The following is a 72089-nucleotide window of genomic DNA, read 5'->3' on the forward strand; positions in this document are numbered from 1 at the left end:
ACTCACTCACACAGAAATAAACTCTAATAAGGTAATAGGCATGAAGTATGCTTTATTTCTTTGTTCATTGTGTGTACATCTGGAACACAATATCTGTTTTTAACCATATCTGTATTCATCTTCAGAATTTTATGTGAACTAGAGAATGAGTTGAGAATTCCTGAAATAAGTAAGTCTAAGCATCAATTATATACAAGAACAACTACAACTATATATTTCCAATGCTGTGCTTTGTCACTCTGTCGTGTCCGACTCTTTGTGACCCCATAGACCATAGCCCACTAGGCTCCTCTGTCCATGGGATTCTATAGGCAAGAACACTGGAGTGGGTTGCCATGCCTTCCTTCAGGGAATCTTCCCAATTCAGGAATCGAACCCAGGTCTCCGGCATTGCAGGTGGATTCTTTACCATCTGAGCCAAGAATATGGGAGTGGGTAGCCTATCCTTTCTCCAGGGGGTCATCCCAACCCAGACATCGAAATGTGGTCTCCTGCATTGCAGGCAGATTCTTTACCAGCTGAGCTACCAGGGAATCCCATGTAGTTTCAATATCCATCTACAATTCTTGCTGAAGAGCAGGTTAATGACAGGAAGTAGGCATAGTCAGAAATGATCCCTTCTGTTTGCTATGTTCTGAATTGCTCTTATTTTAATCTTATTGATCCTTCTCTGGTCCTTCATATCCTTTCTTGTTTCACGTGGTTCTGTGCAGGGATAATTGCTTCCTTATGTCAAGCTCTTTATTACAGAAAATCCTTGTTCTCTTTGCAATTGCCCGAAGTTAAGATTTTTTTATTGCATGTTTTTCATTAATTGTATTTTAAAGAGTATGTCTACAACACTGGCTAAGTACCTGCCATCATGTACTTTTAGCTCAGTGACAAAGTCTTTTTCCATTTGCTTTGCCCTGGAACTCAACTTCTCATCTATGTGTTTCTTGTCATAAACTTTTTCATTCTTATGCAATAGAGACAAGAAATCACTTTCTTTTTGTCAGAAAAATTAAATTCCAGGTTTATCAGAAACATGGACACTACAATGGTTCTTGTAAAAAGTCAAGTAAATGAGAATATCATGCCCATTAGATATGCCAACTACATCAGACCAAGCAGGTCTACTAATTTTGATGTTTGCCTTTTGAGATTAACTGGTTGACTTCATTGGTCTGACACCATAATTTGAAAGTTTTAACCAATAAAAAAGAATGTGTACATAATTCACTATAAAACCGGGCACCAGCAACAGAATTTGGGGGGCATGGCAGGACAAGAGCTACCCGTCTTAGAAGTCCCATCTGGCAGGGATGTACAGACAAGTGCAACGCTGAGAGCACTCTGAAGGTTAGAAGACCAGTTTTTACAGATCTGTAGCCAGAAAGGATGGTCACACCATGTTATCTGTGTTGCTGGAATTTGCCTGGCTTCTGAACCTCTGTCTTTTAACACTCCTTGGAGAGCACAATCTACAGCGGCATGTTGAGTTCCCACACTAGTCACACTGGTGATGACTTGCAGGGCTCAAAAGGCCTCACCAAGCACAGCCTTCTCTGTTTCTCCTGCCAGGCTTCCTGATCGCATTTTAGGCTTTTCTTTAGAAGACCGCACTCACAATAATTCCAAATCAGCAGGTAACCCACATGTAAAATAAAACTTCTAAATCTGAGATCTGAGATGATTTCTTTTTTAAAAGGCAAAATGGAAAACTCCACAGTCCTGTCACTCCTCTATTAATGAGCACTGGATTCACAGCTCCAGGTTCTGTAAACCTCATTTAGATGTGTCAGCGAGAGCCAGCGCCGTATTAAAGGTCTGAACAGGAACAATAATTAAGAAGGCTCAATGCCAATTCCTTTTCATCTTTAACTGCTGCTACGGTTCATACACAACAAATACTAAAAGGTCATCAGAACTCATTTTATAATGACTGCATATTTATATTTCTATTTTTTTCCTTTATAACAAAGGTAGTGACAATAGGCTGAAAAAAATTGGATTTGGCCATGGGGAATACAGAACTTGGAGAAGGAAATGGCAACCCACTTTAGGATTCTTGCCTGGAAAAGTCCCATGGACAGAGGAGCTGAGCGGGTTACAGTCCTTGAGGTTGCAAGAGTCAGACACAGCTTGCCAAGTAAACCACCACTACAAGTACAGAACTAGCCCAGGATAGAAAGAAAGTGAAAGCTCCAGTGCAGGCCATTCAGGGCCGCCTACTCTTTGAAAATCCCTTCAGAGCTCTACAAGAGGCAATTTATACGTCATTTAGAGGAAACGCTCTTAATATCAGGAAATAACATTTATATCTCACTTGATGTGTTTCTAGCTTGGAAACTTGACAGAGAACTTATTGTCCTGGTGGCTCACTGGTAAAGAATCCATCTGCCTATGACAGAAATGCAGGAGACATGGTTCAATCCCTGGGTCGGGAAGATCCCCTGGAGAAGGAAATGGCAGCCCACTCCAGTATTCTTGCCTGGGAAATCCCAAGGATGGAGGAACCTGGTGGGCCATGGTCCATGGCGATCCCAGTACAGTCTGCCGTGATTGAGCATGCACACACTTGCATGATCTCAGAGTACTGGTCTTCTCCTCTATAAAATGGGAAAACAATATCCAGTAATCTTTGCCATAGGATTTATCTCCTAGGATTCCTATGATGATCATATGAATTAACTCATGTTGAAGTGTTTTAAAGAGTTAGGCACACAGTAGAGGATAACATGTGTTATTGTTTAACCCTCACCATTAGTAGTACTTCTACTCCTATAAGTATTTGCTGTTGTGGTTGAAGCCATTCATTACAAGTTTTACAGAAAAATCCTAGGAAAATGGTGTTTGATGAAAAGAATACCACTGACTTTCTTTGGTCAGTAAGTGACAGCGTCTAGACTCATGCCTGGTTGATATTAAAGACAGCCCTCTTAACCAAGCTGAGAAATCCCCTGAGTGTAAAAAAGCGCCAGTGCTATGTCGTGGAGCTGTCCTTGACCCTCTCACAGTGTGAAATGGAGACCTGGTTTAACTCTCTGCACATGTATACAGTGTAGTGAATTATACATGTAAGTTCTCTCAGTATCCGTGAACAATGATGTCTGGAAAGTGGTCCCTTTAGGTAAAGAAATGGATAGGCCACAAACAAAGTCATGTCCCTTGCCTCCCAAGGACAATTTCAGTTCCCCAAATATAATGCTTCTAGGTTAAAAATAAGTTTCCATTTCATTTTGACAACAAAAACAGTATTGAATGAAAAAAATGCCTCCTAATAATGCTATTCCTATAATTATTTTATTTTAGGATGGAATTGTATGTTCCCCTGATACAGATGGGTATTTACTTACTTTGTAGTGAAAATCTTAACAAAACATAAAATTCTGTCTTCAAAGAAAGGTGGTAAGATTTCCCAAATGGTCCCTAAACTTGCCTTGTGGCTGTTTTATTTGGTACTGGATACTTTCACATTTTCTACTTTTTCTTTATTAACATGTACATTGGCTCCCTCCTAGTAAGAAGACTTCAAGCCTTTGAAAGGCAAGCATCTTTGGCATAAAGAGGTCTTGCAGTGAATTTTTAGTTAGAACCACATCACCGCTGAGATATTCTCACAGTCACTGGATTCACCATTGAAGTAGATCTTGATGGAGTTATTCAGTGATTTACAGAACCTAGATTTTTCAAAACTGTTTCATTGAGGTATAACAAACACATGGAAGAGGCATGCATCATAAATGTACTGCTTGATGGGTATTTCATGAGGTGAACACACCTAAGTAAAATTAGCATTCAGATCAAGATGCAGAACTTTATCTGTACCCCCAGATGCCACTATTTTGTACCTTCCAGGGATTCCCTCATGGCTCAGCTGGTAAAGATCCACCTGCAATGCGGGAGACCTGGGTCTGATCCCTGGGTTGGGAAGACCCCCTGGAGAAGGGGAAGGCTACCCACTCCAGTGTTCTGGCCTGGAGGATCCCATGGACTGGAAGAATCCACTGGGGTCGCCAAGGGTCAGACACGACAGTGCCATGCTTTCACCTGCACTTTCAGTCTTCTCTGACTTTTAAGAGCAGCCACTTTCTCTAACTTCTAACATCTTGGATTACTTTTCCCCTGCTTTTGAACTTCACGTGTAATACATATTCTTTTGTGTTGAGCCCTCAGAACTGTGTCTGGGTGTGACATCCACACATTGTTGCATAGAGTTGCCATTCAAAATTAGAGATTTATAAATGCTTTATATCAGACAATGAAAAATGAGGATTCTACAGATGACTCATTTCACTGTCATAAACTCAGCCGATTATCTTTCAGTTCAGTTCAGTTGCTCAGTTGTGTCCGACTCTTTGCGACCCCATGAATTGCAGCACGCCAGGCCTTCCAGTCCATCACAAACTCCCGGAGTTTACTCAAACTCATGCCCATTGAGTCGGTGATGCCATCAAGCCATCTCATCCTCTGTCGTCCCCTTCTCCTCCTGCCCCCAATCCCTCCCAGCATCAAGGTCTTTCCCAATGAGTCAACACAATTATCTTTAGTCAAGAAAAATCTATGCCACCTTGCCCATCCATTACAGATTAATGACTTCTCCTGCCCTTGTTAACCTAAACGTGTATTTTTTCAGTGTATGCTCACATTTTTGACATTGTGTCCCTTCAAATTCATGTTTTGAAATCCTAACCCCCAATGTGTTGGAATTAGGAGGTGACCTTTGGGAGTGATTAGATCATCAGAGTGGAGCCCTTGTGAATGAGATTAGTGATCTCATAAAAAAACAAAACAAAACAAAACCTCTCAGCTTCCCAGGTGGCTCAGCGGTAAAGAATCCACCTGCCAATGCAGGAGGAGACATGGATTCTTTTATCCCTGGACTGGGAAGATACCCTGGAAAAGGAAATGGTAACCCATTCCAGTATTCTTGCCTGGGAAATCCCACAGACAGAAGAGCCTGGCGGACTACAGTTCATGGGGTTGCAAAAAATCAGACACGACTGGGTGACTAAACTACAACAACAACAAAAGAAACTCTAGGTCCCCTTGCCCCTTCTACCATGCTGAGATGCATCACGAAGGTGGCCCTCTGCAACCAGAGAGCCTGCTCCCATCAGAAGCTGACCATGCTGGCACCCTGATCCCAAATTTCCAGCCTCCAAAACAGTGAGAAGTAAATTTCTGGTGTTTATAAGCCAGTCAGTCTCTAGTATTCTGTTTGAGCAGCCCAAACTGACTAACACAATGGTAAAAGTTGTACTGAGATCTATATTCTTATCTTTTGCTCTCCTAGCAGACAAGTGAAAAGAAAAAACATTGACCAGGGAATCCCTTGGCCTCCAGTGGCTAAGACTCCACACTTCCAATGCAGAGGACAAGAGTCTGATCCCTCATCAGGAAACTAAGCACCCACATGCCGCATGGCATGGCCAAAAGAGAAAAGAATAACAATAATCATTAACAGTTAAAAGTTAAAAAAAAAATAGACCAAATGTTGGCATTTACTAGAGATGTCACTTATGCTTCTCTATTCTCAAAGACTGCTAAAAATAAACATGTGTGCAATTTTCCCTCAAATGTCAATAATCTTAATGTTATTGAAATATCGTGTTTTTCTGCCTAAGTCATTTGCTAATGCATAAATCTAGAGTCCTTTGAGGAAATCAGAAGTGCACACTCTGCCCCTCAGTGACCCGTTTCTATATATGGATCTCTGAACTGAAATGGACCAGGGATCAGGGCAAGAGAGAGACCCTCAACTGGAGCACGCTGCGGTGATTTCACAGCTGCAGATGCTCAAGAGCACAGATTATTCCAGCTAAGGCTGGCGTTAATCCAGTCTCAGAATCCTTGCTTTGGTTCCGCCTGTTTACAAGAGCACCACAATTCCAAGATTTGCTTTTAGCCAATTTGCCCCACTTAGTGAAAAACCATGTCCCCTTTTGGGGGATCTGTTCCACCTGAAATTCAGAAGTCATGCTCATCTAAGGACCCTCATTTTGGAACATACTAAGCTTATCTGCAGCTTTGCAAATATATGCAGAGGATTTGGGCAGCTCTTTCAACTAGGTATAAGCTGTGTTTTGGAAATAAATCAGCCTTCACAAATGTTCACCGTCCCTTGAGACAAACAAGTGAAAAAACGATTATTCTTTGAAGTCAAGTGATATTTTGATGTAGATTTTCACTCTGATTTGTGAGAAACAGACAGACCTTGGCAATACAAAAGAGTTTGCATTTACATACTGCTTCCAGCAAATTCTTGAGAATGAAAAATCACCACAAGAATATAAAACATGCAGGCCATAGACATCATAAGCACTGCAATCAAGTTGACTGCTCAGCAATCCATATGGAAGTAAAGCATGCACAATGCATTTCAGAGAAAGACCTTTGGTCATGCTTCCAAACAGCCAGACATTTTCCATACAAATTCCACTTTGACATCTTTTCCAAGTTTGTTTCTCTAGGTAGATTTCCCTTCCATAGGAGTCTATATCCTACCATAATCTAAGAATGAACTCATATTTCACACACTGTCTCTGAGTCTTACTAAATGATCACATTATTTAATAATCTTTTCAACAATTATAACAATAACTGCTATAGTCTGAAATGTTTTTGATGTTTTATGATACCATAAAACTGACAGAGTCCCTTGGACTGCAAGGAGATCAAACCAGTCCATCCTAAAGGAAATCAACCCTGAATACTCATTGGAAGGACTGACGCTATAGCTAGAGCTCTGAACTTTGGTGACCTGATGTGATGAGCCTACTCACTGGAAAAGACTGACCTGGGAAAGGTTAAAGGTCAAAGGACAAGTGGGCGGGAGAGGATGAGATGGTTAGATAGCATCACCGACTCAATGGACATGAATTTGAGCAAACTCTAGGAGATAGTGAGGGATAGGGGAGTCTGATGTGCTATAGTCCACGGGGTTGCAAAGAGATGGACACGACTCAGCGACTGAATGACAACAAAATTAATAGGTTGAAATCCTAATGCCCAGTGTGATGGTATTAGGAGGTGAGGGCCTTTGGGAACAGCTTAGGTCATGAGAGTAGAATCCTCATGAGTGGAATTGGGGCTCTTACAGAAAAAGACCTCACAGAGTACCCTAGTGAGCCTCCTTCTCCTTACTAGTAACCCCCTAGAGTCCTCCTCACCCTACTGCCAGGTGAGGAGACACGTAGTCTGAAACTCAGAGGCGAGTCCTGCCTTGACCATGCTGGCATCCTGATCTCAGACCCGCAGACCGTAGAACTGGAAATAGATTTCTGTTGCTTATAAGCCACCACGTCTGCAGAACTTTGTTATAGCAACCCCAGAGTAAGACAATAACTAAAAGAACAGCACTCACAATAGATGCCTCCATTTTTTTGAGCTTCTCGTATGTCTCAGAATTTTACACGTTGTATAGAGCAGTACTCATATCCCCTGGGCTCCTGGGGGCTCAAACAGGAAAGAATCTGCCTGCAATGTGGGAGTCCTGGGTTCGATCCCTGCTTCAGGAAGATGCCCTATAGAAGGGAATGGCTACCTGTTCCAGTATTCTTACCTGGAGAAGCCCATGGTCTCAGTTCTTCTGTATCTGTGGTCTCCTTCGGTTTCCCTCCTGCCCCTTTGTGTCACACGCTTATGTGTGGATGTCCGTGTGTGATTCTTTTCTTCAGTGGCCTAACAGCCAATAATTTTAATTTTTATCTGAGCTTTGATTCACACTGTGACATTTCTTACAGCGTTCTGTTATTCCTGCTATCAACCTCTCGTTATTGTGTTTTTATTTTTTTCTCCTACGTATTTTCCTCTATTCTCATGTACAGTTTCCTATTTTTTTTCTTTTTTTCTTTCTCTAGGAGGAAGAAAGAGGCGCTTCTGCTCTTGAGGCCCCCAGCGCGGCTTCACGTCCTCCTCCGCATCGTAAACTCTTCGAGCTCGGCACCGGTTCAGCAGCTGTCACCGCCAGGCTTCCTCCGGTGCCTCCTCTCCCAGCCCTTTCTCAATCCATCAGTTGACTTGAAGGAGCCACACTAAAAGCACTCCCTTGGAGTATGCAGTGGTTCTGGGTTCACCTTTTAACCAACTCTCAAAGCAATACAATTTTTCTATTCATTTTCTGACCAGAAATCAAGTTATTTTAGAGAGAAACAGCTGGTTTTCTGGCAGAGGACGCCTTTGACTATTCTTTCCAAAAATTAAACAAACCCAGATTCCAATTTGTGTCCTAATCTCCTTACCCTCAGGATTATCAGACCACCAGTGGTCCCCACACTGTCCTTGAAATGTGTCGGGGAGTCATTTCTGAGGAGGTAGCAGCCGGTTTTTAACTCTTTGCTATAGAATCATGTATTACGGAACATCATAAAAAAGACTGAATTGGTCATGTTAGCCAAACTTTAGGTCAGACAAAGGTTTTTTTTTTTTTTTTCCTGAATTGTTAGAACATTACAAAGATGCTGATCTAAATAACAATGGACTGAATATGCCCATTTTAAATGCATGAACCATTACCCATCAAGAAGCATAACCTAACTCAGTATGATATAAATAGTATTCTGAATGAAAAATTGCCTTATATCTTTAGGAACTTGAAAAATAAAATTGTGATATGGTAATAAACAGAATTAAAGAGCAAACTCAGTGAAAGCAAGAACAAGTTTGACTCCTAATTCAGGAGGTAGATTGCTCAAGTAGGTGCTGTTAGAATAAACCACACACAACAAGGTTAAAGGAGATAAGAGTAGATCTTATCATTTGGAACTTAGTTAAGTGCAGAGATTCAATTATTACAGACAGACCTTCCACGTTTCAGATGATGAGAAACAATTTTGAGGCTCAATGAACAATGTGAATAACTTTACAAAAGAGAATATCATTTTGAATATAATAAAGGATTCAATGAATTCAGTGATTTTGGACAAAACATCATTTTTGATGATTAGTGGAGCATGAGCTATGCATGAAAGAAAAAAGTTTACCAAATTCATCCAAAATATCATGTTTCTTAGACATTTATTGCTTTCTGTCACTTTAAAGCAAAGAAAGTATTATTTGGAAAATCCTTGTGGTTAAAATGGCCATTCAGCTTGTTAGAATGACCATTGTTATTATTGAGAAAACAACTTTCCTGAAAATAGATTCACACTGAGAACAGAATGATGCACACTTTTGAAATGGGTGGCTTCCACTCCGGATATGTTAGCTGAGCAACTGTCTACAGTAATAGGATTTTTTTCCCCATTTTAAAACTTAATTTTCTTGACAATTCTGTAATGATCAACACTTTATTCTGCACATAGCAACTTTATAACATAGGGCTTTGTATGGCTTGACTTTCTCAACTGCATTGCATTACACCTGAATCAACTGAATTGTGGCTGGGACAAAAGAAGTCAGTTGGTTTCCTCAATTAATTTTGCATGTGCATGGCTCCCTAAGGAAAACTAATGGTCTTCCAGCTTATCTAAATAAAGGCCAGTCAACACTGTACATTGTGCTCAACACCGCATGCTGAGAAAAATAGAATTTGTGAGTCTTAACACATAAGAAAACCCTATCAAGCAGATGTCTGATAGTTTCAAAGGAGTGTTTTTAAGATATTCACAAGCTTCATGATATATTCTAAGAAATTTGATGGACCTATTCATTGTGTCAACAGAACTGTGGATCCCACCTCTGCTGCTGGAATTACATGATCTACAAAGTTTTCATTTAAAACGATGGTTTTATACTTTATCAGTGAAACCCCAAAGGTGTAAGATAAATTTAAAATGAAAAAAAAAAAAACAACTATATATTCACAAACTGAGAGCATCTCCATTTTTTAAACAAACCTCAGCAGGATTTGCCAGAATAAGGCAACATTTTAAATACCTGAGAGGATGTAATTAATAACTTTAAATGTGATTGACGAAAATCTCTTGCATTTATAAACCTCAGATGCCACTATGATAATTAACTACTCTCTAAAAGGAAAATTATTGTTATATGCATATCAAGGAGAAAACTTTAAATAAATTTTCTCAGTGAAACTACTTGAATTTCAACCTCATTGTCATTGTACATTAAAAAAACAAAACTAGCATGTTATCAATGCTTAGATTCTCTTTACCAAAAGGTATTTTGCAATAAAAGAAAAATATTTTACAGTACTATAATTTACTGAAATAAATTATTCTCCTCCTTTAAAAAAAGCAATTCTATGCCATCTACATATCTCATTAATTTTACAAAATAAACAAGTAACCCTAGAAATTGTTGGGGAAAAAAAGAGAAGGTTAAAGCTTATCAAAAATATCTTTTTTCCAAGAACAGATAACCATTAAGTTGACATATTCTCTGTAATATATTATGTATGTAACACCCTGTTCAGCTGGTTTTTATTTCAGTGCCCTTATCTTTATAATTACATAGTATCACTGAATTATTCTAGTGGTCTTTTCTAATATTCTCTTATCTTTGTAAAACTCTGAAAGATTTTCAAATACAGCAACTATATCTTATTGAAACTATAACAGTAAAATGTAGTTTGGTATAAACTAATATAGATTTTATCACCTTCCCTCTTGAAATCACCAATGAGACATATAGAAAACAATTATTCTTTTTCAGTGTCAAAGTTCACAAAACTGTTGTCTGAATTAAATGAAATGTTTTCAAGCACTTAGTAAAGCCCTAGAAAATGAGTAAATAGTCCAGATACCATAGTTTCTCTCATTCTTCTCTTTATAGGCAGAAATCAAGTCCCTTTTTACGACCCTACACTCATACTTCACTCAGAGCATGCTTCATACAGAGCATAATGCACAAAATGTCCTGAACAAATATCTGTCATTACCAAACTTCAACCACTATCCAAAATTCTAGGGATGGAGACAGGAAACAAAAACCATGTCTGGTTTTAATAAGCCTTGCTTCTTGCCTTAATTTGGGTGTGGATACCATTCAATGATGCCACAAATCTAAGAGGCAATGTTCTATCGGATCACATCAGAGTTACAATGCAACCTCCATCAGGATTCAGGTGTTTGGTTTTTTTTTTTAATGAACTAGAATAATACATACATAAGTTAATTTCAATCTGATTAATCAATAAGACTGATTATGAGGAAACTGGGGAAAATATAGCAACCTAAGGAAATAGTACAACTGTAGGTGTCCTTGACAAAATGCTTGTAACCTGATTACAATTATTTAAAGTTATTGGTCAATATTGCATTGAAAATTATTGGTCAATGTTACATTGAAACATCTTTGAAGTGTTTCATACCACTCTCAAAAGACTTTATTCAAGTCAGAAATGCATCTTTAAGGTGTTCAATACTTGAATTAAAAATCTTGAAGTTTAAAAGGCAGTGTTTTAGGTTTCCATGGAGAAAAAGAATGTGAGTGTGTGTGTGCAGAAAGAGATAAAGAGAAAGAGAGAGAGATTTATTGTAAGGAATTGGCTCATATGATTATGGAAGTTAAGACAATACCTATAGTCAGCAAGTTGTATACCCAGTAGGGTTGAAGGTGTAGTTTCAGTACAAACACTGGCAAGATCAAGAATCAAGAAGAGCTGATATTTCAATTCCAAATTTGATGACAAGGAAAAAACACTGTCCCAGGTTGAAGGCAATGTGGCAGGAGATACTCATGGGAGGGTCAACTTTTTGTTCTATTTAGGCCTTCAGTTGAGTGGATGAGGCCACCCATGTTAAGGAGGATGATTTGCTTTACTCAGCTTATTAAACAGATTTGTCTCTTCCAAGAACACCCACCAGACACACTCAGAGTAATCTATAACCAAACGTCTGACGTTCCTTGGCTTAGTCAAGTTGGTACATAATATTAGTCATTGCAAGCAATCTCTTATTCTATTTCTCAAGTGCCATTCTTCAGCTTTTCCCTTACTCTCTCACTCCTAAGAAGAAATCAACCCTTTGAATTTTTGAGGACGGAGGCTCCATAATTTCTATTTGTCTCTATCTGGGGTCTGAGGCTGGCAAACATTTCAATGTGTCTAGTTGAATGCCTGGGGCATATTTGGGATGGGCTTTTAAATGTCATTTCTAGTCTCTGAAATAATTTCATATGAAATGTATTAAAATAATTGTCATTAAATATAAAATACTGAACTAAAATATGTTGATAACCTATTCATGAAGGCTTCCAAGTTTCAACACAAGAGTTTCATCAATGGGTGAGGAAAAGGTCAGACAAGTTCTCAAAGAAATTCTGGGAGTTGAACGTAATGGGGCCCACCCAGCTCTGATTCAGTTCTATAGGACCTGGCCTACACACACATCAATGTTGAAGAGGTAAACTTCATAGCTGCTTATATTTCACATGAATCCTTTGTACTTCTTCAATCACATCACACTGAATCAATGAAATTTAATCTATTGACTTGTCAGTAGCCAATCATATTCTTTCTTGAGAATTTTAACTAAGAGGGCTTCCCTGGTGGCTCAGTTGGTAAAGAATCCACCTGCAATGCAGGAGACCTGGGTTTGATCCCTGGGTTGGGAAGATCCACTGGAGAAGGGAAAGGCTACTCACTCCAGTATTGTGACCTGGAGAATTCCATGGACTGTATAGTCCATGGGGTTGCAAAGAGCTGGACACGACTGAGCCGCTTTCACTTTCACTTTTTCAAGAGTAGAAAGCTATGGGTCTTGAAAGAGCTTGAAGACTAGGAGCTAAGGGGTTTCTTCATAATCAATAGCAAAGAAATGGCCATTTTCTTTCAGGGCTCTCTAAGTTCTGGTCTCCTGGATTATTCCTGGTAATTCCAGACTAGTACTAGGGCCCTTGCTGTGTGCTTATGTAGCATATGTCCCCTATAAACATGTATAACTGCTTTAGTGAATTATTTAATATTCTTATTTTTTCTTGTTTATGACTTAATCTCCGTCTAGCCCTAAACTGAAAGCAATAGTAATGGCATACAAATATGTGATAAATGGATGAATGAGTGAATAAATAATAGGCTGATTTGCAGGCATGAAAAAAAAAATCAGAAACAAGATACAATGTGAACCCATAAGCATTGACCTTTAATTTATCACTGAGTTTACTGGTTTCCTGGGCACCAGTTTCTAAGAAGCTTGGTGCATTTCATCTGATTGACATGTTGTTCAATAGCCACACAGGGCTTCCCTGGTAGCTCAGATGGTAAAGAATCTACCTGCAATGCAGGAGACCCAGGTTTGATCCCTGAGTTGGGACAATCTCGTGGAGGAGGGGATGGCTACCCACTCCAGTATTCTTGCTGGGAAATCCCATGGACAGTGGAGCCAGGCAGCCTGAGTCAGAAACAATTGAGCAACGAACACTTTCATTTTCTATAGTCACTAAATTAAAAGTAAGATTTGTTCACAGTTTGGGTTTGTGTCTGTGCCTTAAACCAATATTCCATGGCCAAGATGGAAAGGTATCAGGAGGCAGAATGGCCAATTATTACAGAATCCTCTTTTTCCCTTACAAGAAAAAACAAGCAGTTGGAAAGGACCAAAATTCAGCCTTTCCTTTAGGAAAATCTGCCATGTGTTAAAGATAATTGATATTGTTTTCACTATCAAAGCAAAATATTATTTGGATAGTACATCTTATGCAAATAAACAAACAGAAATGAACCTCTGAACACTCCCTGTCTTCTAGTTACATGGCTGCAAGTCGGCCATGAGAGTCTTTCTCCGTGAGAAGTCACAAGGATCAAGACACACTGAGGAGTTCTTTTAGAAAAGTTTATGCTAGAAATATTCTTTCTAGATGTAGATTTGCCGAAAGTGTTCATGCAGGTCATACAGGTAAGCAGGGGCTTCCCTAATGGCTCAAGTTCAGGAAGATCCTTCGGAGAAGGGAATGGCTACTCACTCCAGTATTCCTGCCTGGAGAATTCCAAGGACAGAGGGGCCTGGAGGGCCACAGTCCATGGGGTCTCAAAGGGGACACGACTGAGCAGCTAACACCAACACACACAGGTAAACTTTCCTTCTTTCATTATGCAGTACATGCTTGTGGAGTCAGAGTTCACAAATACAAAAGAAGGCATGCTGGCATGGGATTGGGACAACTGCAGATCTTCACAAATGTAAGAAAATGGGGTCAACATCAGACCAATGGGAAGAAGCAGCAAGCAAAAGAAAAAACAACTCCGTACTCTGCTTCTACATATAGACCTCTAAAATGTGATGTAATAAAAGTGGAAATATCTGACAATATAGCTTCCTGGAGGTGAATTAAAAATTCCCCAACACTACTCAAGTTCAACAGACCCTAAGAAAAATCAGTATCCCATTAAGAAAATCAGCTTTACTTCAATTTTTCAAGTAATTTTAATTAGTAGGACTTTTTTTTTTTTACTTTCAAATAATGGCAAGTATACTTTCTGTTAACATATATATACCCTTTTTTAAGCAATAATTAATTTATTCTTAGAGATGTCTAGAGGAAATAAACTATAAAAAGCCTATTCAAAGAATATCTACTCTCACTTAAAGCAAGGATAACAATATTTTAAAAAATAAACTATCTTTTTCCAGAGAATGACAGTAAGTATGCTATACAAATGTATCAATTATGCATGTTTTTGTGCCCTATTAGCCTGTATTATGTTGTCTTAAATACCTAAGCATCTTAAAATCCCATTTTAGAAGTGTCTTAATGCAAAACTAAGTGCATGAAGCCATTATTAACTATTTTCAAACTTAATTTACAATAACAAGCATATATGCATTGTAGATTATTTAGTTCAGCACCTCACATAGTTCCATTAAAATTAGCTACCAATAAAACATAGCATATTGAGTTTCAAAAGCTATTAGGAAAGTATTTACAGACCCCAGAGGCATTCAGTTATTTCTTTTCTTTAGCATTATCCTGTGCACAATTAAGGTGAAGAGCTGTTAGAATTGTTACTCCACCACCACAGTATATTAGGTTTAAGTATTACAGGGAAAGATCTAAGGTCTAACATGTTCTGGGAAATTCATAAATCCTGCTCTAACAATGAGGTGTTACATGAGGGAACTATAAATGCATGATATGTGGAATATTCAAATGAGAAATATATCAAGCTTATCTAGGTCCATCCTTAAAAGAAGCTCAGCAGATATCAAAAGCATTTGGAGCCATATTTTCCCAGTATGCAAGATATTCACTAAAGATCATTAAGACTTTCACTGGGATGGCATTTAGTACACAACAGCCTTAATATTGCAAGGGGGTACTCTAATGTGGGCTTCTCAGGTAGCTCAGTGGGTAAAGAATCCACCTGCAATGTAGGAGACACAGGAGACCCGGGTTCTATCCCTGAGTCAGGAAGACCCCCTGGAGGAGGGCATGGCTACCCACTCCAGTATCCTTGCCTGGAGAATCACATGGACAGAGGAGCCTGGTGGGCTACAGTCTATGGGGTCACAAAGAGTCAGACACGACTGAGTGACTAACACTCTAATGTACTGAAATGGTTAATGTACCTTTCAAGTGTACATTTTGTTTTGTTTCAGTTTGTTTTTTTTTTAACAAAAAGATACTTTATAAACCAGGAGACTCTGATCAATATTTTTAAATAAATTTTATATTATCCAAAGCCTCTTCTAGAGTGGTAATAATAACTAAAATATTTATTTTCTTGTCTCATATTCTCCATGCAATTTAATTTAAATTCATTAATTTTTAAAAATTTTACTTTAATTTTATAATAATTTTCAGCCTATCATGGTGGATTTTCAGCTATTTAAATATGTAATCTCTATTTTTCTTTGTCTCTAAAGTTGATCCTAAGACTGACAACACATTTTTTTTTTTGACAACACATTTTTAAAGTTGTATCATTAAATGTTATGCTCCTAGTACATGAATGTATACATTTCTTATTGCAAAATCATACTTAACAGAGTCAGTTCTGTAGAATGAGCATTTTCTTTAACATACATGTAGTTAATTTGCCTACCATGATATGTGTGTGTGCTCAGTCACTTGAGTCGTGTCTGACTCTGTGTGACTCCATGGACTGCAGCCCGCCAGGCTCCTCTGTCTATGGGACTCTCCAGGCAAGGATACTGGAGTGGGTTGCCATTTCCTCCTTCAGGGGATCTTCCCAACCCAGGGACTGAACCCATGTCTTTTACATCTCCTGCATTGCCAGGTGGGTTCTTTACCTCTAGTACCACCCAATGATACCTGTTAAAGTAAAATAAAAAAGCTAGGCTTAATCCACAAAATGACTGTAGATGAACCAGTCAAACTTGATAAACTAATTCAACCAATGAAAATTATTAAATTACATAAAAGTTAATTCTTAGAAACATAAAATATCATATGGAAATTAAAAAAAAAGAACTACTATTCTGTTAAAATTGAAATTGATGATAGCTAATATTTCAGAGGTGCAGCCATTTCATGTGCAGGGTACTCATGTCTAGAACATTAGATTCTTATGTGATTTAAGTCATAATATAAATAAAATACATTTTATTCATTCTGAAAAAAAAAAGAAAGAAACATTATTCTTGATATTAATGTGGTATTTATTTTACCCCTAAGAATTTGACCAAGAATTGTTTTTTACTCAAATTCAACAATTTTTGAACATGGCTTTAGCCATATTTCAAAAGAGAACACAGTGCAAAATTATAGCCTTTCTACTATAATAATTTAATATGAATATGTAATCTCAATAGTCCTAAACTTATTAATTGCCAGATTGGATAACAAGTCAACTGAATTTTGCAATGACTCTCTGTTTACCATGTTCAAGCTTTTTCATCGAAACAACTGAAATAAAAAAAAGAAACTTTTTTGTAGAATTCATAACTAGATGAAAATTTCTAGAAAGAATGTAGAAACAGACATAGGCACCTCAAAGCTCATGAAAATATTTCTTCGCCCTTGGATATTTCAGAAAAATTCACCAGTATAAACCTAAAATTGATATTTGTAATAAATTTATCTCAGTTAATTATTGTTTCAATAGAAGATAGTGGCAAATTTGCTCTATAATACCTAAAAATGTATATTAAATTATTTCAAAATTGCATTTTATGAAGTATGCTTTTTTCTGCAAAGTAGCCCAAAACCTTTATTCAAAGCTTATTTTTCAGAGGTTAAAGAAGCAGATTTCATTTCTCCATTATACACCAAAAATAATATAGTTCACTTTTTTCAGTTCACTAAGGTATAGATTTCTATGCCAAATATAACATTCAGAAATGTATTATTTCTCTAATTTTCATAATTTCAGGAAACAGAAAATTTTACAAAGCTTGGTCTTAAGAAAGAGTAATGATAAAATAGATTTTATTTTCTTGGGCTCCAAAAGCACTGTAGGTGGTGACTGCAGCCATGAAATTAAAGGATGCTTGTTCCTTGGAAGAATAGCTATGACAAACCTAGACAGCATATTAAAAAGCAGAGACATCACTTGGCTGACAAAGGTCTGAATAGCCAAAGCTGTGGTTTTTCCAGTAGTCATGTACAGAAATGAGAGTTGGACCATAAAAAAAGGCTGAGCACTGAAGAACTGATGCTTTCAAACTGTGGTGCTGGAAAAGATGCTTGAGAGTCCGTTGGACAGAAAGAAGATAAAACCAGTCAACGCTAAAGAAAATCAATCCTAAATATTCATTGGAAACACTGAGTCTGAAACTGAAGCTTCAATACTTTGGCCACTTGATGTGAAGAGATGACTCACTGGAAAGACCCTGATGCTGGGAAAGACTGAAGGCAGGAAGAGAAGGGGACGACAGAGGATGAGATGGTTGACTGGCCTCACTGACTCAATAGACATGAGTTTGAGCAAACTCCAGGAGATAGTGAAGGACAGGGAAGCCTGGTGTGCTGCAGTCCATGGGGTCACAAAGAGTTGGACATGACTTAGTGACTGAACCACAAACAGTCTCAGCTCACATATTTTGTATTAATTTTTAAAAGATGCTCAAGCACAGAAGGAGTCTATATTTAATGAATGTCACATAAGTTGTGGCAGACCTAGGAAGAAATAGATGTCAGGCGATTCACTTGTTTACTTGTCAAATGTGAGGTGCTAATAGATGTGTGCTAATAGACTACTATAGGTGTGTGAGATGCACCAGTGGACAAAACGGGCAAGGACACTGGCCTCTTGGAATGCACATTCTAACAAGGAGAGACAGAATACCAAGAAACACAATAAATATACAAACTATATTATATATTAAATGGTCATCAGTACTGTGGAAAATAAAATATAACGTGAAACAAGTTGAAAGAGTAATGAAAAGAGAGGATGATGGCAATCGTAAATATGCTGTTAGTATAAATATCATTGAAAAGTAAAGAGTAAGAATAGGAGGTGAGGGAATTAACCTTGAGGGTACACATGAGGATCTAATTCTGCAGGAGAAGCATCACTTCAAATGATTCCAGGCTGGAGCATAAGCCTGGGTGCTTGTGGGATTGCCACGAAGCCAGGGTGGGTGGATCAGGAGAGAGTGTAGACAGAAGCTGGTTGGGTCCAGATGATACGAGGCCCTGTGGCTCATGCATATTATATTATATCATACCCCATGTCATGCTGCAGTCCATGGGGTCGCAAAGAGCCTGACATGGCTGAGTGACTGAACTTATGGCTCGTGCGTGATCTTATTTTGCATGAGGTGAGAAACCTTTGGAAGGAATTGAGCAGGGGAGTAACATGATATGAATTTCATTTAAACAGGATCCCTCTGGCTGGTCTGTTGAGAAAAGCTTAAAGAGAGGCAAGAGAAGAGGCAATAAAGCCAGCCAAGAGACAACACCTATGGTCCAGGTCAAAGATGATGGCAACTTGAACCAAGATGGTAGCCGTGAGATAGTGAGAAATGTTTGAATTCTTTCTGAAATTAGCGGAGCCAGTATAAAGGCAGAAGCTTAGAAACATGACTGAGTCATGTTCAGATGCCCCAGACCAGCTGAATATGCTGGTGTGCCTTAGGCTGTTGGCTATATCGAAATGTTGGTTAGAGACATAAACTTCAGAGTTGTTAATTTAGGGATGGTATTTAAAACCATGATACTGGATAAGTTTCACCAAGCAGATGAACATATACAGAAAAGAGAGGAAACCCAAGCTTCAGTTCACTGGTTGACGGCATAGGCTGCCAGAACCATTTATCAGATGTGAGAAATCTCCTACAGAATACTTCTCAAAATTGCACATCTGATCCCTCTGAATAAAAAAAAAGAAAAAAAAAAAAAAAAAAACAGTTTCAAGGCAATGGACACAAAACAACTGTGTCAACAATAGTAGCACTGTTTCATGACTAGTTCAACAAAGAATACACCAAAGGATACAGTAAAATGTTTTCCTCGCTTTTTCTCGGGCCACACCTGGATTAGGTTCAATGGGGTGTTTACTGCTTCATTGGTATCAAGTGCACTGAGAAGGCGCTGCAGAAATGCAGTCATGGAAGAATCTAACAGGCAGGACAGCACCAAAGAGAAATCAACTGATGTATCAGTGGGCAACAGCTGAAAACACCCAAAATTATTTATGGGAACACATAGCTTCCTTGGTTCTTGTCCAAGTTTGTTCACACAGGAAGTTGAAAAGATATGGGGAAGAATAAGAAAAGCTAAATGTATATATTAAAATACTGAAAAGATATAGAAACTATTTATCTTCAGAAGTTTGGCTAATTACATTATAGTTCATTTAAAAATAAAACGAAGGTTGTCAAGAGAAAAAACAATGCTTGTACAATGCTGTTTAAAAAAAAAGAAAGAAAGAAACTAACTCTAAAGTTTATATGAAGAGGCAAAACACCCAGAGTAGACAACACAATATGGAAAAAATCAAAGTTGGAGAACTGACACCACCCAAAGTCAAGAATTACTATAAAGTTACAATAACCAAGACAGCGTGGTATTGGCAAAATAGATCATGGAACAGAATAGAGAACCAGAACCAGACCCATGTAATTACAGTCAACTGATCTTTGATAAAGGAGCAGAGTCAGTAAACTGTAGAAAAGACAGTCTTTACAACAAGCGATACTGGAACAACTGGACATCCACATGCAAAAAGATTAACTTACACAGAACTTACACTCCTTACAAAATAACTCAAAATGAATAATAGACCTCGATGTAAAACACAAAACTAAAGTCCCTAGAAGATAACATTGTTGTTCAGTAGCTCAGTCTGACTCTTTGCAACCCCATGGACTGCAGCATGCCAGACTTTCCTGTCCTTTACCATCTCCTGGAGCTTGCTCAGACTCATGTTCACTAAGTCGTGATTCCATCCAACCATCTCATCCTGTGAAAACTTATATGACTTTGAGTATGGTGATAATATTTTAGATACAACACTAAATACATGATCCATGGTGGAAAGAATTAATAAACTGGACTTCATTAAAATTAAAAACATCTGCTCTGCAAAAAATGTGAAGAAAATAAAATGACAAGCCACTAGGGGAAAATATTTGCAAAAGACACATCTTAGAGAAGATTATTATCTAAAAGATACAAAGAATTCTGAAAACAACACTAAGAAAACAAACCACCCAACGAACAAACTGAACCAAGACCTTAATAGGCATGTCACCAAAGAAGATACACAGATGGCAAATAAGCCTATGAAAAGATGCTCCAAATCAAATGCCATCAGGGAAGTGAAATTAAAACATCAGAAATCCCACTACACACCTATTAGAATGGCAACGCGCCCCCCCCAAAAAAAAAAACCCAACACTGACAATAGTAAATGCTAGCAAGGATGTGGAACAACAGGGATTCTCATATACTGTTGGTGGGAACGAAAATGATACAGCAACTTTGGAAGTCAGTTTAGTGGTCTCTCATGAAGTTAAACATCTGTGCCATACAATCCAGAAATCATACTCCACGGAATTGAAAACACTCGTCCAAACGAAAATCTGCATGGGTGTTTACAGTTTTATTCATAACTTCCAAAATTTTAAGATATACAATGTCCTTCAGTAGGTAAATGGATAAACTATGGTATTTCCAGGAGATAGAATATTATTTTACACCAAAAATGTGAGCTATCAAGCCATGAAAATACATGGAAGAACTTTAAATGCATATTTCTGTTTGCATTTGAAATTCGAAAAGACTACGTACTCTATGATTTCAACTACATCATGTAGTTGAAAAGGCAGAGCTATGGAGACAATAAGATCGGTGGTTGCAGGGGATGTGGAGGAGGAATAAACAGGTAGAGCATCAAGAATTTTTTCAGGCAGTGAAAATACTCCATATGATGTTATAAACATGAATATTATACATTTGTCCAAACCTACAGAAGGTACAACACTTAGAATGAACCCTAATGTAAACCATAGACTTTGGGCAATAATGATATATCAACATACGTTCATCACTTATAACAAATGTACCACTCTGGTGAGGATGTGTGTAAGGACAGGGGGCTTATGGGAAATCTCTGTACCTTTCTCTAAATTTTGCCAAAAAACCTAAAACTTCTCTAAAAATTGTTCTTTACAAAAAAAGAAAAAATTAAATATATATGTTAATAAATTACTTATAAATTTATATATAAATTATACATTGATATAAAATAATTGGAAGGGAAGTATTACATTAAAATGAAAACACAATTAAATCTGAAGGATGTTAAATTCAAGTTTAATTCTTGCTCATTGCTACTTTTCCATCACAGGTCAGCAGAGGTACTCTATTCATCATAGAGACTAGAAATTACCAAACCAGAAAAATATTAAATTAGTCATTATCGTGGAGGGTGCAATTAGGCCAATGTTCTCTTATGTTGTTGATGTAAATGTGGCTTGGGAAAAAGCAATTTGTCTCAGAGAAGCAAACAGAGGGAAGAGCCACCATCTGTTCCAGAAAGAAAGAGAGAGCCCTGGAGGATCACACATTAGCAATCACACGCCCCAGCCCGGAAGTGGCAGCGACTTCACTCAGCACTCATTGTTCTGCACCTGTCACATGGCCCCACCTAACCTAAGGGGCCAGGAAGCATAATCCTACCTCCTTCTCAGCAAACTGAGAACTGATGACCATCTCATATCTTTCACACTGATATATAAGAGCTTTCAAATTATTACTTTGACAAGTAGAAAATATAAAAAATTTTTTTTATCTAAGTAAACTCTCAGAGACCATAACATGAGACTCATCTGACATAAACGTATCTTCCCCTGTTGTGTCCTCTCTGCTTTTCTCTCCTCCTCTCCTCACTTTCTTTTCTCCTACCCTTCTGCCCTTTCTTCTCTTCCTACTATTTCTTATTACAGGTAACCTACAACCAGAAGATACTATGATCATATACAGAACAGAAGCTTGCCTTCTTCATTAATTGAATTCCATGTTGACTGTATTTAGTGATTCTTCTCATTGTCGGCTGAAGCTGGCTCCCGTCATTCATCAGAAGAGAAAATGAGACGTGAATGTCACTGCTGACAGCGGAATCACAGCCTCAAAGTGTAGTTCTCAGAGTTGCTGTGTGACATTTAAAGGAAAAAGGAATTTCAAAGATATATTACCAGATGTGACAAAGATGTCTCTACCTCCCGTATTTTGTCTCCATCTTTCATTCTACAAAGTACTGCAAAATTAATCTTCTAAAAGCACAGTCCTGATCATGTCATCACTGTACTGAAAATATTTCAACGTATCCACATCCCCTGCAGACTAAATTTGATTTCTCGGTTTGACATTTAGTGTTCACCGTAACTTGGCCGTAACTCAGTTGTTCAGTTCATCTTTCTACTGTTTTTCTGTTAACATTCCAAGTTCATAATAACTGGCTGCCCCCAAATATGGCTGGCATTTTCCCATCTCCATGGCTTTATTTATGCAATTCTCCCTGATCAAATCCCCTTGTCTCCAAACTCACACCAATTCTTGAAGACTCAGCTAGAGGTTTGCCAATCCCATCAAATCTCCCAATGTCTCTAGGAAGAAATCATCCCCATCTCCCATGACTTTCACAAGCCCTTATACTTACAACTATACTATAGGGGAAAACCAAATTTTAGAAATATTTGTGAAAAGTTTCTCACTCATATTAATCACAACTAGCTTCAGAAACTCTTGGTAATGGGGTTTTAGCAAAGTGATGAATAATGATTAGTGTTTTAGGAATACTCTTCAAGCTGAGTTTACAAGAACACAAATATTTCATTTATTTTGGAAAACTTGGTAGGAAGATACTAAAGGGGGAAAAGACCAAAGTCACCCAAAATTCCTACTTGTGTCTAGAGGATCACTGCCTCTACAAGAACAAGGGAAAAAGGTTTTGCTTGACTTGCTTTTCAATCCCTCAATGAAGTATTCTTTGAATACACACACATGATCATATCAAGAACTGTCAGAAAAAACATTTGACAAAATCTAACTCATTCATGATAAACACTCTCATTAAACTAGAAATAGGAACTTTTTGAACTTGATAAAGCCTATCTGAAAAGATTCTACAACTAATATCATATTTAATAATAGAAAACTTGAAGCTTTCCACTAAGATCAGTTACAAGGAAAGAAAATTCCCTGTTACCACTCCTTTCAACATCATACTTGCTAATGCAATAAGGCAAGGGGAGAAAAAAATGTATACTGACTCACAAACTGTCCCCACCCACAACCCTGCCACAGATGACATGATCATCCAAGTAGAAAATCTGAAAGAATTGACAAAAACACTTCTGAAGCTAAGTGATGGCAGCAAGGTTGTAGTATACAAGGTTAGTATACATTTGCTTACCTACATACCAACAATGAACAAGATAATTTGAAATGAAAAACACAACTTATGTTAAAGTCTCCCAAAATAAAATACTTAGATATGAATTTACAAAATGTGCAAAATAGCTATATGAATAAAACAACAAAACTCTGATGAGCAAAGTCAAAGAATGAAATAAATGGAGAGATATTCCATGTTCATGGACAGGAACACTCAGCATTATTCAGTGGCTAATTCTTCCCAACTTGACTGACAGATTCAGTACAATCCAAACACAAATTCAGCAAATTATTTTATGGATATGATCAAGCCGATTCTAAATTTTATATGGAGAAGCAAAAGATGCAAAGTAACGAACACAATATTGAAAGAAAAGACCAAAGTTGGTGGATTGAAGCTACTCAAGTTCAAGACTTACTGTAAAGTTTGTGTATATATATATATAAAGTGTCCAGTAAGAGTCTGTGATAGAAAAGAAAAACTCAGCCTACTCTGGCAAAAAACAGAAACATACAGGCTGACATATTAGGAAACAAAATGAGTACAGGACCCAGGAAATTAAATCATGTTACTGTATCTGTCCTTATTTCTCGACATTTCTTTCCTCGGTGAGGACTTCATTCTTAAAAGAAGCACCAGTTCACATTGGAGCTGAGATGCTTACATGGCTACCAGAAATTCTGAATATATAATATTCTGTTCTCTACACACTGCATTTGCAGTTCACTTTCTATTCTGGCCTTGGAAAGTCCTAACCTGGCACATCCTTTGGGTCAGAGCCCACACTCACACACTTGGCTAGGCCCCTTGGACCACATTCTGACCTTGAGTTGAGGGGGTGAGGCAAGGTGCCCTTAACGGTCGGGGTTTGCTTGATAGGCGGCAGGAGTAAGACTCCTTGCTGACAAGTCTAGGATGAGCGGCCTCTGGCACCTGGGGCTTGCAGGTCTTTCTCATCCCAGTCTTCCCCTGCTAGGCCTCCTAGAATTCCTGAGATCTCACAAAACTGGTCACAGCATCAGAGCTTTGAGCCTGATTCTTCCATTCTCTAGGCACCTCTAGCCCTAATGCTCAGCGAATCCCATCCTATCCTTCCCCTGCTTTCTGTCAGGACCAACACTTATTCCTCCCACACATCTGCACAGCCCGACTCTGCCGGCTCCACCTGCACCCTGACGGCCTTCCTGGGAAACCTCACACTCCGCCTACCAGGAGCAGCGCCACAGGTATCCTCACCGTGTGTGTTCCCTGATGGAGAACATTCCCTGGAGAACGTTCCCTGAAGGAGGGGCCTGGGTGAGAGAGTGAGCTCCCCATCACAGGGCTGTGGAATTGGGCTGGGTCAGAAAGAGAGCAGGAAAAAAAAAAAAAAAAACCCACCTCTAGATAAAGAAAGATTTTTTTTTTTCCTTAATAGCTATAGCAGACAAATCTCAGAGAAGAATTTGACTGGTCTAGCTTGTTCACACAAAACAAACATTTTATTATGGGAGGGAGGACCCCAAGGAAGATTTAGATTAACTAAGATTGGGTCAAGGGAATGGGAGATAGATAGGGACAGAATGGATAACCATTAGGAAAAGGAATTTTGTTATCAGAAAAATGGGGAAATGATTTGGGGCAAACAAAAAATGATATTTGTACAAAATATTTGTATGTTAATGTGCATTACACATTAGTACACACATTTTATTATTTTTATCTTATGTGTATATGCACATGTGAAAGTGTGTTATGTATCTAATTTTCTTATTTTTCTAGTTGTTTGAGTGTTACACATTTGGCTTTAACGAGTTAGTTATCCAGAGTTAACCCAAATCCGAAGGTCAAAGGAAACACGCCCAACAAGCCTGCCTTCAGTCTGATGCTAATTGCAAGCTTGCGGTGCTGGGCTTAGTCACTAAGCCGTCTCTGGCTCTTTGTGACCCCAAGGACTGTCTTCAATGTCCAGAGGGTCTTGAACACATATATTGAGTGGCTGACCGTTAGCCTCCAGTCTGCCCAGGGTTCAGGCTAACGCCTTTAATCTCCTGTTGCTGCTGTTTAGTAGCTAAATTGTGTCCCACTTTCTACAACACCGTGGACTGTAGCCTGCCAGGCTCCTCTGTCCATGGGATTTTCCAGGCAAGAATACTGGAACAGGTTAGTTACCAATTCCTTCTCCAGGGGACGTTTCTGACCCAAGGATCAAGCCCATGACTCCTGCATTTGCAGGCGGATTCTTTACCATTGAGCTACATGGGAAACCCCTAGAAAGTGAAAGTGAAAGTCGCTGAGTCTTGTCCAACTCTTTGTGACCCCAAGGATAGTCCATGGAATTCTCCAGCCCAGAATACTGGAGTGGGTAGCCTTTCCCTTCTCCAGGTGATCTTCCCAACCCAGGGATCGAACCCAGGTCTCCCACATTGCAGGTGGATACTTTACCAGCTGAGCCAGAAGGGAAGCCCAAGAATACTGAGGTGGGTAGCCTATCCCTTCTCCAGGGGACCTTCCTGATCCAGGAATGGAACTGGGGTCTCCTACTTTGCAGGCGGATTCTTTACCAACTCAGCTATCAGAAAGCCCTGACTTCCTGAGTTTAGTCTCCTGACTAAATACCTAATTTCCAAAGATAATGATATGATGTGGCCCAAACCCCTCATCATGAACCATTGTCTGTCCTGTGACCAAAGCCTTAGGCCAAAAAAGATAGTCCTACCATGCAGCCAATTCCCGGAAACCAGAGGTCACCTGGGGTGAGCAGCCTAGGGCAAAGGCCAGAACTCTCTTTGGATAAGGTGAATTCTATATAACACAGCAGTATTTTAAGTGCCAAGTCCAGACAATGCCAATGGACTTCACTGAAGTAGCAATTTCATTTATTCTCTTAAATTATTAATGAAAAATTGTACTTTAAAAAGCTTCTCTACTCACATCTCTGGTTATTATACAATGAATACTTCTTGCTTTACTCCAATTTTTCTGTGTGTAAAGAATTAATGAGGCACAGCTCACAGATGGATGTTCATATTTATTAGTTTTTGTTCTTTTGCTAAACATGTCCTGTGTAATCTTTGATAATCGCGCAAGTTATTGAAAAAGAGTTTGCACAGCCTTAATATTATTTGCTTATTAATCTGTGACAAACCATAAAATTTGATATTTTCACCATGACTACCTCACGAAATTTGCTCACGCTGTCTCTGATTACAGTAGCAGCACACCGCCAATGCCAGCAACCTGTAGAAGTGTTTCAGGGAGAGCTGGATGGAAACGCCTTTGTTTTCATTTGAGACTTCCGGAAGACCTGAAAATGCTCTTCCGCATCATAAGCACATCCTTTGATCTGAGGATCTGCGTCTGTGCATATTCAGTCCCATCCTGCTGAAATGAAACACACCTGACACCTACCAGTAAGAATCTTTTTGAGATTAACATCTATGCTGGAGATCTAAATTGTCTCCAACAGATGCTGAAACTTCCTTTAAAATTAATACTTCAGCAAACTTGAGTGTATAAACCCTCAATTTGATCAAGTCTGGAGGTACTTTGGCTACTCTGAATTTGACCAAATGAGACCGCAGTACACCCTGGATCCACAGAATGAACCATTCAAATATCAACCAAATTCTCTTCTCCGATCTACCTTGAATTATCTTCAATTTCCACAGTGCTTTCCTAGAAAACAACAGAAAGTTTGTGTCTTAGAGTTCTTCCGGTTTTTAACCACTTTGGGGTCACAGACTCTTTAGACTATAACAAACCCGTAGAACTAATTCTAGAATAATGAGGAAGCAACAAGTCAAGAGCAAAAACAACAAAACGTGATATAGTTCCAGGGGGATGCATGGGGCATGGTTTAAGCATCCTGCTCTAGAATTGTTTGGCCATTGCTACATTAGTCTCAAATAACATACTTCTATCTAAGTACATTAGGGAGACAAGTATGAACTTTCTATTTATTTGGGAACCTTCTCCCCTCTTATGTTGTAGTTATTCCATTGCTATCCCCTTCTTTAGTCCCCCCAGGTCCTCTACGCACCCTTTTAAGTTGAAACCAGTCGCATTTCCCTTAACAAAAATCTATGGTCACATTTGCTAAAGTTACTGTTATCTGTACAAATATCACATTTCTCAGGAAGTAAAACCCAAAGGGAAAAGGAGAGAAAGTAAGGAGAAAAAATCCCAGCACACACTATGTGAAGAAACCTACTCCAACACCAGAACATTCAAGAACTGATCAGAATTAAGAACCACTATCACCTGTTCAGTTGAGTTCAGTCACTCAGTCGTGTCCGACTCTTTGCGACCCCATGAACTGCAGCACGCCAGGCCTCCCTATCCATCACCAACTCCCGGAGTTTACCTAAACTCATGTCCATCGAGTCGGTGATGCCATCCAACCATCTCATCCTCTGTCGTCCCCTTCTCCTCCTGCCCTCAATCTTTCCCAGCATCAGGGTCTTTTCAAACAAGTCAGCTCTTCGATCAGGTGGCCACAGTACTGGAGTTTCAGCTTCAGCATCGGTCCTCCCACTGTCACCTGAGTCTCCCTTATTTTGACCCACCTTATTTGTTGCTTGTAATAGTAGCAGATTTTCTTATTTAAAATAATAAGAATCAAACAGATTAATACTTTTGATCTGAATAACATACTTCAGTGAAAGTCTAATGCCCTCTGGATCTCTGTGTTTCAGTTTTGTTTTTAAAATCTTAGCCTGCATCCAGTCCATATTGAGAAAAATACATTGCAACTCTGTTACTTTCTTCATAGTGGGAAATAACTGAGGTCTGGCAATAGTTATCACTGGGATCATTATTTAAAGCCCTAAACACTGAAGTTTGGTTCCCTTTATTCACTCATTGTACCTAATATACAGTCAGGTCTTAAAACTTCACTTTAAGAGTAACTTTTTGCAATTTTGAAAGGCACTTCTAAGGGGGATGATATATCTATGTAAAAAAATTCCCCAGTCCAGTTGCTCCACATACTCTAAGACTGAGAGATTATATTACTAGATCTTTATGGAATAGGAAAATGTATTTTTCCTTCTTTGTCTTCTTTTACTAAAAACAGGATTTCTCTAAGCAATGGTTATCATAATATGGGTGAACACATCTGTGCCTCATGGCGTATGACACCCCAGGGCGTGTTTATCCCCACTCTGCTTTTACGGCTCACAGCACTCCAGGGTGCAGCGAGCGCCTAATGGCTCTAGAAGCATTGCCGGTAATTTTTACCACTTAAGACAGCTCCTATCCTAGAGATGATTACAAGTTGGATGCTATTCTGTTCTCCACCCCCATGGCTTATCCTAGCTCATTTAATCATTGTATGTAGTACCACAGTCCTGAGACATGTACTTTCTGATCAGAAAGATGGCAATTTTTATACACATGAATATACCATATGTTCATGTTTCATATTCAGATTTCATAGTTCACTCAAGGTAAGTCAGATCCCAAGATCTAAAGACAAAAGGTAATGAAAAGCAATACTTCTCTCAAGATCTCAGAGGAAGTAACAGTAATGCTTAAAGTGTAACAACAATAAAAAATAAGCTTTCTTAGGATAGAAAGGAAGCATCAGCTCAAATCAGTGTTCAAGATTGACAGCATGACAAAGGTTTCTTTTGTGTTTTAATGTTATTGCCTTATTCTATGGGGCAACTTCTATGGACCACCCCATGAGATTTATTAGATAAAATTATATAATTATATGCTATGTATATGGATATATAGAGAGAGCTATTGGTATATTGTATGTATATATGCTACATATGTAAGCAAGTATAATTGCTATTTTTTAGTGGTATTTCTAACTTAATAGTAACAAAGCAGTAGTAAATTATAATGGCATCTCATACACTTGAAAGAATTATTCAGGAATTGAATTAGGTTGTTTCACCAAAATCTCTTCAGTCAAAATGGTGTGTCCTATGCCTTGAAGATAACTAACTACTTTCAGCCTCACATTTCAGTGATTCAGGCTTAAAGGTATAATTTTTTTTTTCAATTTATAATTTAAAAGAAAAAACGATGTCCAACTTTTCCAAAATCTCTATCTTCTTTTCTGCAGTAATTTAATTAACAGTTTCTTAAATTTCACATTATTTAAGCTAAATGTCCATTTTAATAAATGCCCAGTCTGCATCTTTACCGCCATTTATTAGTACACATTGAAAGTGTTAGTGGTTCAGTATTGTCCAATTCTTTGCGACCCCATGGACTGGAGCCCGCCAAGTTCCTCTGTTCATGGGATTCTCCAGGCAAGAATACTGGAGTATTTCCTCCTCCAGGGGATCTTCCTGACCAGAGGGTAGAACACGGGTCTCCTGCACCGAAGCAGATTCTTTACTGCTGAGCCACAATTGATGACCAATGAACGTAAATTAAAATGTAAATTAAATACTAAGGGGCATATTTCAGCCACTGAGCCCAAATGCTTAGCTTTTCAGTCACTTTCTTAATCCTCATAGTGTGCACTTTAGGGATGTGCATAGGGTCTGATGGTTGTGAATTTCTAGTATAACACTCAGGATTTACAGAGTATCAACTCTGGCTGGGTTAGCATCAACTGTGGTACTATGCCCATTAAAAACCAGAACAGTGTTAGATTTTTCTGAGTTTCATTATAGCTCCTAGTATTGGACATGTATTAGTAGTAAAGATATAATTTTTAATCTGATTGATTGAGGGATTAGTTGAATAATGGAAATTGACTGTGGTTGAGAAAAGCTAGCAAATAAATGAATACTAACGAATGAAGAGTGAACTTGACTGTTTCAAACATTGTATTAGGATGACTGAAAGGAAAAGTGTCCTTGGAATCTATGATATCTCTAGTGGTTTGCAGGCCAAAGAAGCAAAAAGAGACTAGTTAATGGCTAAAGAAAGACCAAAGGACATTATTGCTCATGTTTGGAAACAATTTTGTGGAAGGATCCCAGAATAATAATATCCAACATCTTATTCACCAAAGTACATTCTTTATCTAATACAGGGATTAAATAAGATTTAAGAAAGTAGACATCTTCCCCAAAAGAAAAATAAAAAAGTTTACCTGCCTATCTCATGGTTGGCAGCCAACTAAAGGAGAATATTTTTGGCAACTTTCAGATATTTTAGAATTGGAAACAATGCTGAGATGATCCAGTTAAATCCAGTATGTAGGTGACCACTTCTCAGATTTAATTTATATATCGTTCTTGTTATCTATTTCCACGAGCTTTGGCTCTCTCCCTCTTCTATCCTTTTTATTCTTCTTTTCTGAAAATCAGTCTCAATGGTGCTTCATTTGACATATATTGAGAGTCCCTTGGACTGCGAGGAGATCAGTCCTGGGTGTTCATTGGAAGGACTGATGCTGAAGCTGAAATTCCAGTACTTTGGCCACCTCATGCGAAGAGTTGACTCACTGGAAAAGACCCTGATGCTGGGAGGGATTGGGGGCAGGAGGAGAAGGGGACGACAGAGGATGAGATGGCTGGATGGCATCACCGACTCGATGGGCACGGGTTTGAATAAACACCAGGAGTTGGTGACGGACAGGGAGGCCTGGCGAAGTGCGATTCATGGGGTCACAAAGAGTCGGACACGACTGAGCGACTGAACTGAACTGAAGTTTCAAAAAAATAAAAAAAGAAGTCAGCAGGAAAAGGAGAAACAGGTGAACCCAACCACTTAGAAAGCTTGAACTCACAGACTGCTCCTACAAGGAAAGAGTGAATAGTTGGCGCTAAAAAGAAAACATTGAAAGCTGGGTCAGAACACTGAGAGGACCGTATGTTTCCAGTCCGCTGGCATGTACCTCACTGGTCGGCGCGCTGCCCTGCGCCGGGCCCGGTGGGAGCGGGCTTGGGGTGCGCAGGGCCCGGCCCCGGGCGGCGCTTGGGCTCCATGCGCGGCCCCAGCTCGGGCAGGCGGAGGCCCGAGCAGAGCTGTCTCCTCTTCTGCGGGTAACATCCCTGGGCGAACAGCCAAGTGGCTCTCTGCAAGAGATGTGAGGATGGGTAAAGTGCTCATTAAAGATTCTTCTGAACTGGTTCATCCCTAAAGAGTGCACAAGAGAGCTCCTCGATAGGACCGAGCCCCACGCGCGGTGTGTATCAATCCAACCCGAGTCGCTTAGTGGCCCTTTTGCTAGAGCACTTCCCCTTTATGATCAATACATTTCATAGAACTGGGTATTTGTACTTAGGGGACTTTTCCCAGTGAGGGAGATTCTATTCTTATCACCTCCTTTTATGTATGTACATAAAGAGAGATGTTTGTGAGTCTATAAAAAGTACCCTTGATCTTGTTTGATAGACTGTGTCCTCCTTAGAGTGAATAGGCTGTCAAGTGGTGACTTTGCATTTGCAAATGAATGGCAATATGTGTGCCAAATTCCCTGCCCAGCCACAAAAGTAACAGGAGGAGAATTTTATTTCTGGAAGAGGATTTCAAAACAGGTCAGTTCTCATTCACTCCTCAGCGGGTGCTGCTAAAATCTAGAAGATGTAAGACAGGGCTGTTAAACACAGCGGACAAAACAATAGTACATCAATCAGTGCCTAGAAATAGACTTTGAAATGTTATTTATTACCCGTTTTCATCAAATATGCATTACTCTAATGATCAGCATATTATGAAGACAGGCATTTTAGAGACAAATTATAAGATGGACTAAAAAAGATTGCTATCATCTTGGCAAAGAAGGGCAGTTTAATTTTTAAAAATCATATAATTGTTATGGAAAAGAATCTGTATAAATCAAACATTGCAGAGAGACAAGATTTTGATCAATCATGGCAACCCTCTAGAACTTTCCACGCAAAACCATATAAAGATGCAAAATAAAGTTAAATTTTAGACTGTTACCATCAAGAGCATGCTTTATCACTGAAGTTCTGCTTTATTTATTTAGATGATATTGGTGTGAATAGATTAAAAAACCAATATGAAAGAGACTCTGAACTCTTGTTTTCAAAAATATTTATAGGTTGGCACCTGGAGGCTTGCAGTAGTTCCTGAAAAGTCAATACAGAAGTCTCGCGCAAGGTCTTCTGTTCTTTATTAGAGAAACTGACCGCCGAGAGGAGCCCTCTGGTTGTCTGACACCAGGACAAGCCGCGCTGACAAGCCTTTCTCGCCGAGGCAGCCGCGCCGACCCAGCAGCAGCGCAGCCTGGATCCTGACCGCCTCCGGCTGCGCCGCGGCTGCGCCCTGCCCGTCCCTGCTGCCCGTGAAACCTCACGGCCCGCCGAGTGTCCTCTGACCTGCAGCCGCTCCTCGGCTCAGCACCGTGTGCCCCAAGTCTCATTCTTCTGCGTGGGCCAAGCATGTGATCCTGTTCAGAATCCTGCTCCTGATGTTCATTTTCCTCCATCAGCTAAGACTGAGAACTAACTGTTGAGAAGGAACAGATATTGTGGCTTCAATGTGGCTCTTCACACTCCTGCCCAGTCATGGAGTTTCTGACCTCTGGCAGACTGTCTCCAGCTGTCTGGAGGACATCCTCCAGGACAGGAAGATGCCTGAGACAGGGAGACAATGGAACAACTGTCAAGAGTTCACGTGGGGTAATTTTGCTGGAGGAGAGAAGCATCTGTCGTGGGCAATTTCAGGACTGGGCTAAAATAAAGAAAGGTAATAAAGAGAATTAGCACTGGAACACCCAGTGACCAAAAGAATATGACAAAAGAATCAGAGAAAGACAGGAGGAGAAAAAGAACAACTAATGGGGTCATCCAGATGTTATGCTTCAAAAAATGTGCACACATAAAGTAAAGAGGAGCAGAACTTTTAGCAAGAATAAGGTCAGCACTTTTCCTTTCTTGCTATTATTATTTAGTAGGCAGGTTTTAATTTCTAAATCAAGATATTTTGAGTTTCTGTATCTTCAAGGATCACTTGGTGATAAATGATCTGTAGACTAGTCAAAACCCCATTTGCTTGTTCCTTCTGATGTCCTCTGTGTTATATTTTCATCATAATTTTCTTTTACTTAATTAAACCTTCCATGCAGCCCAAAGTAAATTGGAAGGATTGCTGAAATTGGGTCATTAACGTAACTTCTAAGCAGAGGCAGTCTGCCAGAATTGTTTTTTTTTTAAATCTAAGATAAAAATAAAAAGGAGAAGGAAATTGATGCTAGGCTTTTGGGAAAAAAGAGAGTACACTTCCCCTAAGAGGAAAAAAAGATAACTAAATGAGGGAAAGTAAAAGGTATCTAACTACTTAGAAGGCTGAGGGAGGATTAATATAAAATGAACCAAAGTAAATAAGTAAATAAACAAGTAAATAAATAATAAAGTGAACAGAACCTAGTCATAAATTAACCATGGAGCTCAGAGGATTCAAAGCAATTATAGTAAAATACATAGCCAGAGTCTAAGCGCCCCTATGACACAGGATAATTGAGCATGAACACAGTTATATTTACAGTGAAGTAATTAATGAAAGACATATAAGGCAATTATAGTAGTCAGGATGCTTTTTTACTCCCATTCCATAAAGTCAAATGCAGAGGACAAACAGCAAGGATTAGTCCCTCAGGAAACACCCCTGAAACCGAGGAGGTATGCATGAGGTTTGGATGCTAGACTAGTTGCATCTGGCAAACATTTGGGTTGTACTACCCCATGCCTTGGAAAGACTTCAGTAGTGCAAAGGATGGTCTTTTTAAAAATGTACTGACAAGTTGTTCTAGAACCAAAAGAAGTGAAGGATAAAGCATCTGCCTCACCACCCAGATAGTGATTTGATCAGATGTTTCAATGCCTCATGATACAGCGTGCATTCTCAGTCTCGTCCAACTCTTCACGACACAGTGGACTGTAACCTGCCGGACTCCTCTGTCCACAGGATTCTCCAGGCAAGAATTCTGGAGTGGGTTGCCATCTCCTTCTCTAGGGCATTTTCCCGACCCAGGGATTGAACCTCTGTCTCCAACATCTCCTGCATTGGCAGGCAGATTCTTTACCACTGTACCACCTGGTAAGCCCCGTGACACGATAAAACAACAAAAATTTTCTTAACAACAACAACAAAAAGAAATGAAAACAACAAATATCTCATTAAAAGTTAATAGAATTTTACTTCTAGAGCTGTCAGAGTAGCTGGTATTGGATGAAAACTCCTGCAGATAAGATTATATAAACACTGGATAAAATGAGAGAAAAGAAATGGTCAGAAGCAAGAAGAAACTGGAAGAGAGTCAACCTTTAGCAAAGAAGCATTCACGTGGCAGCTTCAGCTTTATGAAACGTCTCATGTGAGGAAGTCCTCACTCTTCAGTGTGGGATGTTTGGACCTCAGGCAGAAAGCATGGGTCTTACTCCCTGGGTTTCAAGACTGTCACAGCACCTAGAATCTATTAAAGGGAAACCTGGAAAAGAGTCATCATATGAGGAAGTACAGAATTCTGCATTTAAAATCGCCCAAAGCCTTGGTTGACCTCTGCTCTGTAAACAGCTCAGACTCCTAAGTGTCTTACAAAAACTGACAAACTGTTAGAAATTTTAGCTGCTGCCAACCATAAGGGAACTAGCTTTTAGAGTTTGAGTCCAGACGAATTCACTCCTGATAAAACAGTTACAAATGTTCTCCAGGAGAAGATAACATAATTACTCTCCAGAACACTTTATACACAATTTTCTGTTTATAAGACAAAAATTCCTAGATAAGAAAAACATAGAAAAATATGATTCACAATGAAGTGAGACATTGGCTATCAGAAGCCAACTGAAATATACAGGGAGGTCAGAATATAAAGCAGATATTATAAATTTGTTTGAGGACTCAGGAAAATATAGAGTGAAAAAAAAAAGAGAATTTCACCAGAGAAATAAAAACTGCAAACAATGGAGACCCAATAGTACAATATGAGAAATTTTAAAAATCAGAGGATTGAAGACAGCCACATTCAGAAGAATGAAACTAGACCACTCTCTTACACCATACACAAAAATTAACTCAAAATGGATTAAATACTTGAATGTAAGACCTGCAACCAAAAATCTCCTAAAAGAAAATATTGATAGCTCATTGACTTAATGTCTTGGCAATCATTTTTTTTTAATTTGATACCAAAAGCAAAGGCAATGAAAGCAAAAATGAACACGTTAGACTACCAAAACTAAAAAGGTTCTACACAGCAAAAGAAACCATCGACAAAATGTAAAGGCAACTCACTGAATGGGAGAAAGTTATTTGCAAACCATATTTATGATGAGATTAATTTCTAAAATATAAAAAAAATTCATACAACTCAATAGCAAAAACAAACAAACAATCCAATTAAAGCATGGGCAGTGTATCTAAATAGACATCTTTCCAAAGAAAACATACAGATGGCCAACAGGAACATGAAAAGATGTTCAATGTCACTAATTATCAGGGAAACGCAAATCCAAATCACCGTGAAATACCATCTCACACTTGTTAGGATGGCAGTAAATAACACTTGTTGGCAAGGATGTGGTGGAAAGGGAACCCTGTGCACTGCTGGTGGGAGGGTAAATGGGTGCAGGCACTGTGAAAAACAGAACGGAAGTACCTCAGAAAATTAGAAAACAGAACTCCCATATGATCGAGCAATTCCACATTTGGGTATTTATCTGGAAAAAAACATTAATTCAAAAAGGTAAATGCACCCCTGTGTTCATCATAGCATTATTACAGTAGTCAAGATAGGGAAGCAACCGAAGTGCCACTCAGCAGATGTGGCATATATTAAAAATGAAATATTGGTCACTAAAAAGGAAATCTTGCCATTTGGGAAAAAAATAGATGGATCTTGAGGGTATTTTACTAAATGAAATCAGACAGAGCGAAGACAAATACCACGTGACCTCATTTATCAGTTCAGTTCAGTCACTCAGTTGTGTCTGACTCTTTGCAACCCCATGGACTGCAGCACGCCAGGCTTCCCTGTCCATCACCAGCTCCCAGAGTTTACTCAAACTCATGTCCATTGAGTCAGTGATGCCATCCAACCATCTCATCCTCTGTCGTCCCCTTCTCCTCCTGCCCTCAGTCTTTCCCAGCATCAGTGTTTTTTTCAAATGAGTCAGCTCTTCGCATCAGGTGGCCAAAGTATTGGAGTTTCAGCTTCAACATCAGTCCTTCCAATGAACACCCAGGACTGATCTCCTTCAGGATGGACTGGTTGGATCTCCTTGCAATCCAAGGGACTCTCAAGAGTCTTCTCCAACACCACAGCTCAAAAGCATCAATTCTTCGGTGCTCAGCTTTCTTTATAGTCCAACTCTCATATCCATACATGACCACTGGAAAAACCATAGCCTTAGACGAACTAGACGAACCTTTGTTGGCAAAGTAATGTCTCTGCTTTTTAATATGCTGTCTAGGTTGGTCATAACTTTTCTTCCAAGGAGTAAGCATCTTTTTATTTCATGGCTGCAGTCACAATCTGAAGTGATTTTGGAGCCCAGAAAAATAAAGTCTGCCACTGTTTCCACTGTTTCTCCATCTATTTGTCATGAAGTGATGGGACCAGATGCCATGATCTTAGTTTTCCGAATGTTGAGCTTTAAGCCAACTTTTTCACTCTCTTCTTTCACTTTCATCAAGAGGCTTTTTAGTTCCTCTTCACTTTCTGCCATAAGGGTGGTTCATCTGCATATCTGAGGTTATTGATATTTCTCCCAGCAATCTTGATTCCAGCTTGTGCTTCATCCAGCTCAGCGTTTCTCATGCTATACTCTGCATATAAGTTAAATAAGCAGAGTGACAATATACAGCCTTGATGTACTCCTTTTCCTGCTTGTAACCAGTCTGTTGTTCCATGTCCAGTTCTGGACATGTTGCTTCCTGACCTGCATATAGATTTCTCAAGAGGCAGGTCAGCTGGTGTGGTATTCCCATGTCTTTCAGAATTTTCCACAGTTTATTGTGATCCACACAGTCAAAGGCTTTGACATAGTCAATAAAGCAGAAATAGATGTTTTTCTGGAACTCTCTTGCTTTTTCAATGATCCAGCAGATGTTGGCAATTTGATCTCTGGTTCCTCTATACATACAATCTAAAAACCAAATGAACAAACAAAACAAATTTCAAAGGTACAGAACACAAACCGGTGATTTCCAGAAAGGAAGGGGGTAGGGGTATAAGAAATGAGTAAAGGAGTTGAAGTGATACAGCCTTCTAGTTATAAAATAAATAAGCCACAGGGATATATGTACGCATGGAAATTACAGTCAGTGCTATTGTAGTATTGCATATTTAAAAGTTGCCAAGAGAGTAAACCTTAAGAGTTCTCATCACAAGCAAAAAAATAAAAAAAGTAACTTTGGTGCAATGACAGATGGTAACTACACAGACTTACTGCAGTGATTCCGTCACAGTGGATACAAATATTGAATGCTCACGCTGCACACCGGGAAGTATTATGTTACATGGCAATTTTTCCTCAATCTTAAAATCAGTGGATGAGATTAGCAGAATGTTTGATACGGAAGACATAGGATCAGTGAACCTGGAGACAGATCAGTAGAAATCATCTAATCTGAAGAGGAGAGAAAGAGGATTTATCCTCAGTGACGAGAGGAACAATACGGAGCAGTCTAACATGTGAGTTATTAGAGTCACAGAAGGAGAGAAAAGGGGACAGAAAAATATTTGAGGAAACAGTGGCAGAAAAGTTCTCAAATTTGTTGAAACATGAACTTACAGTTTGATGAAGATCAGCAAAGCATAAGCATGATGAATACAAAGAAAACCACACGCAAGCTTACAAACTGCAAGCAGTCAGGAAAAAAGGTTGGGGACCGTGATATGAATGACTGTGTGCAAAAAGAGCAAGGGGGTATTGGTACATTCTCACAGCTAACTGAATTATACATGGAGATGTATGCATTTCATTCTGTGTGCATTAAACTAAGACACTAACAGACACTGAATTACAGTTTGTAGGTTTGCTTCTTTTTCACAGTGGTATGAGTTAGAAATTTAAAACCTGTACTCCATATACTCTAGCTTCAACGGAAGTGTAAGTGTATTGAGGATAGTGAAAGCTAGGTTTCTCATTGTTGGAGAAGGAGTTACAAACGTGGAAAGACAGCTGACTGGAATGCACTCTACAGGGCCGGACTGGAACAGGAGACATCAGTATAAACCAATAAATATATACACACACACACAGAGAAACACAAATCTTTATCTATGTAATACGTGTGCACACATATACGTGCGTGTATGTAGATATGGATGTCTAGGTATCTGATATGTCTGATGATGTGAGTATGTGTGCAAGCATACACCTGTACATATCTATTTCCTAGGCTCTCTGATGAAGGGGCCTAGAAGCAATGGTCCGTCGGCAGCACTGAATATACCTAGAGCCCAAGTCTTGGTCTCTATGGACCATTCTCTGCTGAAATAAAGCAGAGATACTTTTTTCAGAAAAGCCTAGAACCTCTTACTGCACCATAAAGCAAGGAAGTGCTGAAGGAATGCTGGAGGCGTACTGAAAGAATACAGGCCAGTTTGAAAGAGATTCCACTGGACAAATTTTGGACAATTTGGATGTTAAATATTGATTGAAATGGCTTATATCCCATTGAATAAAATAGAGATTCATACATCCATGTAGATATAAATAGAGTACATAAATAGATGGGAAAGTTCTTCCTTAGAGTAGATATACTAAATATTTTCCACTGGACAAGTTTTGGACAATTTGGATGTTAAATATTGATTGAAGTGGCTTATATCCCACTGAATAAAAGAGATTCATACATCCATTTAGATATAAATAGAGTACATAAATAGATGAAAAAGTTCTTCCTTAGAGTAGATATACTAAATATATTCCACTGGACAAATTTTGGACAATTTGGATGTTAAATATTGATTGAAATGGCTTATATTCCATTGAATAAAATAGAGATTCATACATCCATTTAGATATAAATAGAGTACATAAATAGATAAATAGATGGAAAAGTTTTTCCTTAGAGTAGATATATATATATATATATATGTATATATATGATGCTTAAACTAGTGTGCAAAAGTTTAATGAGAAACAGGATGTTTCTGTAGCTTCAAAGTATCGTCCTCTCCATCAATTGCTTATTAATTTCAAAGGGAAAATGGTGGAAAAACTTGGCAGACTACACCTTAACCAAGAGATAAACCACAGTAGCACAACCTCTGATGGGGTACGCTGAGAAGGGTACAATGTCCTTCTGCGATAGCTCTACTAAAACACATCATGCCGATTTCATCATGGAGACACCAAACAAGCCCAACAGAGGAACATTCTACAAAACAACTATTTAAAAATATCAATGTCAAAAGGCACAAATAAAAAGAAACTGTTCTAAAGGAGAAGAGAGCCGTGAAAATGAAAGGAAATGCATTACACTTCCTGTACTGAATTCTAGACCAGGGGAAACAGAAAATAGCTGCAAAGGATATGGAGGCAGCTGATAAAATTTGAATATGGAAAATAGACTGTATTTTATCACCATTAAGTTCCCTGATTTGATCACTGTACTGGTTTTGTAAGAGAATGCCTCATTTATCAGTAAATAGCTACGTCTCCAACTTACTCTCATATGGTTCAGAAAAAGACATAAACATATAAGGGTCAAACACATATACAACTAATCCCCATTATTCACAGAATCCAATTCCATGAATTTGCCTACTCACTATATTTATTTGTAACTCAAAAAAATCAATGAGCATAGTACTTCAGTCATCATTCATAAGCATAGGCAAAGTGGCAAAAAATCTGAGTCTCCTGACTTGCATGTTCCCAGAGGAGGCAGAACAAGGTTACACTTGGCCTTGTTTCAGCCCTCATGTTGCAAACACATGTCCTTTGCCAGGTCTATCGAGTGTCACTATTTTTTTGGCATTTTTTAAACTTTTTTTGGTGATTTTAATATTTAAAATGACCTCCAATCACAGTGCAGAAGTGGTGTTTAGTGTTCCCAAATTCGAGAAGGCTGTAATGTGCCTTACAGAGAAAATACGTGCCTAAGTAAGCTTCGCATAAGTTATAGTGCCCTTGGTCAAAAGTTCAATGTTAATGAACTGACGTTGTTGATTATATTGATTATACTGTCAATAAATCAATAAATGTTTTAAATAAAAATATTTATCATTTATATATCAAATAAGCTCTCTTTAAACAGTACACACATAAAACAAAGTTATGTGTTGCTCACTTGATTAAAAATGGTTGTGACCAGAGATCCAGAGGAATATAATCCTGTATTTCTTCTAAGAGCAAATATTCAGTATTTGCTAATTCAGTGCTCCTGCCAGAGTTACAGAATATAGCTACTGCAAATAACGGGACTCCACTGTGAACTGATTTATGATACATACATACATACATACAGGTACAGATGTATGACTGACTACATAGATGTGTAAACACAGACAGGAAACGGAACAAGAAGTAAAAATTGCTGCTGAATCTGGGGGAAAGGTATATAGGAATTCTTCTTAATAATCTCGCAACTTTTGTGCAAGTGAAAAATGGTACCAAAATACAAAGCTGCCAAAATATATAATGGATAATAAATTATCACACGATTCTCCTGCTTACGAGAGACACACATTGGTCTCTTTTCCTCAGAAATCAGAAGTCCTATAGGAATGCAGCCATCCATGTGGTGACAATTAGAGAGAGACGTACTGGTTTAATAAAGTCTAGGCACCAGGAGACATAGGCCCATTCATGCAGTAAAGATGAAGTAACCAAAAGACACAGAAGAGAAACCACGATTGTTTAAGTAGCCTTTCGAGCTCAGGAAGTGTGCAGCCTGGCCAAGACACAGTAAGCCGCAGGGTAGAAGGTGACATTAACCCTCAAGAGACTGTGCTTTTCTTGGGGACCTGCTATAGCAAGGGAGACTCGCTCACAGGAGAAGGCTCACACTCTGGGAAGTGGGATTTCTTTATAGTCACGTTGGCTTGGCCTGTCCAAGCCCACTGGCTCAGACTGGAGGAGTCTGTCCTGCTGAAAGGGCTCTCTCCACTCGCCCCTCCCCCTGTGCCTGGGTGGCAACAGCAAAGGACTAATCTCAGATAGGCTGCGGATCTTACTTTTAATTAAAATATGTTCCTTATATCATGGGGCCATTAGTTCCCGACATTAGATTCTACCACTCGTTTCTAATATTAATGGATCTGGGCTCTTAGCCCTTCCAGCTATAATTTTAACATTAAGGCCCATATTTTTTAATATGAAATACCTGTCCTTAAGAAAACATAGTTTTATAGCTACACACACACATACACACACACACACACACACACATATATATATATATATATATATAGCTTCTATGATGTCAAACATATGACTTTGAAAAAGAAACCTAATACTGATACTTTGGCCACCTGATGCGAAGAACTGACTCATTTGAAAAGACCCTGATGCTGGGAAAGATTGAGGGCACAGGAGGAGAAGGGGACAACAGAGGATGAGATGGCTGGATGGCATCACCAACTTAATGGACATGAGTTTGAGTAAACTCCGGGAGTTGGTGATGGACAGGGAGGCCTGGCATGCTGTGGTTCATGTCGCCGCAAAGAGTCGGACACGACTGAGCGACTGAACTGAACTGAATACCAATATTGTTTTCAATGTTTTTATTCATTGTTTTCATTTTTATTATTTTAATGGCTATAACTCAGATAATCACATATTGATTTACCTATCAAATTTTTGGGGAAAAAATAACAAGGTAAAATACAAAAATTAATAGTCATTCAACTTATCTATTTAAATAAAAATAATTTTATTGACTATAGTGTTAATAATATAACTGAAGGATAGACGTAGACTTAGGACTTAATTCAATATGATGAATGTTTACTGAGACTTACTTTGTGCTGGAAGGTTCCTATCTTCAAGAAGCTCACACAAGATACACACATATACACACAATCACACACAATCATGATCAGTTATATCACAGTTGACGGAGGTTGCAATAAATATTGGGAAGAAAATGAATATTTATTGATCACTGATAATATGCTTACCACTGTGCTGGCTCATTCCATCTTTACAAAAACCTCCTGGGCCCATATTTTACAGATATCTTTTGAGGCTCAGAGAAGTTATATCATCTGCTTATAGTTAGGTGGCAGAGGTAAGATTCAAACTCCTGTTTCCAATGACTGTTCACATCTTTGTTTTAATATTTTAATTTGCTATTACATGAAAATGAAAGTACAAATGAAGGAGTAAATAATTCTACTTTAAAGGCTTAAGGAAGGTTTTTGAAAAGTGACGTGGAGGCAGTCTTTAAAAATTATGGTAGAGACTTCCCCGGTGGTGCGGTGGTTATGACTTCACCCTTTCAATGCAGCGGGTGTGGTTTTGATCCCTAGTTGGAACTAAGATCCCACATGATGTGTGGCACAGCCAAAATACAAACAAATAAAATTTTTAAAATAAAAAACAATAGACATTGGTATCTGTTGCAAGACATTGGTAAATTCAGTGGCTGTGGTGATATTAGATACATATCCCCGAGGTAGGATCAACTTGCCAGTGTGCGTTTGGGAGACTATGAGTAATTCTGAGTGGATTCTAAGGTTTCTAGCTTCAGTGATATCATTTATTAGAGTAGGAACCACAAAAGTAAAACAGGTTTGTGGAGCAAGATAGCTCACTGAAATGACTAATTCACAACCAATTATTATATCAAGATATTATTTTTACCCAACTTTAATGGTAAAGGAGGAGATAATTGGACAAAGAGGAAAAGAAGAAAATTGAGCTTTTGTAGCCTGAGATATGTGTAAACCCTTGGGAATATTTGAAAACTCTATAATGAAACGCTTTCTACCTAAAGGTGAAAAAAAGTGTTTTTCAACAGCACAACTATTTAGCCAAGATTGTTTTATCTTTTGTTTGTTCATTTTTTTCCCACGGCATGCTGGTAAAACTGTCAGCAATTAATTAATGTCTTTTGAAGTTTCAGTCTTTACAGACTGCAAGAAAACATAGTGGGAAACATTTAGAGCCAAATAGCATAATGATGTGCCCCTAGATTTCAAACTCATGATTGTGTAAAACGCTTGTAGTTGTCCCACTGGGGTGTTTACATTTTTGTACATGCTCTCAAAACAATCCCTTCAGATCCTGAGCTAATTGTCAATCTTCTGAGTCTGGCCCTTGATCAAAAGCACTGGGGACACGCGAGCAGAGGCCCCCGCCTGGGGTTGAAACACCAGAGGCTGTTGCGCTGGGGTCCAGCGTGTCTGCAGCTGTCTGCCCACCTCCTGGTGCCCTTGGAGGCGCCCATCTGATTACGGTGAAAGCAAGGCTTCCCAGGTGGTGCTGGTGGGAGAGAACCCATCTGCCAGTGCAAGAGACATAAGTGACAGGGGTTCTATCTCTGAGCTGGGAAGGTCCCCTGGAGACGGGCATGGCTGTCCACTCCAGTGTTCTTGCCTGGAGAATCCCATGGACAGAGGAGCCTGGTGGGCTACAGTCCACGGGGTTGCAAACAGTTGGACAGGACTGAAGTGACTTAACATACACACACACACACACACGGGGGAGAAAGTTTTAAAAAATGGAAAACAAAACTTACTAAAGCAAGAATAATATAAGATTACTATTCTAAACCAGGCTAATATTTTGTTTAAGCCATCATTCTTTAACCTAACAAGTAATATGTGGGGCAGGGGAGATATATTCTTTCCCTCCTCCCCAAAGAACAACCTTACCTGGTTAGGTCAGGTTTCTAGAAGCCTCTGGAGCTTCCTAAGGTAATAAATTCCCTGGATTCCCTGTCCACTGTGTAAAGCAGTACTTTCTTGTCATTTTTCGTAACTCACTCTTCTAGGTTTCAAGAGATGTCTCTTATATTTAATATTCCAGGAACTATCAAAGCCTGAATTCACCTGACACTTGGATTTCACTTATAGGATCATATGAACTTTCAACCTACATCTGTTCAGCACTGACTCTCAATTATTTTGCTTTTAAGAATGACTCTACCATTTACCAGGTATGTGACCTTGGGCTAGCTACAGTAATTTCTCTGTGTCTTAGCTCCTTCATCTTTAAATACATTTTAATAGTATCTGTCTCAGAGGATTATAAAAAAATTAAATTATTCAGCATGTAGAAAGACTTTAGAGTATTTCCTGATTTCTCTGGTAAGCATTCAATAATTCTTAACTAATATTTTCATGATACACATGGACAATGTCTAGATTTAACATGCTGAACAGTGCTATATTTATAACACCTCACATTTACCAGGCACTGTTTGAAGAATTTCACATATATTAAATCTTTTGGTTCTAAAACTTTATAAGGAACATACTGCTATTGTCATTACCATTTTATATATGATGAAACAAGTCAAGGCAACTTAAGGAAATTGCCCAACGTCACACAGATCAAAGTGGCAGAGATGGGATTAATCCTAGGTTTGGAGATAGATTGTACACCCTTAACTATCGTTATTTTGTATCCTGTAATGATTGCTGGGAAAATGTTAGTTATTATTTATTTAGTCTTATAAATGTTGCTGCTTGTGATGTTATTGACCTTCATCAATTTAGAAGAATCTAGCTCAGGAGAACAACGTCTGAGAAGAGGAAGCAAAGTGCATCTTTCAACAGCGTCGCGAGGACCAAGAGGGCGGGACCCAGGTCCTCTTCTCACTCAGCATTACGGAAACTGGGAGGACTGGATATGGACAGGAAGTCAAACCAGGTCTGGCTTTGATTTTGGTTGAGTAGGCATTCACATGTGCAAGGGGAAAACAGTCATGAGCATCCTAATATTTCAGTAAACTCCCTTAACTCTCAGGTGAGACTGTAAGACGTGGGCGGAGGAGGGGATGCAAAGGATGACCAGATCAGGGCCGCAGAGCAGCTGGCTGGAAGACGTCAGTGGGAAATAATGGTGCTTTGTGGACCCGAAAAACGTCTAACCTATTTTAAGGCAGTGCCTGAGAAATACCAGTTAAGTTGGACAAAGAGATGGTATAGTGCAGGGGATGGCAAACTATGGCCTGTTAGCCAAATATAGCATGACATCTATTTTGGTACAGCCCCAGGAGTCAAAAATGATCTTTACTTTTTTGATTTTTTTAAAAAGACTGTAAGAATACATTTGAGAACATACGAAAATTATATAAAATGCAAATTTATTTCCATAAATAGCATTTTATTGGAGCACAACCAACCCATTTGGTGATGTATTGTCATGTCTGCTTTCTCACGACAGCAGCAGAGATGAAGAATCCACAGACCAGATGCCCCACAGAATTTGTTTCCTATCTGGCCCTTTTCAGAAGAAGTTTGTCAACCTCTGGCAAAGGACAATGAAAGTAACTTAGTTCCTGCCAAAAAAATATTGATTAGTGTCACATAGATAAAAACCCTGCGTTTCTATTGGTTTAGGTTTTCTCACCTGTAAAATGAGAGAGTTGGCATCGGTCACAGGGGTTATCACACTAACCCTGAGGAATGCTGGGGTTGGCTAGAAGGGGTCATGAAAGGGCGAACAACAGATCCCATAGGGAGGATCTCTGTCCTTCCTGCAGTCCCCTTCTTCAATCAGAAACACGGCTCCTGCATCGGATTTGCCTAAAGAACATTTCTGAAGAATGGACTACAGTTCCCAAAACAAAAACAAGACTTGACCACCACTGAGAGGGCCTCTAGGACTGTGAGTGGGCCTTGCTCTGCCTTCCAGCTTTCCTAAAGTGAAAGTGCTAATTGCTCAGTCGTGTCCGACTGTTTGTGACCCCATGGACGGTAGCCCGCCAGGCTCCTCTGTCCATGGGATTCTCCAGGCAAGAGCACTGGAGTGGGTTGCCATGCCCTTCTCCAGGGGATCTTCCCCACCCAGGGATCGAACCTGGGTCGCTCACATTGCAGGCGGGTTCTTTACTGTCTGGCCAGCAGGGAAGCCTGCTTTTCTATCTTGTCCCCAGTTCCCACGGTAACAGCAGTTCTCTGCATTTTCATTTGTCAAGGCCTGTCCTAGATCAGAGCAGACAGGTTCACTTCCTCCATTGTAAAATCTGCATGCTCATCAATGAAAAAATGCAAGCCCTATCATTCAAAACTGTGGGTCTCTACACTAATGGTAGAACCTTGTTCCTCAAATCCAAGCCCTTGTCCAGGTTACCCTTGGCTTTAAAATTTCTGAATGCATCAGTATGAAACCATGGTCAGTTTCTTGAATAAAAGGAAAAAGAAGTAGAAGGGGCTAAAAAACTGAATTAGCTGCTGAATTTCAATGTAAAATACATGCTGGTGGTCGGTGGTTTAGTCACTAAGACATGTCGGACTCTTGCAACCCATGGACTGTAGCCCACCAAGATCCTCTGTCCTCTGTCCATGGGATTTCCCTGGCAAGAATACTGGAGTAGTTTGCCATTTCCTTCTCCAGTAAAATATATATGCTACCTCAAAAGTGAAAGATTTCATCAACAAAGTTGGTTGAGGAAGAGAAATATATGCATGATAATGGTTAGCAATTTCACCCTCCATTTTTTTTTTAAACTTGACATTGATCTGATCGAACCATTGGGTGACTGGTTGTTTGCTTCAGTTCTATAATGATTATTAAAGAATGGTCTTTTGGTTCTTTGTGGGCTTCCCTTGTAGCTCAGTCGGTAAAGAATCTGCCTGCAGTGCAAGGAGACCCAGGTTTGATCCCTGGGTTGGGAAGATCCTGTGGAGAAGGAAATGGCAACCCACTCCAGTATCCTTGCCTGGAAAATCTCATGGACAGAGGAGCCTGGTGGGCTGCAGTCCATGGGGTCACAAAGAGTCGGGCATGACTGAGCGACTTACTTACTTACTCACTTACTTATTTACTTACACTTACTTACTCACTTACCTGGTTCTTTGTAGATGGGTATCATCTTCCCGGATAACAAAAGATTTTGCAAAATACCTTTTTCCCTCTTTAGTGATTTTGCACTTAGGAGCTCTATGTTATTTGTACAGACTGGTTTCCACTTAGAGATGGTAAAAATGCAGCTTTATGGTTCAAAGAGAAGCGCTTAACGTGGCTTATAAAAAATGTATAGAACTTCTCCAACATCAAATAACTCTTGGAATACTACAGCCTGGTAGGCTAAGTGAAGATGAAATGGAAACACACTCAAAACATACCTGAACTTAAAAATTAAAAGAGAAAAAGACTCTAGGCAAAATATACCATGATCTTGATAAACCCCTTATTTAAAAAGTTATTAGAAACATTTTTCTAAACACACCATAACCAGGATTTATCCCTTTGGAATTGTTCAGTGGGGGGAAAAAAGTCCAAATGTGGAGATAACACACAATACTCCTTGATGCCGTGGTTTCAAACTGAAATAGTCTGCTCTGTTTTCTTTCTGATGCTCCCATGTGACCTTGCTCTGAGCTGTTAAACACTGGCCATGGCAGAAGCAGCTGCATTGCACTGGGGTGTGAAATTATCCTTAAGCATATTTGGTGGAAGAGTTAAGTTTATTCATCGTTGTCACAAAAGTAATTGCAGGGACCGTGGAGCAACCAAACGGACCTGGTGTCACTTGGACAAAGTAAGAATTCCTGGTTTCTCTGTTTTGTGAATATATATTCTGAAATGGTATTTAAAATTAAGCTTTCTATTAACAATTTTTATCAGAGATGTAGAGGATGAAAAGAATTTAGGATATACATTCAATTTCACCCCCTCTCTTAACCCATTTTGCATCTCTCATCTCTGAGAATAGATCATGACGCCCCCATCTCACAGGGCTGTCTGGAGATGTCTCGTTTAAGCATCCTTAGGAGAATGACATCACAATCATTGGGATTGTGGCATAATTTAAAAACAATTGAAGTTGGTAGCACGGATACTAATGGTTATGAAACTTCTACCACCATAATCTTACCAAGGAGCAGAGATCGGTGGACCGCTAACGACACACTGTGGGGTTGACCTGGAGTTCAACATGGAAATCAGAACAATGGATTAGCCCCTTGAATGAAAATTATCCTTATCTACAAAGCGAGACCATAGAGAAATAAGCTGATTTCTTTCAGAGAGTTGGAAGCCTTCTTTGTTCCTCTCACTGCTGATTTCCTCCAAATAGCACGCTTGAGAAGCACCAGCGGGAGGAGGCCAAGACTGAGAGAAAGACACCCTGATCCTGACCCCATCTCCGTTTCCTGGGTCTCATTTCTCCCCTGTGATAATTACAACTGCCCTGGTCCTCTAGATTCTGAAGTCTTTAACCTGCTTTTATTTTGTGTTACATTTTTCTCTTGACACCTTTATTTAAATGTATGTAAATATATGTAAAGTGACAATCCCAAAGCTCAGTGCAATGACTTTATGCACCTGACCCCCACCCCACCCCCCCCACACACACACAAACACAGAGTCAAAAACATTATTAGCACTGTTTTGGGGAAAAGAGATCCTGTAAGGTTAAACAACTGCTTCAGAGGCTGGTCTGCTGTTGAAACCAGGTCTGCCTTCAAAGCCTACACAGGTTCTTCTAAAACAGAATCTTCTACACAAATCTAAGGCCATATTGAGAGGCTTCTCTCTGATACTTCAAACTGTTTTTATTATAAAGACTCTGTAGAAAATTTGTATTCCCCCTACACATCTGATAAATGTATGCATGTTGGAATTTTGATGACTATCTTTAAAGTTAATATGAGCACATTGGCATGTTGCGTATCACACGGATGAAAAAGCTAAAAGGAAGCGATGTCACAGTTTTAAGGTCCACGTCTGTATGCCAGTCTTTCCCCTTTACAGTTCGTTCTCCATGGAGTGGACAGATTCTCTGCCAAGTAATGTAAGTTCCCTAAACAAAATCTTCCAGTGGTTTCCTGTGCGTTCCAAGTTGTGTTGGTCATGTCTGACTCTTTGTGACCCCATGGACTGTAGCCCACCAGGCCCCTCTGTCCATGGGATTTCCCAGACAAGAATACTGGAGTGGGTTGCCATTTCCTACTCCAGGAGATCTCCCCAAACAACCTAAATCAACTTAAATGGATCCATACCTTTCTTAAGTCTGTGAAATACTGCTTTTTTCCATGCTGTCTCCTACTTCACACCTCTAAAATATTCTTTGAAGTTGGTTCCTTTTTTTAATTAAATATCAAGAATGAATTGTGCTTAAAATAAATCATTGAGAAGGACTACTATGTGTCGCAAAGACATAAACATATCACCCTATAAGTAATTCGTGATAAACATCCCAGGAAGAAGAAAGTTTACTATACAGTGGATTAAATCAGTGGTTCTCAAAGTGGAGTCACAAGACTAGCATCAGTAACCCCTGGAACTTGCTAGAAATGCACTTTTTTCCACTCCATCCCAGCCCTACTGCCCCCAGAAATCTAAGAGTGAGATCCCACTGCCAGGGTCCTAACAAGCCTTCCATCCCCAGCTGATCACAGTGACCCCTAACTTTGAAACCACCAGAGGAGATGATGGCTCAGGTAATACTAAGAATTTAGCCATACAGGACAGTGATAACTTTCCTGCAGAGGGCTTCCTTTATAGTGGGCTTTTTACTCTAATTTAAAAAAATGTGTTTCCCATAAATGTGCATCATATCTCTCTAGATGTCTCTTTTTCTTTCCTTTTGTTTAGGCTACAAAGGGCGATGCCAGTCAAGTAGTTAAAATACATTTTGGGTAAATAGGCTGTGCTTACAGGATCCCAAATCAAGCAGTTAAGTTGATCATCTAATTCAATTAAACATGAAAGTGAAAAGTGAAGTTATACATTGCTCCTGTTTGCCTCTGCCTGCAGGGTAATGCCATAATAAGCCTGACACAGAATTCAGTGTTGGGTAGTCCCACTCTGCAGAGCCATCTCTGCAAACAGGTCTAAGAAGTGTCCCAGAAGCCACCGTGGGGATTTAGAACTTGCATTTGCGTCTCACACCCTGGCCACCACACCACCATCATTGTTACTGCTCAGGCCCCCTAGAGCTCCAAAGTCTGTGAAAGCTCTCATGGAGTAGGCATCATCAAAGCCAGGAAACCTCCGAAGGGCATGAGTTGCATTCAAGTTGCACATTCACTTGTCTTGAATTAGTCTGTGGGAGAAATGGAAATGCAGCATCCTCAAGAAAGATCAGAAAAAGGCCAATTATAGCCCTCTTAAAAATACCATTTAAAATAATAAATTGTTTCCCCACAAGCACACTTCCTCATTGGCCCCTGAGTGAGCTCCCGTGTTGTTTAAAACAACAACAGAGAGCCTCTTCTCTAAAGAAAGACACCAGGTGACCCCACAAACCCTCCAGGAGAACAAAATAACTCGGGCGTTCATCTCGGAGGCGGGGTCCCTCCGCAGCGGGGAGCTTGGCACCAGAGAAGGCATGTCACACCACGTCCCCCGACAAAATTATCAGTTGGGAGAGAAAGTGGCTCCTGTGGAGCCCAGAGTCACAACACAGCTGGGAATCTGAAGCAGTCTCTCCGAGGAGACAGCTTCTGTTGGGAAGTCATTGCAGAAGTGGGAGGAAACTGAAGAGAAGAAAAGAAAATTAGATCCGAAAGAAAAAAATGTATCCTCTCTTTGAGCGACACACTCATCTTGTGTGACACGGGGCCCTTTGCTTGGAGGGAACCCGCTTAACTCTAAAAAGGCCCTGTGTCCCCTCATTCCAAGGAGAACTGATGGATACAAACACTGAAAAGCAGTCCCCTGGCCAGTCTTTTCTGAGCGAGCAGCGGTTGGAGGAGTCAGTGCTTATTCATTCAAACTGTGGTTAATGGGTTCATCTGGGCTAGGATCACTCTTTTTCACTCTTCCCTTCTCTAGGTCTAGGACAAGTGATTCAAGAATCATAAATTCATTTCAGGATTCATGAATTCAAAACCTATTAGAAGTTCAAAAGGTTTTTCTTTAAACCAACATCTGTAAGAAGTTCAATAATGGTTAGAAAACCTATATTCTTTTCTAAGGAAGAAAGTGGTGGTAAACAAGGTAACTGTGGGCTGTGACTATAGGGGTTAAGATACAGTTCAAAGTTACCGTATGAAGAATAAAATCAATCATGTCTTAAAAAGTGAAAATATTTGACAAAAATTTTCCAAGAAAGAAATGTCTGGTGATTCTGACTTTTTATGGTTTAACTCTAAACTCAGGAAAGAGTATTTTCTAAGAATCCTAAAAACTAAAAACCTGTTTGGGGCAGTTATTTTAAGGTGACCAACTCAGAGTCCTGCTCTAAAAGTAAGGGCAGCATCAGTCACAGTATGATTCATAGGAAAGAGCATGAATTTGGGGGCAGTGAGCTCAGAATTTAAATCCAAACTCAAGTAATTGCTTCGCTGTACATGTTTGGATAAGCCAATGATATTGTCTCAAGCTCTATCTGACTGATTCAACTGATATTTATTTATTCGGTGCTTATTATGTGCCACTTTTAAGTTTCTTGGCTAACAAAAAACACAGCAAGGATGCCCACATACTGGAGGTGGATGAGAGGGGAGATGCAATCAGAGAGCTACGGCAGGGCCAGGGCATGTAGTAGCCTGAAGCCATGGTCTTCAGTTCTTATCTTCCCTAAGAAAAGAGCCCTTGGAGGAATTCCATCAAAGGAGAGAGATGCTCTGCTGTGCATTTCTGCAGGCCTGCTGTGCAGAGGGTCAGGGAAACCACTTAGGAGGCTATTGCCATCACCAGCATGAGTGATAATGTTGTCATGAACAAGGACGAGTGGTCACGGGATATACTTTGAAGATAGAGCCAGTATAATTCACTGATGATTCAATAGTGAGTACGAAAGCAAAAAAAGAAGGCAAAGATAACTCCAAGATTTGGGGCCTACGTGGAAAAATAAGGCAGTCATTAACTGAGACTGTGGAAGGAGCAGGTTAAGGTCAGGAAACAAGTGAAATATCAAAAGCCCAGCATTGACAGATTCAGATGTCTGTCAGATGTCCAAATGGATATGAAACCTAAAAATAGATGAAATAGATGCCTAAGGACTGAGGCTGGAGGCACTCCATCGTTAGAGAGCAGGATAGCAAGAAAAAGGGGCAGGGAAAGAACAGCTGAAGAAAATGAGAAAAGTTAGGACAGTGTAATTTTGGAGAAGTCGAGGGAAAGGAAAGAAGCAGTGTGTTACCTGCTTCTGTGGCCAGGTCAAATGGAGACTGAGATCCTATCACTGGACTTAGCAATGTGAAGCCCATCCACCAATGATCGGCAAGGGTCCACTTCTGATGAGGGGTTTCAGTAAGGTGCTAGAATGATGGCCTGGTTAGAATATTTTCAAGAAAAAAGGAGTAGAGAGAAACTGGAATCAGCCAGTGCAGAAATCCCATTCAAGGAGTTTGGCCACAAAAGGAAAGAGTGACATGGCCATGGTGAAAGGGATTGAGAAGGTAAAGATACTTGGCATGTGCGCCCGGGAAGCTGGAGCTCAGAATAGCATGGAGACGAGAGAGTGGGTTGAGAAATGGCCCCAGGAGCCTGGGCTTCCATGAGGGTGAGCCAGCAGCGATGAGATCAGTCCCTCTGAGCCCAGCTCTTCCCTCTGCCTGTGGAGGATAGAAGTCTCAGGAAGCACTGGAGGGAGAGGGATACCGCTAAGAGCAGGACAGGTTATGGAGCCTGCCTGACTCCAGACATTTCACCCCTAACGGGCGTTTGATGTGCCAATCACAAACCTAGTTCCAGTCACTGTAAGCACTTGGAAGTAATAAAACACCATGAAGCTGGCCTAAAAATCAAACTTCCCTGTACTGTGTAAACTGTCACGAGCCGAAACTAACTTTGGGTCCAATTAGTTTAGATATACCTCTTTCTCAAAAAGAATATTCCATGTATTACACAATCCTTTACCCGTATCTCTAATGTTTGATAAATTTATAGAGTGGTTAAAATAATCTACTTGGTTGAGTATCAGCAGTTTACTGAAGTGAGGCACAAGTGTATTCAGGAAAAGGAAGTGTTTCGTTGGCCAAAAGGATGCAGCTTCCTTAGGTTTCTTCACATCTCATCATTCCCGATGCTCCCTCTCACTCACTGCCTGGCCCCCTAACGTCCTGTGTACATATCCCGCCCGCCCTTTGCTGTCTGATCCTGCATTTCCCTTCCTTCTGCCTGTCCAGTCTCCCCAACTCTCTTACTCCCCCATAGAATCATCTCAGTTAGGTGTTAGGGGAAATTATTCACATTAAAGCAATAACTACACCTAAGCAATGACAGAGTATAACAATGGATACTTTTATGAAAAGAGAGAAAGATTGCTTGTTAGCTCAAATGCATTTTTACTGGATAAAAATATGTGCCTTTAGTTGAGGAGGCCCCTAGGAAGGGTTACCTACTAATGGCCGTCATCTCTTAACTAGAACCATTCCCATTGTCATTACCCACCACAACAGGTCCATTTCAGCATACCCCATGCCGTATTAACACGAGTCACCACCTGCCAACACACACCCTGAATCAGTATGCCATATTTCCTTCTAAAATACTGTTTCCTGTACCAAAACAACCATCCACTGTTCATTTTTCTTTTTAACAGCTGCTTTTTATTAGTGAGAAAAACATTTTTATTTTTAAAAAAGAAAGTGCCATCAAACATTTGGCTGTATTAATCTCCCATCTGTAAAGCACACTTCACTTGGATTATCAGCAGGGCATGTGCCTTCTCTGAATTTGTTTTCTGGGGAATGGGAATTTATTCAAGTAAATTAATTTGCAAACAGATACAGCTATTTCTGGATGAATGGATTTTTCTCTTGGCACTCTGAGGTGGAGCTCTGTGGGTATCTGGGCTATTGGCACCGGTTGAAGTCCTTAGCTTGTCTGCCAGACCCATTCCTATAATGCTGCAAGAAAAATATATGTGACAGTTTTGCAACTAGGAACACAACTTGGCCATCTAGCTTCCAACTCCTCTAGAGTATTTAAATGGATTCTGTAAACTCGTCTTCTTAGACTCATAGATGCAACCATGCAGTTGCTTTTCTTTTTTTACCTGTTAATATAATATTTTCACTATTTTCATTCTTCGCTTTAAATTTTCTGAGGGTTCTACCATATGAAAACAAAACCCTAGAGGTTCAGCAATATATAACAAGCCACTTAGAGTTGACCAATTCTGCAGACTCTTGAAGTAGAGAGATTCGGAAAATACTTTGCTATCAGAGCCTATTGTTCTGAACACAATAGAACAGTGTCAGCAGATAAGCTCCCCCTAGGCATGTGAATGGCTAGCTAGGACCTTGATCTATCAGGTTAAAACATGAACCTAAGGCTTAATGGTAGTAATTTGCTTGGTTTTTTAGTTTGCTTTGAATTGTATCCTTAGTGCTTAATGTAGAAACAAAAATCAACCAAAGAGACCTGAGGTAATATTAACAAAAGCATATTCATCAATCTGGAGGGAGAAATTCGGTAGAAAATGAAATGTCCCACAAGTCTCCACGACAAGTGTGTAAAATTCTCTTTCAGTAAAATTCTGTAAAAATCTTCTATGCAGTCCATAATATTATGATTCTTTGAGTATCGACCATCCCAAAACACTGATATGGCATCATCCATGATGAGTCTATGTAGAGATGTGACCTTAAAGATCCAGTAAGACCAGTCCTCAGTTCACACAAGAAAGACGGAAAATAAGGAATATGGCACCTATTTCCTGAAGCTGATTTCACAAGCACCCCTTTTCTGCACTTGGCTTTAGGTCTGTCTCACTTTCACCTGTCTATAGAAGCAGAAGGATAGAAATAAATGAACCCAATGTGCTAATTTTATGGTTCAGAGCTCCTCTCTAATTTTTCATTTTATTTTAACCCCTTGTGAGATGTTCTCTTAAAAACCCTAAATTAGAATTTAGACATGAGGGCCAATCCACCAGTTGTTTCATTTTTCCCAAGTAAAGGCATGTGTGTCTCAATCGAATATCAAAGGGTTACAGAAAGTATATTTTACCAGAAGGATGCTATTTCAGTGGGTCTTCCATGGTTCAGGAAGAGGTCACCTTTATGCAGAGCTCTGGAGGGGAAGAAAAGGCAGACACTCCTGAATAATCAGAATAAGTGGAAAGAACATGAGAGCCAAGTTGAATACAGAAAGGCCCATTCGCAGCAGAAGGCAAATTTGCTTTCCCCATTAGCTGAAAAATCTGTTAGAGATTTTTCAGGCAGGAGGGAAAAGAATTGGAGGGAAAGGAAATTGTTTTTTCCTGGTTTTCCATCTGCTGGACTCCTGTTCATGGGGAAGAAAAAAATCATTATTGGGAGGAGAATGCCGGGCTCTAAATAGAAGTAACATTGACTCTGCTCTTGACCTTTCCCTCCATGTAATTTTCCCGTACTCTTTAAGAATATATGTATTCTTGCCTCTTTTTATAGCTTAAAGAAAAAACTCCAGGGAACTTACAACTGGGCCGCCAGTTTAGCCCTCACGAGGCCAAGTCTCCGGTGCCTATAAAACAGCTGAGTGGCAGCGGTGACCATTCACAGTTCTCTTCTTGCTGGTTGGGTCCAACATAATATATTTTAAATGCTCCCTCAAGGGGAAAAAGAATGGAGGAGGGTATAAATCAACATGAACAGCAACTCTTCAATAGTCAGAGCTTCTACAACACTTAATGGTTCCATCCTCATAGGAGAGTAGCTATTCAGATTTTTGTTAAAGAAAAAGCTGTAATACTCTCCACAAAATGGATGGATTAGTCAATAATTGGATGATCTGTCTATGTTCACCCTGGTCATGTTATATCCCTTACCCAGTTACAAGTTATTCTTAGGATTCCAAATGATTATTCTTTAACTATTCATTTAAAAAAAAATAAAAGTAAGACCTGTTAGCCTGTAAAACCACATGTGGGATGTGTGCATGGGTTAATCTACTCCCTTTTATTTTATTAAAAAAAAAAAAAATCCTCATTTGTGTTTTCTTGCCTTACTTCTTAACACACTTAGTCAAATGGCTGTTCAAGTTGACCCTGTAAAATGTACACATATGCAGAAAGAAATGAACCTCAATTAAGATGATATATATATATATATATAGCCTATTTTTTCCCATTTTGAGCAGCAAAATATTGACTCGAAGGGTCAGGTAAGCTCTATACCTACGCTGTCCAATTCAGTAGCCACTAGTCAGATGAGACTGAAAGAGTAGAAAGTGTTAGTCAGTCGTGTCTGACTCTTTTCAACCCCATGAACTGTAGCCTACCAAGCTCCTCTCTCTGAGTTCTCCAGGCCAGAACACTGGAATGGATAGCCATTCCTTCTCCAGGGGAATCTTCCCAACGTAGGGTCAAACCTGAGTCTCTGGAATTGCAGGCAGATTCTTTACTGTCTAAGCTACCAGGGAAGGCTTATTCTGATTTAAATTAATAAAAATAAAATCAAATAAAGAATTGAGTTCTGCAGTTGCCCTAGTTATACTTTAATTATTCAGTGGCCACATGTGGTGAGTGGCTAGCACAGCACAGATATAGAAAGTTCCCATCACTGCAGAAAGTTCTATTGGACAGCGCTGCTCTGCACAATTTGAGTTTCTATGTATAGTGATGCCCAGAGAGGTTTTTAACCAAGGCTTCCAGAAAGTTATAAAATACTTTGAAGAAAGTTACTGTCTCTGCTCTCTGCAATATGATTAATACATGATTTATCTTACAGGTAGTTTTCATTTTTGAGAAAAACCACGGTTGATACCTTATACAATGATATCCTTTAGTTGCCTTTCATGGATTGAATTGTTTTGTACGTCTGCTGTCTAATGAGTGTTCACTTAGCCTTCCTACTTGTCAACAATTTAGGTTACTGTCTCTCTCAACAGTGGTTTGAACAATAATTTAAATATTCTACCAATTTTTACTCTAATCGTTTGTTTAGAATAATGGGAAAATGAAAATGGTGATATTCATCTAACGATGAGCATGTTTCACGGTTGTAACACGACTGGAACAACAAAGAAGCTACATGTCCTAACGTGATAAACCTTAGATTAAACGGCATGTTTTATTCAGGACAGAATGATGGAATTACATATGCAGAAAGGAGCGACTGCTTAGCTTCAGGGGACGGTATAGGAGCCCAGCAGGACAAGCTCAGGGGCATAACGGGTGAAGGCTGCCCTCGTGCCCTGGCTCTGTCTGACTCGGCGCCCTCCGTCCCGCGACGCCACCAAGCATTGTGGCTGCACCGGGGACGCGGGAGGGCGTCTGGGCTCACCTCCTGAAGCTCATTCGTTATCAGGAGCTCAGTCCCGTGACCCCAAGCTATGTGCAAGAACATTTGGGGATCTAGTCCCTGTCGCTGCCGACAGAGGGAATGTATGTGAGGACGTATCACACGGTTTCTCCCACCACCTGCCCATACAGAAAATTCCCGGACGTTTTCACTTGCTTTCCAGCTTAGAGAATTCCCTCACCCCTTCCCCTAGGGGGAAACCCTCTAGTCACTGAATTCAGTTTAGGAATCCAGGATCTTAGAACAATGTAAGAACTTCCATAAGGTCTAGATGTGGCTCTTTCTGGACCTGGTAACAGTTCCGTTAAAAATGGAAGGTTTAACCTCCATACATACTCTATGCATAAAATATTGGGGAAAAGGACAGAATTCATCCAAAGGAGAAGAATGAGGAGACATGAAGTCCTTGCAATTTTTAGATCGCGTTGGCAGAATTTGTGAAGCCTGTGCTCCCTAACCAGGGAACAGGACAGATTTCTAATACAGGCCCTGATTCTGCTTTCTCAGAAGAACGTCCTGGGCCATTGTTCTTTGTGACTTTCAGCTCATGTTCTGGGAGGCTCGTCCTTACTCATCGCCCTCCTAGGCAACAGTTGAAGAAGGGGAGATGGGGCAGGAGGGGACAGGCTCTACTCAAGGGCTGTTCTCAGCCTTTGAAGTCTGTCTCCTGTTCACGGAAGGCTGGAGCCCCAGCTTGTTTTACATGTTGAACTGAGGTCTTAACAGTAAAAGTTGATGGATTCCATGTCAACATAATTCTCTCAGTAACTTAGTAGGCATCTAACCCTTTTGCCTTCAGCTAATTGTGTATGCTGGCTGCCTCAACCAAAATTCCTTCTAAACACACTTCTTAATGGAATGTGACCGACCCTATGCTGTAGGAGACACCAGTGACAAAGACGCACTTCTTTAATCAGATCTTCCTCCTGAATCACTCGATTCAGGTGAGAAGTTTGGCAGGACATTTGTCACTCTAAATATCTAGAAAGAGTAATATTTTTTAATTATCTAGAAATAGTAAGTTTTTCCAGAATTTAGCACCCTGGATCTCTGGACTCTCTTTGTGTCGGCCTGCAGACGATGTAACTATTTCCTGATTATACTCACAGTTCAGCGAGGACACAACTGTACAATTTGTACATTGTTGCAAACACACACTACTACAGTTCTACAGTGGAGCTATAAGCTCCAGAACGTGCAAAGCCTACTTTTCAATATACAGTAGAAGACAAAGGGTCATTTAAATATTTTGCATAACATGTGCCACTATCTTTTCAGTCTCTGGTATCAGCTCTTCCACTGCTTGTTGTCCAACTGCTAAGCAATTGCTAAGTATTTCAGGTCATTGTTACAACAGGACCTCATTTGCAGTATCAAATACTTTGTATCAGTCAGGATTTGGCCAAGGTCACAGAAACCATTGTAGGAATTTCAGCTGGAGAGAGTTTTATTATAGGACTAGAAAAAGGAGGAGCAAAGATCAGGGGCCCAACTTTAGCAAATTTTTAAGGAGTCTGAGAAGATGCTAACAATAATGGATATCATCTTGAGAGGCTTCAACTAGAATCTAACCCCGGGACCCAATCTTGCACTGACTGTATGCTACCTGCTCTGTGACAAGATAATCCATCCCTGACAATGATGTCCATAAAGATGATTACAGATGGATTTCAGTCATCTCTCATTAGTTTGGAAAGGACTGCTTACCACCACAGCTCTGTTACCCAGCTCTCTTGACTGCATTAACTGCAAGCTCAGTAGCCCCCCTGAACTGGTGACTTCCCCTGGTCCCGAGAAGGGACACCCGTTGGAGCAGATCAATGGAATGCCTTTCAGGCAGCAGTAGTCGGGGATATCACTAATGGTCAATATTCCACGGGTTGTCATTTCAGAAGTGGATAAAGAAGAAGAGATGTCCCTTTAATGATACTAAAACAAAAAATTGTCACTAAAACAAAAAATTGTCACTTCAGCAAAATGAAATGTTTTCTTCAAATCAAAATGATGCTGACAGTAGCAGCACAACTCTAAAAAGGCCAGCACTGTCACCATCACGGGACGGAGGGCTTATTAGTAGAACAGAGAGTGCTAGCGATCCAGCCTCAGCCTCAGCCCTCTGCGCATTGTACAGAGAACTGAGCCGGAGTAATACATAACCTGGGTTCGATCCTGGGTCAGGAAGATCCCCTGGAGAAGGGAAAGGCTACCCACTCCAGTATTCCAGCCTGGAAAATTCCATGGGCTGGATAGTCCATGGGGTTGCAAAGAGTCGGACACGACTGAGTGACTTTCACTTCACTTCACTTAATACGTAAGAGTCTTATAAAAAAATATTTTTAATGCCATGATGGTGTGCCACCAAGGGACCTCATACAATCTTCTCTTCCCCTTGCCCTGGGAAAGTAACAAAATCCCCAGCCCTTTGTTCTACTGTCCTGGAGGCCTCATATGCTGTGGTTGAGATTCAGTTGTGTTTCTGTAAGTCTTCTTTTGCCATTTTTTTTTCTCTGTACAAAGCAAAAGACCTTTCTACTTGTTTACAAACACACAAACAGAAAAAGAGCATCGTATTCAGTTTACAGGCAGCCAGAATTTTGCCATGGAAATAAAAGACATGGAATGAACAATGAAACATCACTGAAGACCCCTAATGGTATTTGACAACTTGCCAGAAGACAGAAGAGACATCATCCAAGGCAGAATTAAAACCCCAAACGGGCACGCTGATCCACCACAATAACTGTTCAAGCCTCCAAGAAATAAATCTGAACTAGCACACAATTGTTGGATCTGAGGTTAGCTTTTTACAGCAGTAAATATGGAAATGGCTTTTGTTACTACTTTTCTACTTTTTTAACAGCACACTAATAATCAGCCCCCTCGAAATGCAAACCAACAAATTTTTAAGCATGAACATAAGGAAAGGAAAGAAACTCCATAAGGGATTCCAAAGAAGGACACAGTGAAAATGAATGAGTTGTCCCCTTTTACCCTCATCTCTAATATAAGAGCAGAGAGACACTCAATAAAATTAGCAGGCAGTAAATTTAGATCTAATAATAGGGAATATATCATTAGTTCCGTATATGGAATTCTCTGCAGCAAGAGGTCAGGAGGCGAACACAGTGGCTGGATTTTTAAAAGGACTGGAAGATCATTTTGCGTCCATTAATAATTTCCTGAGCTTGGCAAGCAAAGAAAATGAGAATGGTAATCTGGTCACTTGTATCAGGGTACAAACCAGTTGCTTCAGTTTTGGGTTTAGAAGGAACTGCTATCCTCCTGGGGCTTCCCAACTGGCACTAGTGGCAAAGTGTCTGCCTGCCAATGCAGGAGATACAAGAGATGCAGCTCCAATCTCTGGGTCAGGAGGATCCCCTGGAGAAAGATATGGCAACCCACTCCAGTATTCTTGCCTGGAGAATCCCATGGACAGAGGAGCTTGGCGGGCTACAGTCCACAGGGTCTCAAAGAGTTGGACACGACTGAGCGACTTAGCATACACGTACACTTCTTTTTCCATGGAATTTTCCAGGCGAGAATACTGGAGTGGGTTGCCATTTCCTTTTCCAAGGGATCTTCCTGACTCAAGAATGTACCCGGGTCTCCTGCATTGCAGGCAGATTCTTTACCGACTGAGCTATGAGGGAAGCCCCTTTCATACATTAGACACTACGCAATTAAATGAGTGGGTCATGTTTCTATGTATCTTCCTCTGAGTCACAAGATTTCAAGTCATTCTTGGAGAGATTTTAGGCCCACTGAATCAATCTCCAAATGCTTAGCGTATGTTATAGCAGCCCACAAACCTAGGACTGATCCTTAAGTGATGCAAAATAGACGTTTATTAAATTGTCTACAGTCAGTGAGAGTCGTCTTCTCATTCATCATCGACCTACCACAGGGTGTGAACAGAGCAATGGACTCATAGCTGGAAGTTTTGTCCAAGGCACTCAAGTAAAACCTCATAGAAAAATTTCCTTTATGGGTAGCAGCGTTACTATGAAGAAATAGGAGACAATAGCTGCTGCTTTTGAGAAGTTTATATAAATGCAAATCAGATGGTGCCTATGTGCTGGGCCTTGTTTATGGATGGAAGAGCTGCAGTGAATGAGGCAGGGTAAGCCCTGTCCTCAGGGAGCAAAGAGCAGAAGACAAGAAGGAGGATGCTTATTCTTCAGATGCCCCAAACATAGTGTTTCTTTCCTTCTCAGAGAAGAGATTGACAATTCAGGTTGAGTTGTGAGCCGAGTCTTCTCTGTAACAACTGGGAGGCGTCACTGCTCTTATCAGCCTGTCTGGTTTGGGACCTGAGTTCATCACATTAAACATCAATGGATTATGACTTGAGAATAGTATAATCTGCTGGTGGCACAGGAAAGCCTCTCACCTAGCAAGCCAGGTGCTTCCAACATGCTTCCGAAAGCAGAAAACACTTGTTACCTGTGTTGACAATTTCATACTGTCTTGTCACACCATATCTGCAGAAAATAGCAGAATAATTTGTGGGGCTAGATCTCAAATCCACTCTTTTGTCTACTCATTAAACAAATACTTATAATGAAGTAGAGTAAGGACGAGGGCGGAAGATAAACCCAGAAATGGAACCAGAGTTGCTAAAAGGTAATAGGAATGAACACATTGTTGAAGGTTTTATATGCCCGGCCACAGAGTTTAGAATTTATCCTACAGGTAACGAGTACCACTGAAAGTTTTGAGCTGGGTAATGCCATCATTAAATTTGAGTTATCAAAATATCACTCTGGTGGGAGTATAGATCTATTCAAGAAGGGAGGCATAAAGTTTTCTTACAACGCTATTTCAGTATCTAGGGGAAATGTTAAGGATCTGAAATATAGTAGTGTCAAAGAGGAATAAACAGAGGTGATGTCTTTAAGAGTCACTTGAGAAACGGACTCTTCATATTGTGGGGACTAATGAATATGGGGAGGGGGCTGAAAAGAAATTATTAGAGTAACTCCACAGGATCAGATGATCCCATGATGTGAGCCATAAATTCTAACCTATATATGTCAGAATTACCTGCGGCTTTTTATAGAAACGCAGGTGCCCCAACCCACCCTGAGATATTACGAAAGAGCAGGATTGGAACGAAGCCAGGCGTCTGCATTTTCCACAGCTCTCGCAGGGGGCGCTGACTTGGAGCCAGGATGGGAAAAGCACTGAGACAGGGACGCAGGAAGCCTGAGACCGGGCGAGGAGAAGAAAGACAGCTTTCCTCTGGAACAGAATGCAGGACAGGCGCTTCCGGAAACGAAAGGCCGGGCAGGGAGCCGAGCCCCCGCTCCGCGTCCGCCCGTGCCTGGTACACACGCGCGTTCCATCGGCGTCCACCCAGCGGCAGGAGCACACACCCAGGCGCGCGTGTCACAGCGGAAAGAGACGGCGCGGAGTGCAGCCCAGCCGCCCACCGGCGTGTGACCTGGAACGAGTTCCTCAGCCTCTGAGGGTCTGCGTCCCCAGCTACGAAGTGGAGAGTATAGTGCTGCATGTCCAGTGATTTTGAAATAAGCAACTTAATATACACGAATATATGTATCACTACATATTATAATTAGTGTGTAAATCACCTAGGGTTGATCCTGAACTCAGTCCATGGTAATTATTGATATACTCCCTCAGCATTAGGCTTCCATGGACTCTGAAGGGAGTGAGATCTTCCAGGAAAGGTTCGTTGGTTAAAGACAGACAGTGACGTAACGTTGAAGTATTGAACATGAACAGTAAGAGGGCGAATGGGAAAACAATAAACATAAGAAGACGCGGCGGTAAGAGAGAATGCGGACCAGCAATTTCAGGAAGGAAAGAGGACCCCACAGTGCCACGTGCAGTGGGGGAGCCAAGTGGGCATCCGCTTGACCACTGGATTTGGCATCCCGTTGGGCCTTGGAGACTTCAGTAATGACAGTTACACTGGACTTGATAAAGGGGACTGAGAAACACACAGCAGTGGAACAAGTACAAACGCCGGGCGTGCCCCTCTCTTTCAACAAATTTAATGTTCAAGAAAAATATTGAGAGTGATAGTTAAGAGGGGATCAGAGTGGAAGACATACCGCTAGGTCTTGAGGCCAAAAAAAAGTATCACTGGGCGTCTTTTCGGCTAGTCATCTACTCCATCTCCAACACCAACAACACTACCCGCCACATGTAGATCTGGTAACTACAGCTCTCCCGGAGGTGAAGGAGGGAGGTGTTTGGGTGAGAGGGAGAAGGACAGAGAGGAATTCTAGAGCAAGAAGAAGAAGCTTAGCAGCGGAGGAGAGCCTGAGGCTTGCGGGGAGGGGGAGTGTTGGAGGCAGTTCTCATTTCATCTCTAACCTCCGCACTGGCTTCATCTTGGCAAGTTTACAGGGAACCTTGGCCCCAGAATGCACCCGTAACCCCATGATATGGGTCCCTCTTTATGGATCAAAGGGAAAAGAGAAAAAACATTTTCTTGCCTCACTTCAGTCCCTGTTTGCTGGTCTGCCCACCCTCCCCGCTGTTGTCCCCTCCGGATAGTCCCTGATGGATTAGTTCCCAGGTTTGGACCTACGGCCCCAGAGGGAAGGCCGTGAGCTTGCGGTCCTCCTTGAGTTCACAGTTCTTAACAGAGCAGTTAGCGCGTAATCAAGACTAAACAGAGAAATGCCACGTCCCCAGTGTTGTCACCTCAGTGTTGTCAGGACTGTGGGTGACGCCAGCCAAGCAGAGTCTCAGCAGTCTCAGTCAGCTTCCACCCTGCAGGCTCATCCGTCCCCTGGGGACACGCGGACACTTTAAGCCTGTGTTCAGACGCCTGCACATCTCATCAGAGGGTGAGAGGTGCCTCCTCCAGCACCTTTCTAATGCGAACGAAGTACACAGAAATCAGAGCTCACACGGGCGCTCATACACACGCACATCAGACTCACCCGACACTTTCCCCCGTCAGTTCCTTGGCTGCAACTGAAGGCTCCTCCCGCTGGCTTCACCGGCACCTGCCCTCTCCCCTGCTCACCGTGTCCGGAAACATCTGCTCCACTACAATTTGCCTTTTCTATTTCCCACTCATGCCGGGTCCCAACATACCTCATGCCGTTGATAAATGAATCGATTTAGATTTGATAATGACTGCTATCAAGCGAAGTAATTGGTTCTTCCAGAGGACACTTTTGATGTAAATGAGGTCACCGGCCACAGTGAGTCTTGGGAGAGTCCCCTCATGGGAACTGCAGTCAGTGCTACAGGTAAGAAGATGCTCAGAGCAGGAAGCGTGGCGTGTGACAAAGGCTCGGGTGATGGACCTGTCACTCTCGAGATATAAGTAAGTAAGAAGGACATGGCAACCCACTCCAGTATTCTTGCCTGGGAAATCCCACGGACGGAGGAGCCTGGTGGGCTACAGTCCATGGGGTCACAGAGAGTCAGATACAACTGAATGACGAAGCAACAAATAAGTATGGAAAACATGTAGTTAGAGCAACACACGCCTTTTGCCATGAATTTAAGAAATATAAGATAAAATAAAACTTGACCAGTTCTTACTAATCTGCAAAACCTTTTTCCTGAGAGAAAATAAAGAAAGGATTACTGTAGCGGGGCTTGTCAACTCCCTCATGCTTCCTGTTTGTTTGTATCAATCTCCAGTGAGAGAGAAAAGAAAAGGCCAGGATTTGAAACGAGTGAATGCTGAATATAAATCTGCAAAATATTGAGATATTTCTTCAGCATCTTTAATTTTCTCAGGCTCCTTTGGAAACCTTTTTGCCTTTTATTGAAAGATGTTTACCAGCGATGAAAAGGTATTATCAAAACAAAGTGTTTAAATAAAAGAGAAAAGTGAAACCGTGGAAGGCTTAGAAATGTTCACACAAGCTGGGCCAAGCATGCCCACAATATATCCTGGCCATTGCTAAACTAATCACGAAATGGTGTTTTGCGTTGTGTCTAATGAGGTGTCCCTATAATGTTAAAACATAAAAATGAACATTTTAAGATATTCATTTTAATACAATCAATGATTCATTTTCGTGGGGCCTTCCCCGCCACTAGAGAGCTTTAAAAGTTAGATGGCGCATCGCGGAGCCAGCTAGCTAGGAAGGTCACCCTCTTGCCTTTCCAGCTCTCTTTAGTATTCAATGCCCTGGCTTTTATTTTATTTAGAAACATATATTTGACCAAAATTTTTATTCTTCAGAAATTTTACCCCAATAAATCTCAGAAATTCATTTCCCTGAACCGTCAGGGTTTCTACAAATAGACACATAGCACTTTCATAGCAACCTGTTAAAAAGTGAAAACGTTTCCACCTTTTTCTAAATGACACAAAACAAGCAGTTTTGCGCGAAGAAAACGCGAAGCAGCGCCTGCATTCAGGTGTAGGTCCCAGGGCCTCGGGAGCAGACCGCTTGCTGTCTGCTGTATTCCTCATGCAAGGCACAGATGGGGCAAAGCTGGTCAATGTGGTGATTTTACTTCAACTGAAACTTAAATTTATCTTTTCCTATCATCTTAATAATCAGTAGTTCACTAAATCATTATGCCATTTTAAAACAAAAAAGAGTTTAGAGGTAAAAATATCTAGTATTTTGAAAAATGAACAGCTTATGATAACTATATTTAAAAGGCAGGTCTAGATATTCAAGAAAAGCAAAATGTTTACCAAAGAGCAGATGATTGCTCTCTCTCTTTCTCTGTCTCTCTCTCTCTTTCTCTCATACACACACACACACACACACACACACGCCCCTGTCTGTTGCTTTTTCCAAAAACAGAGAATAAATATTCTTTAGCTTTCCTTAGTTTTTACCACTCTAACAAATGCTTAAGGGTGTCAGTGCAGACTTGAGCACGAGAAGTATACTCAGGCCCTTCTCCTCCAAAAGAGTAGTTAGGATAATCAGAAAAGAAGAGATGGGGTCACCTCAGGGAACACTACCATAGATGATTAGGGTCACTCACCTTCACAGTTAAGTATGGAATGAGGTAGGAACTTCCACAGGAAAGAAACATCTGCATCCCAATTTGAGCTCCCTAAGCCACACAAACTTGAAACCCATCCTAGGTCAACCTTCAATGCGAGGTCATCAAAATAATTGCCCCCTGCCAGCTCATGGCACTTTCTGGGTGTTTTTTCAGTGTTCAAGACCGTGACGTCCTTGTTTTCTTCTTCCAGGTTGGTCCAAAACTGGTTCTAATGAAGCCACCCTCTGTGCTTCTAACAGCAGGAGGGCTGCAGTGAGGAGGGCCAGGCATGGGAGACCCTTGTCTCGTATCTAGGTCTCCCCAACACAGGCTCTGTGGCCTTGGGCAAGTTGCTTGACTTCTGACTCATTTTTAAAATGGGAATAATAATGGGAACCCACTCCAGTATTCTTGCCTGGAGAATCCCATGGACAGAGGAGCCTAGTGGGCTATAGCCCATGGGGTTGCAACAGTGCTGAGCAAGACTTAGCAACTAAACAATAAATAATAATTGCACCACTGTTTCAAGGATTGATTTGTACGACCTATGCATGTGGTCTTTCCTGTGTGACACTCAAATGGTAGCTATTATTATATAAATAGGCCACCCATTTATTACCTGATGGGAGTTTATGCAGAGGTAGACTAATTTTAAAAACCAGGCTAAGTCAATGTGCCCATAAGTTCCAATAAGTTAAAAAAAAATATCTTAATGTATAAAGATTTCTAAAGGGCTTCCCAGGTGGTGCTAGTGATAAAGAACCTGCCTGCCAATGCAGGAGATGCAAGAGAGGTGGATTCATCCCTGGGTCAGGAAGATCCCCTGGAGAAGGGAATGGCAACCCAGTCCAGTCTTCTTGCTGGGAAAATCCCACGGACAGAGGAGCGTGGTGGGCTACAGTCCATGAGGTCACAAAGAGCTGGACACGACTGAAGCAGCCAAGTCAGTACACACATAAACATCTCAAGAAGCAATTATCCTAAACATTCTTATTCCTTTCTAACTTGCCTTAAAGTGAAAAAAACAAAAACAGTGACATGACTAAGCAGCACAGCCTAGAACAGGGGTTTGCAAATTATGACGTACGGGCCAAGTCTTCCCTGTACTTGTTTTTCTGAACAACAGTTTATTGGAATGGTCACACTGGTTCATTCACGTAGTGTCTGTGGCTGCTTTGACGCTATGATGGCAAAGCTGAGTAGTTGCTGCAGAAATGTGTGGCCTATAAAAGTGTAAGATATTTCCTCTCTGGCCTCTTAATAGAAAAGGTTTGCCAACCTCTGGTTTAGAACTTTAGATTGAAATACTCCTATTATTAGAGAAGAAGTTTCTATTCCCTGTTAGCCACATGTATAAGTGCAACATTACAGCAAGCAGCAATATGGAAGTCACTTACTGCGTCTGATACTCACAGAGATGTGTGGATGGACCGGAAACCGAAGGTGTGCAGGCGAGTCTAGGAAAGACAAAATATCTGGCAACAAAATTATAATATTAAAGGAAGGGAGAGGAAAGATGCTCACTACAAATAGTAGAAACCAAGTTTTCTTCCTTTGGAAAATTCAGCTGCTCCAAACAGGGCCAAGACTAGGCGGAGACTAAAATATTCAGGCACAGAATATAAAGGGAGACCAAAATCCTGAGTCAAGATCAATAATATTTTATGTATTTTTAAAAATAAATATTGACACAAATAAACCCAGGATGGACAACATACTAGAATTTTAACAAAAATAAGATCAGTACTATTGATTTTTTTTTTTTGCCTCAACCTCCAACATGGTGCTACGTGGCACTGGCCCAGCTTGGCCCACGTGTGACTAAGCCACTCAGTGTCTTCCCATAGGATGAGGAGTGAGACAACCAGAGCGATTTTGACACAAGTCTTTAGGTATTGTAGGCAACACAATTCCTGATTCGATCAAGATAAAACTTTATGTTTATCTCCTGCTGTCCTTACAAATGTTATTCAGTGTGGGAAATATTCAGCTGCTGCTGGAGGATATAAGTCTCATTCCCTGGTAGCTCAGACAGTAAAGAATCTACCTGCAATGAAGGAGACTCAGGTTCGACCCCTGAGTCAGGAAGATCCCCTGGAAAATGGAAATGGCAACCCACTCCAGTGTTCTCGCCTGGAGAATTCCATGGACAGAGGAACCTCATGGGCTACATACAGTCCATGCGGTCGCAAAGAGTCAGACATGACTGAACGACTAAATACACACACACACACACACACACACACACACACACACACACACACGGACTCTGACCTTTCTGCTCAGTTTCAGGCATTCGACAGCCCTAAAACTCACTGCAAACCCCACCTCATTCAGAAATTAGAATGAAAAGCCTCATGAGAACAAACTAATTTATAAATGAGCGAATAAATCCACGCATACGCGGGCAACAGGCCTCCCTTGGGAATTTACCCCTCCTTCCCGTTAAACGTCCGAGCTGTTGAGAAGCTCGCTTCTAGCTGATTCCTCTGCCTTATAACTGTAACCGCCTCCTCCCCTCGCCTCCTCCCAGTTTGCTATCCTGTTTCTTATAACTGAGGACAGGTGGAGGAAGGAGTAGGGAAAAGCTGGAAAGACCTGTCGCTAGCGCTGAAGACAGGCTCTGGGCAGCCTGACCCTGTAGGTGACATGGAGACAGAGGCCGCGGCGCAGACTCTTTGGGCCCCGGTGCCCGGCCCCTGCAGTCTCGGTTCCCCTCACCCAGGCCAACGCTGAGAGCTGAGCCGTGACTCCTTCCCCCGCGTCACAGGTCCAGCGTGGAGCACCATATGTTGCTTGTCGGTGGGTCTCTGTCCCTTTAGCTGGTTCTGTTGTACGGAACCCAAGGCAAAGCCGCCCATTTTCTCTTCTCTTCACTCACATCTAGTCCGTGACCAGCACCTCTCCGCCTCTTGCCTTGACACCAGGAGAGCAGGGGAACCCAGGCAGCCGCCTCTTTCCTGCAGCACAGACGGTCCAACGGTCCAACCCGAACGTGTCCAAACCACAGGGAACACACAGTCCCGCGGGCGTATCTCCTCAGATGAGGAGTGAGTCAGAGCACCGACTTTCAGCAAAGAAATCCTTCCTTCTTTCCACTCTCACCGTTTTTTATATCCTGAACCTGGTTGAGGGATCCAAGAACCACGGAAAGCATTCTCCATAATTTCATTTGTAAATCCTCCATATTGAAGGTGTCTGTGATGCCACTTCAGTACTGTATTTGTTGTTTAGTCGCTCAGTCATGTCCCACCCTTTTGCAACCCCATGGACTGTAGCCCTCCAGGCTCCTCTGCCCATGGGGTCTCCCAGGCAAGAACACTGGAGTGGGTTGCATTTCCTCCTCCAGGGGCTCTTTCTCTGCCATGGACTGAACCTGCATCTCCCGCCTTGGCAGGCCAATTCTTTACCACTGAGCCACCAGGGAAGCCCCTCAGCATTGCATCGGCGCCACAGTAAAAAATCTGAGTCAGAAATAGTTTCACTGTAACACCTTCCCATGTCACAAGAAATGCCAATCAATTTAGCTCATCAGCTAGGTTTGAGCACCTCAAGATCAAAAATTTGAATCCACAAAGGAAGGAGATGATGTTTTCCTAAGACCCAAATAAATTTATTTGCCCATTAATCACATTTATTAATGTGAATCTATAAAAAAAAAAAAAAGAAATCTGTCCTGAAGCATTTAAGATATCCCTAGGAGTACAGGGAGAGGAAAATATGCTTTGGTTGGCCAAAAAGTTTCTTCAGATTTTTCCGTAAGCTTTTGCAAAAAACAGGAACAAACTTTTTGGCCAACCCAATAGTTTGGTGATGGTCCATAAGACTAACTGCCTAGAGTCTTGATGTAATAACAGCGACAGCCGGCTGTGCTCAATACACTGCGCATTCTGTCCTGCTGGGGAATCCGAAGCAGCAGCTTATGCTCCTCTTTCAGCTTAAGGAATTAAATTTGTCCTCCATTGATAACATTAGCAATCAGAGGATTCTGCTGCAAACTTTGGAATTTAATCTGCCCATATGGATCTTCTGGAGGTGCTTTTTTTGAGTGCTTTAAATCTGAATTCCTAAATGCATCTTCAAATAACAGATGCTAAAATATGTCCAGTACAAATAAAAGTTTTTCCCTCCCTGCCTGTTTCTAACAGTCCTCCTCACGTGTGTTAATTCCACTTTCAAGCCTTCCAGACCTACATTCTCCGTATATTGCCATTTGCTTCCCACAGCATCTGGCCTGCAGTCAAGCCTGTTAAGAAATGGTCCTCAAAGATAAGAAGGAATATAGGGAACTCTCACACACTTTTTTCTAACTTGTATTCCTAATGAAGTGCTTTGGTTTGATGTGAGTTCCTTTCTTGGTCATAGGGGAGCTTTTGAGAAGTTTTTTCCTGTGATGTTTTCAGGGTCCATATCATTTATTGCTTACCTTTTTTTATAATCATTATATTAAAGAGAAAACATTCAGTCCTTTGGGGCAATGATGCATTCAAGGAGAAAAAAAAAATAACAGTAAGAGTAAGAAATGCAGCTGGAGTTTTACTCGAGTTCCCTAAACTCGATCCCTTCACTTTGCCGTGTGTATGTGTGTGTGTGTGTGTGTGTGTGTGTGTGCACGCATGCCCTCAGTCATGTCCAGCTCTTTGTGACCCCATGAACTGCAGACCACCAGGCTCCTTTGTCCCTGGAATTTTCCAGGCAAGAATACTGGAATGGGTTGCCATTTCCTACTCCAGAGGGCCTTCCTGTCGTAGGGATCAAGCTTGTGTCTCTTACGTCTCCTGCATCGGCAGGTGGGTTCTTTACCACTGCACCACCTGGGAAGCCCCTCACTCTGCCTTACGCCCCAAATAAAACTTTCCCACCACTTTCTATTTAGAAATGATGGCACAATACTCAGCGCCCTACGCCACGGTCTCGGGGCTCCTCCTAACATCAAGTCCACCCTGCAGGCTCTTCTAGGCAACCGCTGTGCCACCTCCATCAGTCTGGCTGGCGCCGTGGAGATTCCGGGCAGAATCTACATGGTCTAGTGCGGAGCCTGGCACAGAGTGCTTAGCAAGTCACCCAGGAACAATCTGGAAGTCCTACTCATTTTGCACAGATTCTCAAATTCAAAAGCTTTGCTGTCGTTACCTCTTGATCTTCATTTCCTTAGTCAGACATGTCTCTGCTGGGTCATTCTTGTCACTTGTCCCATCATTTTATTCCTTTCATAAAGGAACACAAGCTGAAAGGCAAGGACAGTGAAAAGTTTTGACCAAGAAAAATATTCCATTT

Source organism: Dama dama, chromosome 27 (assembly GCF_033118175.1).
Source record: "Dama dama isolate Ldn47 chromosome 27, ASM3311817v1, whole genome shotgun sequence".
In the NCBI taxonomy this organism is placed as follows: Eukaryota; Metazoa; Chordata; class Mammalia; order Artiodactyla; family Cervidae; genus Dama; species Dama dama.